The following is a 72,089-nucleotide window of genomic DNA, read 5'->3' on the forward strand; positions in this document are numbered from 1 at the left end:
TGGCTCTAAGTTCCAACTGGAGCTTAGCCTGCTTAGTCAACTCAGTATTCTATGAGCATATCCTCAGTTACCAATTAAAAGCTTTTCTATGTAGCAAGTACCATGGATACACTATGGCCAGGGAGTCGAGAATGTTTCCCACCTGATATCATCCTAGACCAGACCGATAATCGAACTCGCCATCTCCGCATTGGCAACCCTACGCCTTTGCTCGCAAGGCTGTCTGCAGACCCCATGATGCGTGACTATGACGCAGAAAGTCGGGTCTAGGACTGTTCTTCTTTCAAATAACTGTGACAATACCCAATGTAAACTACGTTGTGAGCTGGCTACGTCGGACATAGGGACATTATATAAAGGAGCAGTGAGAGATCTCGAGAGATGCTTATGAAGAGACATACTCCAAGAAATTCTTCGCTTTCAATATCATACCTTGTCATGTCAATATACTATTCGTCGAGTCAAACAAAATTGACAATCATTAGCCTTACATATGCGGACCAAGCAGATGAATCGCTTGCAGAGAGCTCTCGCTCTTCGCAACTGCGGCAGTCCACGGTTCGAATCTCATAATTTTCGTGGGATTCCTTTTCGCAAACATTACTCAGTCTGCCTAGCTTACGTATGCTATTCATGTCTAACCTTAGACTTTTCAAACATTAAATTTGTCATTGTAATGTTCTAAAATGACGTAATTATATACAGTGTTAACTTTCCTTACTGAAACATGAAACAACAAAAAAGAAATAATTTCTGCCATCCTCCTGTCTGCATGAACATCGATCCACAGTTTGAATAAATAAAACAAACTAAATGCTTTTCGTTTCTTAAGGTGGTCTCATATTTTCTCCAATTTGTTTTTGGTTTGCTATCTTATTGTTGTTTTTTTCTGTTTTTGCTTGTGTAACGTTATAAAAGGATTTGGGAAAACGAAAATAATTGTGATACATTAAAACATAAATGGTGATAATATTCAAGCGAATTGGGATCTTTTCCTTTAGATGCTGTGTATAAAAAGATGTTGTTTAATACGAATGTATAAATAAGACAAATTATTTATTAAGACATTTTTTTTCGCACCATTGGCCGGGTCCGGAGGTGTTGGGTCGGACACACGACCGCACACTTTTAAGAATAAAACATATACACACTGTTAGGTGGTGGAGTTCTCTAAAATGTATACCATTTCGTCCTTAAAAATGAACTTGGATAATAAATAATTCATGCTATTTTCCGTGGTTCTAAGTTATTATTAATTATTCTGACGAGTTTTTATCATACAATTAAGCAAAGTTTCTCTTTACAATAAGTTATGGGGATAAGTCTGGTTTTTCAGGTGAAGGAAAAACAGTGATTATTTAAACAAAAAGTAAAATTCAAAATCTTAATATGAGTTCTCTGTAAAGTTTAAAAGATTTCAGCTGTTGTTGTTTCCATTTGAAGATGTTATTGTTTGTTATTTTTGTTGTTGTTCTTAATAGGGATCACTACGACACACGCAATTAAAGGATAACTAATGGGACAAACTACCTCGCAACTATATTTGTTTATTTATAGTTAAAGTGTGATGTTATTTAGTCAAACTAGTTTTCGTCTTGTCTCTAGTGAGTTGTCATTTCTAGATAAGAAAGAGTAGCAAAGTTGACATTACCGAAGATGTTGTCTACACATTGGTTGTAGCTTTCATTTGTCAGGAAATAATCACTGCTTTTGCTGCAAGTTCTAGTTCAGTTTCCAGTTTCATAAAATTACAATAGTACGATAAAGTAAGTGATAACAGTTGTTTCTTCTTAGTTTTCGAAGATAGATTCCTACGCTGAGTAACATTAAAAATACATAACCTAGCTATTTTTTAAACATTTTCTGTCTTTTCATTCACTTAGCAGTTAATTACTAGTAGTTAAATAATTATAAACTAACAAACCTTCTTAAATTTGTTATTTGCTTGATGTTATTTCCTTGATCTTGATGGTATTATTACAAACGAACATTATGACATAACCTCAATTTCGCACGATGTTGGTGTGCATGCTGTTGATGTTATAACAGATTTTCAAACTTTCAAAGAAGGAGGCGAGAAATATTTCTTAAACATTAAAGCTAATATTTTAAACACCGTAACATATATGAACAATAATAATTAGAGTAGAAAAAAGTAGTTTCAGTAAACATCATTAACATTATATATTGTTGTGTCCATTAAACGCTAATAGTTAGTATAGTTCCATAAAAAAATCATTCTCAAATTGAACGTTTCACGATTTATAGTTAAACGGTTGATATTGATTCTCACTTGGTTTTTATGTACAAATTCAAACAAAAATATCGAATTTATTTTCGTAAAGAACTGGCTAAAACGATTTGCGCTAGCAAATCTGCTGTTCCAGCTGTTCCAAAACAAAAATTAAAAACGAAAAAACTGAACGAAAAAATTAAAGCTGTTGGAAAAAGCCGACCAACGCGCGCCCACTTGGATGTTCGCGATCGCGTACGCGCGCCAATCAAACAACGCCCACCACAGTGGGCGTTGGAGTTCCAGATTAGTGCTACATGGCAACCGGTGATCCAGGTTGGCTGTTTTCATTGGAACGTGGCTTTCATTCGGACCGGCCCCAAGCTGGTGGGTGGGGCGGTGCGATTTGTCGGTCACCGGTTCAACTACCGCCTGCGGAAAGAGGCTTTTGTGATTCGGGCTGTTATCTGAATCGGTTTGGGATTGCTAGAATTCGGTAGTTTGATGTTTTTGTTTTATTAAATGTTCACACTATTAACATTGGTTTTCTGCTTTGATGTTGTTTATTCAAATCAGATTGGGATGTTTTAGTATTCGACTCAGGATGTTGTTTGATCGAGAAGTTGATTTAGATCTTTTCCTCTTTCTCACTTCTAGCATCACAATTGCTGTTGTTGTTGATGATGTTCTTCTACGGCCTTCGCCCAACGAATAAGCATTGATGGAATTTGGTTTTCCGTCAAGCAGAAGCGCACAGTTCGGGTGTGTTGGTACTTTGTGGTTCTTTGGGATGAAATGGTGAATCTTCGAATGTTGGTTTGAATGGCTTATTCTGGGATTGGGCCGTACAGGAAGACGGCTGGACACTTATCGCTTGGGTTGCCCATGAACTGAGCGTACAGTTCCTGGTATCTCTGCAGGGTGATTCCGCCGCGCTTGTTGTCTTCGTCCTGGAATTGTGAAAAAAGGGAACGTTAGTTGCAGATCTACAAATTGATTGAATAAAACTTGTAACTAAAACGGTAAAAATGCGTAAATTTAAATTTAAAACCTTTTCTTTCCCATGGTAGCTGTAGAGAAAACATTCCAATGATAAAAAAATTGTAAAAATCCGTTGATATTTAAAAAAGTTGTGGCAAACGAAAGCTAAAAACAAATTTTTGGACGCATATTCATCAACTTTAGTCGAGCGGCTATTTCGCTGACTATTTCTTGTTTTCTGTAGCATCTCATTTTAATTTTTGTGAATTGCTGACCAAATCAGAAATTTTCTTGCAAACTTATCATTAAAATGAGTTTATATTTGTTGAGAACATCTCATCGAGTCACGATGATTACAAAATAGGCATTTTTTAATCTGACTTCATTGAGTTTTTAACATCGGTGTCTTTTTCGTCTTTCATATATCACATTTTTTTCAAATCTTAACCGATCGTAACCAACACTGAAAGAGATGAGCATTTTACTGCGAAAATCATCAAAAATGGGTCACAAGAAGCGTTATAAGAAAATGCACTGTTTATTTCCATATATTAGAAGAATCGAACTTTATTTTGTGAATGATTGTTTTTGCTATTGCTGGCGGAAAGTGACAAGAAAAGATTCATCAAAAACCAACGAAGCGACTCACAGTTGTGCACATATCGATTGACCAAAATGTTTGAAAAACTTCCACTTTTTTTCCTGGGAGAAGCGGAAGCTCAACTTCAGACACAAGGAATCAAATTATTGTTCCCATGCGTTTCTCTTTTTCCGATTTGTTGATATATTCCCCGGGTCATAGGAGGGTCATAAGTCAATCAGACATCCTAGAAAGACGTCTGCTTTACAGAGACGTTCCTATGCGTTTCTCTTTTCCGATTTGTTGATATATTCCCCGGGTCATAAGAGGGTCATAAGTCAATCAGACGTCCAAGAAAGACGTCTGCTTTACAGAGTAAAAACTAATGAACTCTATGAATCCTTTAGAAATCCAAGGATTTGCAAACATTTCTGTATACCTTAAGATCTTTCAATTCCATGGTTCTTTGGAATTCAAAGATCTTCTTTCTGAAATACCGGAAGACCATAAAAAGCAGAACCCTACCTTAATTCCAAAATATTTGGTTTGAATTTTCAGGTCTGAATAAGCATTTATTTTTCTAGTCGAAAGTTTTAAACAAATGCCTTGAAAAAAGTGCTTTCCTCAGAATTTACAATACCGAGAATTCTCACTAAGTAAATTCCTTCATTCGTAAAGGGAAAAGCTAACAAACGGGAAGATATATTATTCTTTTTGTAATCAAAATGTGTATAAGTATGGTTGGAACAACAAATTGGACATTTTTGCAATCATTCAAATTTAACCAGACGAGGACTATTGAAGCTTATCGAACGGTATTGTAACTAATGTGCAACCAACCACGCGTCTCCATCAACTTTCATTTTTCCAAAACCAATCCTGGCAAAGACAAAGTGCTAACATTTTTTGATACTCACACTGACGAGCTGGTTGTAGGATTCATCGACCTGCTTGATGTCGTCCAGGGCGAATCTGGAGATGCAGTTGTAACGGTACTCCTCTATGCTGACCAGACCGTCGTTGTTGATGTCCATCATCTGGTAGTGGGCATCGATGAAAGCCTTCATGGCCTGTGGGAGTCCGGGGGAAAAAGAAAAATCGTGCTGTTAGTTTCGCAATTGTTCGGATTTGCCGTCTGGCAGTTAACAACGTTTTGAATCATTTTTTTTTCTGCATGCGAGACCCGAGCATTTCACACGGTCTGCTCAATTATACGCAATTCATCAACAATTTGTAGTGGAATGGGAAGTTCACCAATTTACTTTTAGACTATTGTGAAGATTTACAATCCGAAATTGTTAGTTGATTTGATTTTCGTAATAACACTACGAGTAATCATTTTGTTCCGCTCCGTTTTTATTGGCTGTGAATTGATTTATACATTGCCCTTGGTAAAAGAACATTTATTTAGGTCAGGGCTTTATCATTTCATTTTTCGGTAGTTGAATCCAAACCGAGAAGGTGCCTATTAATTATGTATAATATTGTGACAGAGTTCTTTCCGGTTGTATACCCTCTGTTTGTCATGCTTATGATGAAAAGTCAACAAAAGGTGAAACACGAAAATACAGAATGAAGCATTATAAAACTTTTTTGAAACAAAGTAACTTTTTAAATATGATGTTGAACAATCGTGGATATAATTTGAAATTTCCCGATTTACTGGTTGTTCATGAGAATTGTTTACAGAATTAGCATATCACTATTCAAGTGGATATGAAATGTCTCATGGCGAATAGGAACAGAAAGGGTTCAACCTCATTCACTCTTGGCATAACCGTTTCCGACACCCAACAACGTGATAATTGAAACATGGGAGCCTACGGCTGGTTAAAGAATGGTTGCGAGTGTGGTAATAGCCAGATATCGCCACTTATCATCTCGTTTGCCGCACGATTCACAATGCCCATTTACATGTATTCATGTAGTCAGTTAGATTCAAATAGCCTTTGCAACGGAGAGGCCATAACAAAGCCACAAATCATCAACAGCATTGTGGAATATGTGTGGGGGAAATGGTTAGTGGACTTAGTGTTTGTGTTTTCATGACAAATCCTACTCTATTAAACATTAAAGTTTCATTTCATTGAATAGTACAATGAAAGGTCGTCTCATCTAAATGTTTCAATGAATTGGAACAGAGGATAGAGGATTTTGCGTTTGGATGTATTTAGATACTTTAGAAACTAAATATGAATATTGTTTTTTTTTCTCAGGAGCAAACTGGTTTCCTTATGATGGTTTTGTTTAAAAGTTTTGCTTTATCCACTCTGTGGTGTATCTATTTTTCTTATACATTAAAATGTTAAAATAGCACTGATATATACATTGCAATATTTACAAAAATGTCTTTAATTTTTTCAGGCATTTATTCTTAATCGATTTATTTGCATTCGACGAGGAATTCTGTATTTTTATTTCCTATCGAAAATGGGCCAGATCGGACTATGAGCTTAAAAGTTACCCAAGTTCTTGGTGGACTAATCAGGTTTTTTAAATTAATTTTATTTTAATTAAAACTATTATAAAACTATTATATCTCCTTTAAAACGATTCTAGTTTTAAAAACACACACACTCAGTCATACATTCCGGTTTCGTGTTGTGAAAGTTTCAATCTAATTTCCAAATTATCGTTGTATCTTCTTCTCTTCTATATATATAAAAACCAATCTATGTATGTATGTTCGCTAACTACTTCTGAACCACTTGGCCGATTTCAACCAAATTTGGTACACACGTTCTCTATCCTCAGGGGAAGTTGACAAAGGGGGTGGGAGGGTCATTTGGAAAAGGGGGAGGGGTTTTGTTTAGAAAACGAAAAAATCTGTGTAACTTGCATCTCCTAGGGCCGATTTCAATCAAATTTTGTACACATATTCAATATAAGGAGACAACCATATGAGAGTGTAATCTTTGAAAGGGGAGGGTCTGGAGGAGGGGTATGGTTCAGAAAACGGTAATTCAGAGTAAATTCTGAACCCCTGCACCGATTTCAACCAAATTTGATACAAACATTCTCTACCCTAAACAAAAGATAACAAAGCGGGTGGGGCGGTCATTGTAAAAAAGGAGGGTATGGGGGAGGGGTTGTCTTTATAAAACGAGCAATTCAGTGTAACTCCCAACCCCAGTACCCATATCAAACAAATTTTGTACACATATTCACTAAGAGTAGTCGATCATATGGAAGTGTAATTTGGTAAAGAGGGAGGGGCTGGGGAGGGTATTGTTCAGAAAACAAGCAATTCAGTGTATCTTTTGAACCCCTGGACCGATTTCATCCAAATTTGGTACACATTCTCTATCCTAAGGAGAAAATAACAAAGGGTGGTATGATCATTGGGAAAAAGGGATGGTAAGGGGAAGGGTTGTATTTAGAAAAGAGCAATTCAGTGTAACACCTAACTCCCAGGACCGATTTCAACCAAAATTGGTGTACACATTTTCTATCCCAAGGAGAAGATAACAAAGGAGGTGGGAGGGTCATTGGGGAAAAAGGGAAGTTATGGGGAAGGGTTGTCTTTAAAAAAATGAGCAATTCAGTGTAACTCCCAGGATAAATTACAACCAGATTTGGTACACTTATTCTCTATTTTGGAAGATGTTTATTGAAAAGGTAGAAGGGCCAAACAAATATATAAAAATAGATTGATACAAAGGAACAATTCTATGAGCGGTAGATCTACCTCTGTGGGTTTTGTGCTACAGCATTGGACATTTTAATTGAATAATTTACTTTTCAGTCCCTAGCAAAGCCGAATACATATAGCTATTAGCTATCTATATATCTCGGATACTTATTCAACGTATGTGACGTATGTGATTTTGTAAACAAAAATTTAAACGTTGATTTCTGCAATCTGATAGCACTCCCACGCAAACCATCGCCACATACAGGTAGGGGAGGTTTCGGCTACATGTTCGTTGTGTTGGTTTGCGTAGGAGTGCCATCATATTTGACAAATCGACGTATGCATCTTTGTTTACAAAATCACATACGTCCTTTTGAATAAGTACCGAGATATATAAAACTCAATGTTTGTATGTTTGTGTGTATGCTCCAGCCTAACTTCTGAACCCATTATTGTATTGTTTAGTTATCGATCAATTTAACCATTTATCGAAATTATGGTTTGCCCAGTGACAAGCAATGATTAATGTGTTTCCTTCTGGATGGTGAATGTGATCCCTTCTTTGAAAATAGACGTTTGCCCGGAATAAGGCATCGGTGGATGTTTTTCCTTCTTTAGAAATAAACGTTTGCCCGGAATAAGGCGATTATGGGTTTGATCTCTTCTTCAAAATCAGTCAATGTTTTCAAATGAAATCTGCCTTCTTCTGATCAAATGATGAAGTATCGATAAGAAAACGCAATTATCCTGTTGACCAATTGGTTTATTCATCTTCCGATTGTGAAAAAAAACTGCGAATCAAACTGGCAATTCCGAGCAAGGCCGGGTACATAAAGCTAGTAGTTTATAAGCATCTGCTGGACGCTCCAATTTAATTTTCTCCAATTACCATCCGAGACGACGGCCCTTCTAGAGAATCAGAAGTAGGTAGTAAGGTAGCTACTAATCTAATTGAAGAAATCTCCTCCAGCAATGCGTTTGCTACAACTAAAACACAGCTTGTCGAACGTCGAAGGGCACTTGCTGTTTGACTTGCAGCTTGTTGTTGGAAAGGATTTAAATATAACGCAAATAAAGCTAGGGTCCTTATCAAAGTAAAGCAACAACATGTAAGAGTTGAGAAGCCCCAGGTTTGTCAATTGCGTTGATTGACTGGCATATAGGGGAACTGTACCGGTTTTGGCCATGTTTCTAATTTGACAAATTTTGCAAATAACTCCAAAAATAAAGTAATTCGGGAGGGTTTTATTAGTTCCAACAAGAGATATATCCCTCACTATTCAACGCGAAAATTCTTTTAACTGATCGATTATTTTGGAAAAATATGTATTTTTCAGGGTTTGCCAAAATAGGCACTAAGTTGGCCAAAACCGGTGCACTTTCCCTATTGTATTTTTTTTTAATTTGTATTGTTGATAAATATGATTAAATTAACTCTAATTCAAGTGACTTAAAAACACACACATTTTACTGAGTTTTTGAAAAGCTGACTAAAGCCGACTAAAACTTTTTCGTAAAATTTATTGTTTTCCACTTTTGTTTTCTACTGAAAAAATTAGTACTATATAAAGCAAAAAGCCCTTTGCTATGAAAAACTACAGCAAACAAAATTTGTTTTTTTTTGTTTTGTTTTTTAATGTCATTCCTTGTTTTTTATGGGTTTGTTATTGTCCCGAGGTGGTCTAGTAGCCTAGAATTTGAATATATCGACATAAGGAGAGAAAATTCTTAACAAAATATGATCAGAACCAGAACACATCGAGATAGAGATATATCTATATGTGTGTAGATTGATGGACCAAGAAAACCATCGATATAGCAAGTTACATCGAGATATAGAACATCGAGATGTAGAGAGTCGGCTTATACGATGTGCAGAATGGCAGTTGAAATCAAATTTTGTAGTTGTTTATTCTAAAGCGTTCATTGATTCTTTTGCCAGAGCTGCAGAGAACAGTCAATATTTCCTTGGATCAGGTAAAAAATAACACTCGCTAGAGAAGTTCTAGTCGTTTCTACACTGTTGGTAGATGGATTACAGTCTAAAGTGCAGCGTTGAAGATACGGTGGTTGCACCTCACGCAACGAAGTGCAAAGCGGATGAAAGCTGTTTGTACTCCTTACGGCGGAGCAATTTGAAGGCAAACATACAACTACGTACAAAACACTAAAAAGTGTGACAACATTTGCTGCATTTTTCATTATTCATTTTTTATTAGAAACGATTTGAAGGTTATAACCTTTTTAGCTTTTCATCCACTTAGTGGATCCCGAAAATGTTAATTCAATTGGATTTCATATAGTATGACGAAGACCCAGACTATAATTGTAACCTACAAACGTGATTATGACTACGTTTAAGAAGGATATGCTGATGTGCCGTTTTCAAAATTAGAAAGTACTATCATTCTTTCTATGGATTGCTTCGCTGATTATTGTCTTTATAGAACTTCACTTAAGCAACAACAAGTTGCTGTTTAGCATTATTCGATTTTCCACATGTTTCCTCCTATTAACAAACATGACCTCCAGTTTTATGGCAAAAATCAATCAGACCGCAAGCGTAATTTTGAAACCTATTAGGCACACCACGGAACACGATCCACAGAGCTGACGTTGCGGTTGCACATGTTATTGTTATTTTAAGTGTGCTCAACTACCGCCGTCCGGTCCACTTATTTCGGTTTATAATAATCATCAGCAGGGTAAAAAAAAACATAAATCGCGGGAATCACGATGTAATCTATTTTTAATATACACACATCTACGCGCTACATTTAATTAGCAACAGCAGCACAACACCCGTACGCATTTTTCCTTCGAATCTCTGTTAATTTGGTTTGGCATGCGGTTCTTCTCATATTACTACAAACTACCATCGACCGGCTGCGCTGTCCTGGGTAGACTGCCGTCGGAGTATTGCGCCCCACCCCAAACCAACCAGCAGCCTCATGCCACCTCAATATCAGCGCATCATTGCTTGTGAACCTTTTTCCCATAATTCCGCATCCATGCACGGGAAGGTACCCGTTTGTTACTTGAGCTTATTCGCGCGGCTTGGCTTACTGAGTTGGTTATCTATTGGAAACATTAGGTAGGGGTAACATACAAAACTTCTTCAACCCATCCGATCTGCCACATCCGACCACCACCGCACGCGCTTGACGATGATGATGGATACACATAGTAGGCCACGAAAGATGCGTCCTTTTGCTCCAACGCGCTGCGGCTTAGGAATTTCCTTCTCTTCTGTTCAAAGGTGCAGTGCACCTGTTAAGTTTGGATGAAATATAATTTTGAATCCTTTTAGGGAAAACCCATTTCTAACGCAAGGTAAAGTCAACTGTTCCGTTACTACGGTTAGATTAGTTGGATGTGAGTGACTAAACCATTTTACCAATCCACGAATTTAAAATTAAAACCTATGCTATCAAACAACAGTAATTCGCGGAATCGAGATAGAGACTTTGTACTGGTATTAAAAGAAAAGGAGTGTCTCAAATTATATGCGTACAGCATGATGCCTTGTCTTTTGGTGATTAGAGTACGGTGGAATGATGTATCTTTAAGATTAACGAAAAGAAAACACAGCCAAACGGTGGAAAAAATAGAACCATCGTCTGAAGCAGCCCCATAAAATACCGGGTAACAGAAGGAAAACTTTTATTTATCTATTCTGCGATCGCGGAGCAGATAGTGCAAAGTTGAGAGCAGAAATAATTAATTGTTATTTTAACGCCATGTTCGCTCGCTGAGTGATATGTGTGTAATGTAGCCATTTTTATCCATGGCGTGCGACACCTAGTTTTATTGGTGACGGGTGAATTGGTCATAAATTTTTATTTGATGATCCAAAAGTCTCAGTAGGTTCGTTTTTTATGGTGGAAGGAGCAGCATGGTGCTTTATTTCTGATGTGAAGTAAATCATCTTGAACACACCGCGGTGTATTGAAAACGTGTTAATGCATTGAGAATTTGTGATTCCGTTGTTATTATCAGGGGTCCCGTTTTTTATATCAATCAAGATAAAAATTCTAAAATGTCACTAGCAGCAAACGGTGAGACGACACATGCTGCCGTATTTGATCAATTTGACAAATCCGACCGGTTTGGACGTCAAATTAGTTTTCAAAAGGATAGGTCTGGGACAAACTGGATCTCCAGGAGTACTTTATTATCCCGTGGTAATCTATATCAATTTCAAATTTAAAAATATATTTTTGTTATGTAAGTTTCAAGCCTACAGCGTTAGGTATAGCGCTATTAAACACTCATAAATAATTCATTCAAAGTTAATTGCTTCTTTTCGGGTATTGACCACCCGGAGTGTTAACTTATTAATATGTTCATAAACTCGATTTGTGTACACCAGTTTTTAAAGTAATTGCATTAAATAGTAGAACCCTGAGTAATCGACCTACTTTTGGATATGTGTATTTAATTGTATGATTTAAACGTAACGCATGATTTTTTGAAATTCATGTGTTCATTATCGATCGGAGTTGGCTAGAATTTGCTGCCATTATTTTTCCTCTTCACAATATTGTGCCTTTCGACAAAATGACAACTTTCGTGATTTCGCAGTATAAATAGCACGTTATATCACGTGAATGCTTTCACCGCCAAAATCCATCACGTGGCGGCAAAATTTTCAAAAATATCAAAGCAGCTTTTTTTTTGGAGGTATGTTTTCCTTAGTCGACTATCTGGCGTTTATTTTTTGTTGCGGCTAAAAATGAGCGGAGGAGTAGATTCTTTTATGAGCGGTACAATATTTAACTCTATGAGGAGTTTTTAACGTTTGAAAATGTTTCAATGTTCTTTGCTCCCAGTTTTTTCTTACCGGAGACGATTGCGAGACGATCGCAAATAAAAAACAGTAGATGGAGTTGGAAGTGCGCTCCAGATATTTGTTGATTCTCAATAACTTACGTAATTGAAAATACGTACGTACAGGGGTTAAACAAAAAATCGAGGTAAGCAAAAATTTGTCGAAATTCAAATTAGCATGGCGATTTATATAATCCGAATAATCCGATTTTGATAAAATCAGGCCCTTGGCTACCGGAGATGTTCCGGGTTTTCCGAGGGTATGTTAAAAATGCTTTTTTCATCTGCTTGTCATTTTATGTGACGTTTACTTCCATCATGCTTTATGGTTTCTCCAGAAACTAGAACTAAGATGCCGACTATTGTTGGCAGCAGATCGAAAATCAGCTATACTCAGAAATATGGCCATACAGATGTCTTTTTCGCAGAACCTTCGGAACCTGTTACAAATTCGCCAGTCAGTCTAACAGTCCTGTATCTTTAATCACGCAAAAAAAAAACGTTTCGGAACGTTCCAGAAGACTGTCGTTCCCGAAAAAAAAAAACACCGTGAACTCGTTAGTTAACGGATTCATGAACGCTAGATTATTTATCCATCGTCTTGGAAAAAAAATACATGGTTCCAGACGGTTCCAAAACCGGCCCCTCCTTGAAGGGCCCTGAAACCTGCTTATGGTGGTAGACACTATCATTCTGGAGATGTTTCTGTAATCATTGTCTCGCAAAGCCATTAAGTTCAGTATTGTTTCTGCTTTCGTCTCGTATAGATGAGTGCAGATGTGCTTGATTGCAGTGATTTATTTTTCAGCAGCAGAAAAAAAGCTGTATGAATAGAGTCAAGTGTGCGCTTTGTTGTTTGGTCGTACGACGGTAATGCTTTATTATGCCGATTTGAGCATTTTCAATAGAAATGGAAAAACGATGGATGAAAACGTTGTTAACACTGTTCGGTTCCAATTCCCAGCGGATAACATGGGACCAACATGGACGGAGATTGGAAACTTTTTAAAACAGTTGGACACCAATTTGACGGTCATGGAAGCGGCACATGAACGTTCGATTTTCGTCAAGTTCATTTCTCTGGAAGAAATGAAGGAATCGCTTAGGAAGAATATGGAGCCAAAAAAAGTTTGGTATTCCAGCGAGGTGAGGGTGTAAACCAAAACCAATCCCATCCCAGTTAATATGCTGGGATTGTGTCTGGAGTTGTTATAGTTGATCATGACTCAGAATAGGCGGATAAGATCATTGAACAATAGGAGGAAGATAACTTTGTGGAACCATTGGATAACGCAGTTACGGAACATTTGGAACCAATCGGAAGAGAAGATCTTGAGAACGAAAGCAAAGTGGAAGATAAAGAAAGTGAAGTGGAAGAAAGAGAAGATACCGAGGCAAAGCGGGTTCCGTCAGCTGGTTACCTAACGAATTCGGAAAATTATGAAGATATGTCAGATGCCGACCTTCAAACGATGAGGAACCCACAAGCGAACCAACGAAGAGCCCTGTTTGCGTCTTCTGGGGGTAATTCAAGTTCCCATCCTAGGAAGAAAATTTGTGGCATTTTGAAAATTATCTTTCATAGACATGGAAAGAAAGGAAATGTTTTTTTCCACAAAACATTGAAAACTCGGTTGAATTTGTTTAAGGGTGATATTGATAACATACTTTGGCTTCAAAGTAAAGATAAGATGCATAAAATTGTGTATATAAAATAAACTCTCCAACAAATTTCAGTCACCGATCCTCGGACCGATCAATATTAGCGGCCATCTTAGATACCGCACCAATTTTGTTCTCAATTATCATAAAATGAGCAGAATAGACTTTCTGGCAGTATTACAACATATCTCAAAAAACTTTCGCCTCTAATTCTATCTAATTCACTCATAGCATAAGGAGAGGTGTTCTCGTCTTGCAATGGGCGAATAACTGCATCATATTTTCCTTTCCCACTTAAAATCAGAAATATTACGGCAGCTGCAAATCCACTAGCTGAGATTTCGGAAATGCTTTCGTTGAATCGTAGTAAAACTTACGACGAGTTTTTGGTAAATTTTCTCGAATCATTCTTATTCGTTGCCGAAATCCCGCCAAATATCGGAAAATTGAAAATTTGATAGAAAAAATATCGACTTCCACTAAAAACTTTTCAACGGTATCTCACCTGTTTTTGGCGAAAATTTTTCTAATGTCGGATTAATCATTTAAAGCTTCGGTCCTATTCGCGAATGAAATGAAATTAACTACAAAATGGCAGTTTAATAATATTCATGTAACCGAGCCTGAAGAGAAAGATTAGTTTTGACAGATATCGAATAATTTTTGAATCATGTTTTGTTGATCTTGATGGGTAGCCCAGCCATCATTATGTATTTAATTTTCAAACTGTCACTTTTAAGTTTGTTTATGTTGTGTCATCGCTCCGAAGACTAAATAAGCTATTTGTTTGAGGAACTGCATATATCCATTTTACACAATTGACCTTTCCCGTCAAAAATTGTATCTCGTTTTATTGTCTCAGTCGATTCTTTGGCTTATTTAAGGTCAACTTTCCCAAAGAACTCCTATTTTTTAAACCTCGTAAGCCTTAAACAAACAATTAAACATCTTTTCCAAAAAAAGTAAAAATCTGACTTCCCTCACAAGTCATCAATCAAGAAAAAAGGGATTAAGCCTCTAATTATTTCAAAAATCGAAAAAACCTAAAAAGTGCTGCACGTGTGAACCGATCTGAAAAATTCAACCGTTGTTCGTCAAATGTAGGGCAAATGTTAGGCCAATCTCCAAAAATAGCACTTTTTAGATTTTTTATTTTAAATTTTTAAAATACTTGGAGGCGTCAAACAATATGGGTTCTTTTGGGAGGTTGACCTTAAATAAAATAATGAATCGATTGAGCGAATAACAATTTTTGACAGGAAAGGGCAACTCCGAGAAAATAACAAGAAACTGTTTTTGAACAAATTGGCACCAAATCTTTAGATTTCTTCGATACAGAACAAAAGTTATAGGCGAAAGTCAATGTCACTGGGAAACTTTCGTTTCGGAAACGGCAAGCTGTGCTCCATAATTGCTCGTCAAAGTACGTGTGCATATGTAGTTTCCCAAATAAACAAACAAAAAATTCATACGTTTCCGAACAAAACAAATTATTCATGTTTTTGCCAGAGAACTCATATTTGGACGAGGATTCGGGAATATACAAAAATTTTGGCCAATAATGTCACACATGCAGTTTTTGAAACAATCATAGGCGTAGCTAGAGTCCCGGTGTAGGGTAGGGTAGGGGGAGGGGTGCATGGCTACAGAAGGTTTTTATACCTTCGCTGCTCATTTGTCTTCCTGTTAACATAACTCAATATGAAAAAAATTAAACTGTTTTCCAGTAATGGTGTGATTTAGTCTAAGTCTAGACTAATTATAGATAAATGCGTGGTGCCCACTTTTTTTTTTCTATGGGAAGTGGTGTAGAAAGTGGTGGTTAGAATTCTTAATCGCGATGTCCTTTAATCGTATCTGGTTTAAGCGTATTTCATTGTACAGTCGCCTCTCCACATCTCGATATTGAAGGGACCATCGAGATAGGGAGAGATCGAGGAATGGGAGGAAAATTGAAATGGGTGCTAGATCCAAAAAAGCTCGTTGCTATGAAAAACGACAACAAAACAAATGTCGTTTCCTGTCGTTTGTTGATGTGTTTGTTATTGTCCAAAGATTGTCTAGTAGCCTAAAAAATGAACATATCGATATAAGGAGAGTGAATCATGAACAAAATATGATCAGAACACATCGAGATAGAGAGATATCGAGATAGGGAGATTATCGAGATGTAGAAAGCCCAAATGTATGTAGATTGAAGGGACTGGGGAAAGCGTCGACATAGGGAGAGATATCGAGATATAGAACATCGAGATGTAGAGAGTCGACTGTATTTTCATGAATTATTCTTAATCTGCTATGCAATTTTTGGATTCCTTTACGTTTGTATGACATACAGAAAAACTTCAAAAACATTTAAATAAAGCGGCCTTATTTTCTTCCTAATTTCGTGATAATTGTATGGTATTCCGATATTTGAGAGCATTTTGAAGGTTGCGAAGGCCGTGCAATAATCATGTAAGGATAGAAAGGAGGATGTCGGTTATTTTTGTAACATATAAATAAAAAACCCAGATTAATCCACCTAGCAGTGATGATGCCTTTCTCGTGCATTATAAAATATATTGAAAGAATCACATTAGAAAGGTCAAAAAAGCTCTTTAGGAGAATAGATCACATTCTTTCGACCATTTTGCATGTTTTTAGATTAGTTAAAATGCATCGCCATCATTTTCGGAAAAATTTTTTTTTTGGTTTTGAATTTTTTTTCCAAGGGGGGACCCTTGGGAAAAAACAATGATTTTTCAATAATTCCGAAATGCAATGTCCGATCGAGCCAATTTTCAATAGCAAACAATGGGACCGCATTCCCCGTCGAATGCAACTTGTTGCGAGTAAATCGGATAATGCTAAGTTCCAAAAAGTGTGTCTACAAAATTTGTACACATACACACAAACACACATACATACATACACACATACAGACATCACCTCAGTTCGTCGAGCGGAGTTGATCGGTATATAACACTATGGGTCTCCGGACGTTCTATCAAAAGTTCTTTTTTGATGCAATCATATAGCCTTTCGGTACAACTTTGTTGTACGAGAAAGGCAAAAACATATTTTGAATGAACATTGAATTACATGGTGGGACGGTGAGTTGAAAGGTCCAGGAAAATCCCTAACTTGATAAAAGTAGAAACGAAGATGATTTGTTGATATTGTGGGGTCCATTAAAAATGGAACCTCAATCATTATGAGAGTTTAATAATTCTATTATTACGGCTCCGCAAAGCGTCTTACACGACTGAGCCTATTAAATAAAAAAACTAGTAAAATACTAATATTTGCTCTGATATTTGAGATTCTGTGAGATTTTTGTCAATTATTTGTTCCGCCCCGCCCCCTTTTTTTACGCCATTTGTGTTTCAGACGATTGATTGAAAATATAGTCGGAGAGATCGAAGGATGGAACAAAAACAAGCATCGAAATGGTTACTAAATCGAAAATAGCTCGTTGCTATGATGTGACGTGAAGAACCGGCCCAGGGCCGAAAATATCGCAAATAAAGATAATTCAATTCGTTGATATGAAAAACGACTGCAAAACAAATGTCATTTCTTGTTTTTGATGTGTTTGTTATTACTCAAAGAAGTTCTAGTAGCCTAGAAATTTGAATATATCGACATAGGCAGAGTGAACCTTGGACGAAATATGCCTAGAACACACCAGATATGTAGGTAGAAAAACAGAGATATTTTGAGATAAGGAGAATGTAGAAAGCTAGAATGTATGTGGGTTGAAGGGACTGTGAAAAGCTTCGATAAGGGACAAAATACACATCGCGACTGTCGCAAGCGCCGCGACTTTATCGCTGCATACAAGGTTTCATTGGCGCTTCTTTACCAACAGACAATCGCTGTCGCCCAACTACAGCGACAGTCTTGTCGCGTGTGTATGGGGGAACTTATATACTACCCAGCAAAGATGGGACAACTATGCGGTTACAGGAAGTATATCACCCACTCGCATGAAAAGTGAACCTACTTCACATGGAGACGCATGGTATTGCAACTTTGCGTTACCAAAATCCAGAAATTGTATCCCTGGTTGATGAAAATAACATGCGTCTTCTATCTATGCTTCTTTGTCTACAAAGAGTTTCTGTATAGATATATCCCAACGTTGGGCAAATAAAACAAAAGTGTCGACCCTATACACCTTCTAACAGCAACCTTTTTCCGATATTTCCTAAGAAAAATGATTCGAATCAAAAGATAGTAGCAAATATAAGCCTTTGAGCTTATAGCCCAATAGCTTTGTGTTTCGTAACGAGTACTGACCTCAATTGACTGTATACGCGTGAAGCACGTAATAAACATGATAACACGAGTGTTTAACTGTCTCTATATATTTGTAATTTAGTTAAATCATTCCAGTAGATGGTATGATTGCATACCAACTCTCTGTCATTTGGTGCCTTAGTTATTTTTCATGTATCATTGGTTGTTAGAACGAACATTGAGAGCGAACGGCTCAAGTAAAGTAAGCAACATATCAAATGCTGACAGCTTGTCCATTGGAATGCAAACTACAAGTACTGTGGGGGACCAAAATTCGTCCACCTAGCTAGAAAGCAATTAATCAAGGAGGCTTAAGATAAATAATTTATCTCAACCTTTCCATATATGTACTTAACGGAAAGATTTTCGGGCATTGAAAAGGAAAGTGAGGTTTGAAATTAACAAAACGCCACCCAGCAAACGAGAAGTTTTAGGTGCCGCAGGTGTACCCAAGCAGCACACTTGTCATAACTGAGTTGCTGCCACTTATGTACGACCAAATCCGGTCATATATGAGTTGCTGCAACCAAATCGGTCTAAATTGTGCTACTCGGGTATTTATCTAAAAAGTATCAAAAAGTACCAATTTAGTACCAAGTACTAATTTTGATTCTTTCATTCGAAATCCAAACGATTTGAAGGAAGGATATCGATTCAGGAGGTGTTGGTTTGGTTGTGTATATTATTTTATCATGTTTTTCGTAGAAAGACGCCCTCGTGCACCTGCATCAACGTCGAACGTTTTGTATTTACATTCGATTCGTATTTTCTGCAGACTTCTACATAAACTGAAGTGCGGATTTCGATGCCCCACGGTACGTCTCAACAGGGTGCTATCAATCTAGCAGCCACAATGTTATCCATTTTAATGCTCACATACATCTCTCCACTCCACCTCTCAAACTGACATCAGATTTAAGTGGCGCGTCCCTTTCCCGGCAAAACGCGCTGTGAGCCAACAATATTTACCGTCTCCATCGTGATCTTTATCATAGAAATGGATGCAAATTTACGCCACCCTCGGATGACACGGGTGCATAATTTGCACGTGACAAAATCCAACGGCATATCGGTGACATTAGGGATAACAACATTGCTTACTGGTTTCCGATATTCAATAACGCACATATCGCCGTTGAAGTGGGCGCCACATGACAAGTGGTGGCCATGACCGCCCACGATGTCCGTGTCGTGTTGTCCAATTATCAAATTTCCGCGCTGCTCTCCCCGCCATTTTCGGAAGGAAACGACGATTAGAGCTGGAAGATATGGTAATCAAAACAACGAGTGGCACGTGGTCTCGGTCCAACTGTAAATGTATATCTGCGGTTAGAGTTGAAATTTGATGGTTTGAGCATGCTTTTGTTGGGAAAATTTACGACCGTGCTCTTCTACAGCAACTACTGGGAAACCGCATCGGGCCTCTATAAACGGTTCATTGTTTCCTTCGAATCGATGGCTGTACTGTAAAGGCTATAACAGCTGAGAATAGGAGATTTACGATCGCCTTCGGTGCTCGGTGTGTTTACGTTGTTAGGTGCCAGCACTTCGGCGGTGGTCTCGATATCTCTTCAATTTGCGGGAAATCGATTTATCAGAACATGTGTTTTTGAGCGGGACAAATTAAGTGGAATGTTGTTTATTTCAAATATGTTATCATTGTTTGCGTGAAAGATATCCATCCATTGAGGGCTTCGTCTTGAAAACAATGGATGACATAGTTTGTATGAAATTGTGGTTTAATTACGAAATGCCTTATGAGCAATGCACTGAAATAGTCAATGGAATTTCAAACCAAATTGATACCGAACACTGGAATTGATTGCTTCTTCATGCAACATAATGGTTATTACTCGTCAATATGATTTGCAATCTTAATTATCCTTATTCAATCCGACGTTCGCACGGTATCGTCGTTTCAATTATTTTTTCTGTATTAAAAAGTAATAATAAAAAACGAATTGATTTCCTCCGTTTCAGATAGAATTGATTTGGTATCATGGAAAATTTTGTATGTAAGCTGATACTGCTTAAAGGAGGTAGGGAAAATTTCCAATTAACTTTTTAGACCTTTCCGGTTTTGAATCGTTCTGTGGTTGCAGTTTCTTGCTTTGAAGCCTTCTCTACGAGTCGAGATAATGAGGGCATGCACCCATGAACTAATGAATCTTTTTCCATATTACGTACATTAATAGCTACAATTAAGATTTTTGGTCCGTGATTTCCAAATTGATGTTAATTGCGGTTAATCTTTTCTCGCGTTTTTTTTATTCAATAAAATATACGAGCTTTTCTGAAGAAACATCATTTTTGATATCTAACGTCACCGAAAGGAGAGTATTGAGACAATAGTTTAAAATAAACTTCAATCAAAGAAAATTCAGAGCCAAAAAAACTGCGGATGGGTCATATATGCCAAGCGTTTTAGATTGGCAGTGTAGAATCCAAAACAGAGCTAGATGTAGTAGGTTGTATAACTAATGAAATCATTTCAACTGAATGTTTAGTGATTCGGATAGATTACATATTATGAACATTCAGTTTTGGAGATCCTGAAATTGGTCATACGACAAATTCTTACAATTCCGTTGAATTCCACCACTTGATCGTACCTTTGACATACACGTATTTCGACCTCAACCATGAGGCCGTTTTCAGTGTCTCGTACTCGACTCGATTTCGTCGACTCGAATTAAGGCGAGCCAAGCACGAGACACTGAAGACGGTGACAGATACCATCGAAATACGTATCTGTCAAAGGTACAATCAAGTGGTGGAATTAAATGGAATTGTACGAGCTCGTCTTATGACAAGTAAAAACATTCCACTAAAAGCTCAAAATAATGTTCTTATCGACCCTGCAATGTTTTACGTTAATTCAAAACCTGATATGTTTATGTCTTATCATTATATGCATATTATTGGACATAATTTTGGTTGCAGAACATTTTGTTGCTAGACTTCTATTCGGATACATTCGAGGATATTTACACCAGAACAGTTTGGACGGTCTATGAAATCCAAAAGAAAATATTTCAGAGCCTAGTCAAGAAAAGCCTTACGGGGTTTGATCCATTTATTCAAAATCCATCTGCAGTTTATTATTTTATCATGTTTTTCGTAATTGTTAATGCTTAAAATTGAGGCACTTACAAAATAGAGGCTCTCTTATTCTAAGGTGCTGCAGGTAACAGCGAAACGAAGTTTTTCATCCTTGCTCAGTTTCAGCAGATAATGTTTTGCCTTTCTCGTACAACAAAGTTGTACCAAAAGGCTGTCATATTACTCCAAAATCAAACTTTTTATAGAACGCTCGGAGACCCATGGCACTATATACCAATTGACTCTGGGGGGTTTCAGATGTACTATCACCTATATATGGTCGGGGTTCAGCCAAACCGCACCAAGCGGCCTTTTGACTGACTTGTAATATTTTGTTCGCAAAAGCAAAACGAAAAGTATTTTATGTCAAATCATGCGTACATTCGTTGTAGGATATCCTCAGTTATGGCGTTGAACGATGCCCGATGCAATTTGTGAATAATTGAATCTGTTACATGAAAACCTTGGTGAAAAAGTTGGACATTTTTCATTGGCGCTTGGTGTGATTTGGCAGAACCCCGGCCATAATGACATCTATGCTGCCAAAAACGCAAAGTGGGGCTAGGATGGCAGTCATTTTTGGCAGCCATTTTAGGACTCTGTCATGATTATTCAACTCCGAAAGGCGAAATGAGTGAAGAAAAAAAAAATAGACTAAAATAATCCATTTTGAGAGAACCGGATAGAAGTTGATGATTTCGTGGATGGCCACGCACACGCTGGCTGCACGCGGTGGAGTCGGACCTGGGGACCCTAAGCGTTCGGGGAAACTGAAGGAACCTTGCCCAAGACCGACGATTATGTAGCTCTACTATACGCCAGGCATAGGTGTATCAACGCTGTAGCCAACCAAATATCCATGTAGGTAGGAAGTTGGCAGATTCAATGTCCAAAGCTTTGGCTAATCGACTGTAACACGTGAACATGATTCGTCTCAGAGCCAGTTAATGAAGCGGCAATGCGCGTCTAGTGCGGTGACCAGTTCCCGTGCCTTCCTGATGGGCAACTGCTGAATCCTCGTCGATGCGTACTACCACAGGCAGATGCTACTGTTGGTCTCTATTAAATGGCTCGCCATGTTTAGTATAGATTATGAGGATAATTTATCATGGCTAGTCTACCATTATGAAGGGACTGGAAATATAACGATCACATTGATTCCATCTTCAAAATAGATTGAACTTTTTCAATTTTTGAGATCAAACCTTTCTAAAATTGGATAGATCCTGAAGCAGATCTCGGTTAAACCTCATCAAAAATGGATTTATTCGCTCGGTAGTTTGAGTTGTAACCATCAAGATGGATGCTTTGGTTGTATGCTAATAAGAAAGAGAGAAGTTTGCCCTTCTCTTGTAGTCAAGAAGGTGCTGCTTGAACTATGTTTGTACTGTCATTCAAAGCCTCAATGTGGAACGCTGGCCTCTATCTGGTTCTCTGTTGAATATTGTTTTCGCTATTCTCTCTTCCGACAATCGCACTAAGTGACCAGCCCACTGAAGCCTGCCAACTTCCTGTTGATAGCATTTTGTGAAAAAAGGACGGGCTCTTCGCTCCATGTTTGTCTCTTGAGAAGGATGACTACGCATGAGAAGGATGAATCCAAGGATTCCGGCGAAGACGCGATGATTTCTTGCTTCGAATGGCTGCTTCAATCTTCTCACTCACTTACTCACCGACCCTGGCGACCCACCATATCAGCTAAAACGTTGGTTCGAGCCATCAACATCTCGGCATGGGCCGCCAAGGGTGCGATGCATTACCCGCGTTAACTCCGAAGCATGAAATCCAGCAAGGCTCCCGAGGTCGATCGCATTGCAGCAGCGATGCTGAAAGCTGACACCATGCTATCTGCGTAAATTTTGCATAAACTATTCTGCAAAATCTGGGATACCGCGATTTTTTCGACCGACTGGATGCAAGGTGTCTTAGTGAAGAGCCCGAAAAAAAAGGGATCTGACAGTGATCAATTTGCGAAGCATCATGTTACTGTGCATTGTTTTAAAATTTTTGTGCAAAGTTATCATAAATCGAATACATACAGGCAGGCATTGCAATATCATCTGAGCACAGGATATTATCTTTGCTTATGCAAAGAGCACTCTGGAAAGATATTATCATTTGAGCATTCAATGATGATCCAGATAGCCAGCGTGTTTCGGGGTTTGTTCATGTTGCGAGGGCGTTGCTACAACAAAAACAGTGAAAAAATGTTTCTCCATAGCGAATATTGCACTTTGTTTACTGAGCAGATAGATAACTAAGATCGATATCCCTGGATATCATCAGTATCTTTGCTCAGAAGATTGTATGATGGGATAAAATGCAATGCCTGCATACAGGAGAAGATAGACACGACTCTCTGATGGCAACAGGCAGAATTTTGCCCCGGAATATCATGTGTGGAGCATATTGTCATGCTCCGTATTATCCTGGAGCAGGTCGACGAATTCAAAGAGTCCTTCAATTTTGTATTCATTGGCTACGAAAAAGTTTTCAATCGTCTGAACCACGAAAATCTGTGGGCGCCCTTAGACCTCATCGAAGCGCAGCTTTTACGTGCGAAGTCCTGCATAACGCAGATTTGTCTGACCCCATCCGGATGATCGCTGGAGTGAGACAAAGATGTATTCTATCTTCGTCAATATTCTTCGTCGTAAACGATGAGATCATGGTGGGTGCGATTGACCGTGTACTAAACCGTGGGCTGCTCTGACAGCATATTACTATGGAGCATCTAGATGGCTTCGATTTGGCTCTGCGGCATGTCAGAATTAGGGGACACGAAAGTCTCGCTATGCCTGGCAGGAGTGTCAGGGGGTTGATGCTTCTGCGGCACCTCAGAAATAAGAGATATGAAAGGGTCTGTCCCGTAGCCGAGGTAGGAGGGGCATAGGAGCCACCAACCTAGGGTCGCCTCCGGCTTGGTAGACAAGTGGTGCCACCCTGTTGCAGGATGGGGTGAACACCATACTGAATGAGGACTACTGTCTATGTTGTGATATGGCAGCATGGACCTCGAATGCTGAGCTTCACCGATGATGCCATCAAAAACCGATATCAACAGAAATTCGAGAGCGTAAATGGAGGTAGTTCGGCCACACATTATCTGCAAGCAAGTGCTGGACTGGAATCCTACAGAACATCGCAGCAAAGGCAAACCCAGGAGCTCGTGGCAACGCAGACTCAACAAAGGAATAAAGGAAGCCGACCGGAATCTGGCCTGGACCCAGTTTAAGGGTAAAGCGAGCAGCCGCCCACGATGAAGGTCTTTTACGTTCTACCCTTGGGGCAGAAGAGTGAGTAAGTCTTCTTGCGGAGCATACGTAAGTGTCTATGCGAGTGCTATAGGCAGGTGTCAACAGGCTGTAATAGTTGGTAGTATCATCACCATCATCTACACCGCAAGAAAAATATAGCATATCTATTTTCACAGCACTTCTTCTTCTTCTTATTGGCATTACATCCCCACACTGGGACAGAGCCACCTCGCAGCTTAGTGTTCATTAAGCGCTTACACAGTTATTAACTGCGAGGTTTCTAAAGCCAGGTTACCATTTTTGCATTCGTATATCATGAGGCTAACACGATGATACTGGGCATAAACCAGGGAAGTCGAGACAATTTCCAATCCGAAAATTGCCTAGACCGGCACCGGGAATCGAACCCAACCATCCTCAGCATGGTCTTTCTTAGAAGCCGCGCGTCTTACCACACGGCTAAGGAGGCCCCTTTACAGCACTATTAGTTTAAATTCCTCAACTTAACCTCAAACATGATTTTTAAACGCACTGAAATTTGACCAAATTTGGCTACCAAAGGATTTATATGAACAAAGTTTTTGTGCAAATTTAGGCCATTTTTAGAAATTTAATCAAATTATCATTCGAAATAATAAAACAAACTTGATTGTCACACGTATGAACATATCCTTCCCGGCCTTACCTATTATTGGTAAGCTGTCATTGAATTTGTGGAAATGATTGACAGGCTTGAATCAATATCAACAAAATTGCAAATATTAAAAACATGCTTCTATGAGCAGATGAATTTTCAACGGAACATCCTGCCGGTGATGCGAGAACAGAATGCAGTTGTTATAAGTCGAGTTAGTACCACCCCATTTAGTTCCACCACATGATTGCCATAGCTTGATGTGTATAACACTCAAAAACTTTTAAAAGATCTGGAGTAGCTGATAGAATTTTTCAAAATTGCCGAAATAGGGGAACAGACGGCTTTGGCAGGTTTTGTTCTATTATTGGCAGGGGGGTTTTTGTCGACCGAATTTTATGAAATTTGGCCAAAATATTCTTTGATATGCAAAGAATGTTTGGGCCAAATTTGAGCATAATCAGTCGTAAAAAACCCCCCTGCCAATAATAGAGCAAAACCTGCCAAAGCCGTCATTACCCCTATATTTTTCTTCGTCGTTATTTCCAATTATCTTTTTCTAAGACTATAAGCCTTCTCCAATAGGGTGATGTGAGGATCCCCCGTGTTTTACCGGGAACTAAAGTAGTTTTGTTCTAGCATATTTTTCAGTATTAGATTCTCTAGACAAATTATGCTTATGCAGTGACTTATATTTTGGATTGGCAATCGTACTAACCTTACAGGCCGGATTTTGTTTTTGAACGCCCCCTAGAGATTTTTTTAGTTGCCACTGAAAATTTGAATATATTTTCATAGCAGTGACCAAATGCTATATTTTTTCGCAGCACAAAGCCATACCTATAATAAATAATCTGTACTGATAAAAAAGAACTTTCGTTCACTTTTCTAGGATATTTATATTTAGAGTTGTTAACACCATATGGGGACACTTGATCCCTCATTAGTAACCCATTCAAAAACTTGTCATAATAATTTTAAAGAAATATAAATTTATTCTCAGGTTTCCATTTTTTTTATAGATTATACTAATTTGATGAAGGGTTTCCCAAATTTCTAAGACTGCATGCACTGTCAATTTCCATAAATACGTACAGCAAATTGGAAAATCTAAACATTTTTAAGAAAAAATACTCTAAAAATCAGAGATCCCCTTTCAACTGTTATCAAAGCAAAATCGATTGTATATCAATAATAACAACAATTTACATTTTTACAATTTACATTTTTTTTTTTACTTTCGTACATCATTACAGTTAAATTATTTGTTTCTCAGAGACTCTGTGCGAAAACCGCGTAAATTAATTTATTTTCAGCTGTGATACATTGGAAATGATAAAAGAGAATCAAGTCTGCCCAGTCTCCCCTACAGATTGGGTTCGAGTTTCGAACATGAATAAATGGCAAACATCGCTCAACTCCAATATTGAGCTAGAGGAAAGAGCGTTACCTGCGGTTTTCATCGCTGATGTTACCATTCAAATGTTAACTTTGCTGTTTGAACAGTTGTAATGGTGCACGTCGACACCTTATAAAATTTTCCGCGCGGCCACTGACCTACGAAAACAATATCAGGCACGCGGCGTCGTCGGCACGGAAATGTTTTTACCGTGGCGCGATGCCGCTCGCGCGCGCCATAACCACCGTTGAATGACGAAAATGCTACAATTTATTTTCATAGCTAGATCGAGCTCGCATGGGCAGAAATAAATTCAAAACGGTTAACTCATATAAATAAAGTGCCGGCATTGCAGACTGTTGTTCTTCCGGAGAGTACTTACCTTGGGGAAATCGGCATAAGACTTTCCAACGCAGGTAGATTTCACGGCATCTTTGAACTCGTCGGTTGTGATTTTACCGTCCTGTTTCAATGAAAAGATAATATTTATTAATTGTTTCTGAACGCGGTTCAAATTACGAGATTATAGTGGTTTTTGGCTCATTCCTACCAGTAATTTTATGTAATACAAATGTAAATATAAATGTTTATTTCCATTGAACAGCAAAACTTAAGACGTTTTGTAATTCAACAAGAACGTATAATGTCATGACTTTTAACAACAAACGATGCATCAAAAGTAATCTACTTTTAAAAAAACATATATTCAGAATTCAAGCAAACTGTGCGTGATCAAATTAGTCCAAACAATGTGCGCTGACCCCATACTGTTTGGTGAATTTAAATAAAAAATAAACTAAAATAAACCATGCAGTATCCGAGCCACAATGCCTCTCTGCTTAGTATCAATGGCAAAGTAACACCATTTTCATGTGTGCACGGTGTTGAATTCTGTGTATTGAATTAACGGTTAATATATGCCATTTTCGGTCCACCCAGGGTTGCGATTTCGGTTTACTTTTCGCGCAACGGATTGATGCTGAAGAAAAACTAAAAATGTTCGATTAAATGCAATTTATTGCATACAGTCAAAATACTGCGCATACCTCGGTTGCCTAAGTTCCTACAGCCATAAAGACAGTAGTGCGTTCAAAAAGAAATGTTTATTGAAAACCTACCAATTTTATACCGATTTAATTATGTAAATTATGAGAAGTCTAAAAAATACGTTTTATTTGAAAAAGACCTTTTTGACGCTCGATTTCCACCACCACTATCGTTTACGTTCTGTGTGTAAAATCGATATTTTTATTATGTTTCTTTTAGCATGTTGAAGAGATAATAATTAATAAAAATTTCCAATAAAATAAAAAATTTCAATAATTTTTTTTTAATGAAAACCAAAAATCAATTTTAGATTTGGTTACGCAAAATTTCAAGTTCTTCTTTAATATTCATATAAAAAATAAATGTGTACTTGAATCTATGAAAACATTGTGATTTGAAATGAGAGATATAATGCTATTATCTTTTTTTTCTGAAATTGTTTTCCATGGGTCATCTCTTATTGCATTGAAATGATAGATTCCCCGTCGGTGGATTGATCAGAATACTCTGCTTTTATGTGGATTCAATTAAAGTTTAGTACATCTCATACCGCATACACACCTGCATACCTATAGTTGTTTGATGTTTACAATCTGGGTGATTCAAAGGTGATTTCCAGAGCAAACCAGAAAAATGCTTTCACCCATCATCACAACCGAGCGTGTAGGTGAAATTGGAAATGAAAGATAAACAATGAGGTTTTGGTTTTTTTGTAGCTCATGTGCCCCCATTCTAACGATAATGGTGGCAGAATCCCGACTCTATCCGAGATGAAATCGCGACAGTTGCATCCGAGTTTGCGGAAAGGTAACAATGTTGTCTTCTGATTTGATTTCTGGTTTCTGGTTAATAAGCAATTTCATTGGAAATGTTCACTATGCAATGCTTTTTGAATCAGAGTTTGCTGCCAGCGAATCTTACTGTGCAATAGTCGAAATGAACATGGAAACATATGACAATTCTATTTTTGCTGATGAGCAATTTGGTTTTCGCCATGGGCATTCAACCACCCATCAGTTATTAAGAGTTACGAACTTAATTCGGCTCAACAAATCTGAAGGATATTCGACTGGAGTTCTCGCTTAACTTTTCAAAAGGACCTAAGTAACATTTTTTTCATGAATTAATTTGAATAGCGCAATCAACAGAACAACATGAAAGCTATTGATTGCTGTATTCATATTAATTCATGAAAAAATGTTACTTAGGTCCTTTTGAAAAATTAAGCGAGAGTTGCTCTTCTTGATATAGAGAAAGCATTTGACAGTGTTTGGCATGAAGGTTTGATTGTAAAATTGATGAATTTTAATTTTCCTCTGTACATCATTAAACTGATCCAAAATTATTTTTCAGGTCGCTCACTGCAGGTAAACTATCAGAATTCTAAATCTGATAGATTACCTGTAAGGGCTGGTGTCCCCCAAGGCAGCATACTGGGGCCCATATTGTATAACATTTTTACTTCTGACTTACCTTATTTACCACCAGGGTGTCAAAAATCTTTGTTTGCAGATGACACGGGCCTCTCAGCCAAAGGGCGAAGCCTTCGTGTCATTTGTAGTAGATTGCAAAAAAGTTTGGATATTTTCTCCACTTACTTGCAAAAATGGAAAATTTCCCCGAATGCTATCAAAACTCAGCTTATAATTTTCCCACATAAGCCGAGAGCTTCTTATTTGAAACCTTCTAGCAGACATATTGTCACTATGAATGGGGTTCCAATTAATTGGTCTAGCGAAGCTAAATATTTAGGACTTCTGTTAGATCAAAAATTAACTTTTAAAAATCACATTGAAGGCCTTCAAGCCAAATGTAACAAATATATTAAGTGTCTATATCCACTTATAAACAGAAAATCAAAACTTTGTCTTAAGAACAAACTTTTGATTTACAAACAAATTTTTAGACCTGCCATGTTGTATGCTGTGCCAATATGGACTAGTTGCTGCAATACCAGAAAGAAGGCACTTCAGAGGATTCAAAATAAAATTTTGAAAATGATTCTGAAGTTGCCTCCGTGGTATAGTACCAATGAACTTCATAGAAATTCTAATATTGAGACATTGCAACAAATGTCCAACAAAATAATTTCCAATTTTAGACAAAAATCGTTGTAATCTTATATTGCAACGATTAACTCCTTGTACCCTTAGTATAAAATAGGTTAAGTTTAGTTTAAGTTGAAAACATTGTAATTCCTACATGGTTCAATTCAACCAGAGAAAAAAACATAAGACGAGTTTATTATGTTTTTCTCAAAAGCTAGACGTGTTAAAAAATCTGAATACAATTCAGCAAAAAATCTATTGAGTACAATGGAAATGGTGGAAAGAAGCAAAAAAAGGTTGATTTCGTTGAACTGGAATTACAATTCAATCGTATGGGTGTCCGAGGTTTAACGTGGACAGGCTTTATTACGAGAAATTCACATAAGAGAGGTCAAAATTGCACTTTAGGGAGATAGATTCACTTATTTCCTTAAATTCACATTTATTTGCATTCGTTTAAATGCATTGCAGCAGTTTTTTTTTAATTTCCAAGGGAGGGGTGGTATTGAGAAAAAATCAATGTATTTTTCCAAGCCGATTGGACCAATTTTTAATAGCGAAAAATCAGGCAGGATTCAGGAACAGGATCGAAAAATCAGGCAGGATATAACACTATGAGTCTCCGAGCCTTCTATCAAAAGCTCGGATTTGTTGTGATCATATAGCCTTTACGTATACTTAGTATACGAGAAAGGCAAAAACATTGGATCGTAGTTCTGCCATGTCGAAATTTAATTGAATATAATAGCAAGATCCTTCAACTATTTATATTCAAATAATTTAAATATTGCAAAACACTGAAGAAGTTTTCAAGTAGAAAACGAAATACGTATCTGTTAATTCAAAGAGATAATAGTTGTTGTAAATGGAATAAATAGTGAAGTATTTTAACTCTGTAACATTTCAATAATAATTAATTGCAAAACGGGTGTTTACTGTCAAATTATTGTCCATATATGTCCAAATAAAATCAAATATGTATGAGAGGCTTTGGAACATTTCATCGAATGGCATTTAGTTGAATGACGTTCGGTCTAATGACATTTCGTCGAAATGACATTTAGTCGAATAGACATTTGGTCAAATCAATATTTAGTCGAAAGGACTAAAATTTAGTTGAATGAAAATTTAGTCCAATGGACATTTAGGCGAATGGAAACTTAGTCGAATGTTGAAAATAAATTACAGCATAGGCAATAGGTAATTGAGGAAAAAAATTCTTAGTCAATGGATTTTTGATTAAATTTGATTGAATATTCCATGGAACATAAGATACATGGATGAACTGATTGGAGGACGAGGAACTCGATTGACGTGAAGAAGTTCAATCAGCAACGGAAGAAACGAATACGGAACCTGATTTTTTTTCCTTAGCAAACGGAAACTTCTGAAGACCTTGGTGGACTAAAGAAAAACTGAAAACAGACAGAAATAGTAAAATATGAGGTTTCGATGAAAAAAAAACCTTTCTTCTATTATTTTTTAAACAAAAGCTAAAATAACATGAGATCAATGTTATTTCACTTGTCATAAGACGAGTTCATCACCACTTCGGTGGAATTAAATTGGATAGTAGGAACAAATTATACATTTCACTAAAATCTTAACATAATTTTCATATCGAAATGTTATTTAACCAATGCTTAGTCGGCTTCGGGACATTACGTTGATTGACATTAAGTGGAATGACGTTTGGTCAAATGACATTTCGTCGAAAGGGCGATCTAATGTACAAGCTTAATTTTGACCAAATGGCCATATGATCTAATGTTTATTCGCCGTAATGTCTTTCCGTCAAAGATTCGATACATAAATCAAATATAATGATACGTATCTATATTTTTTGTTTCCTTTACTAAAAAATGCACATAATTTTGAATTTGATTTCCACCAAATCTGTCATAGAAAAATTAAGTTAAATAGCGACACCAGCAAAAAGGTCGGTGGCATAAAGACGTCACTTAGGTCCGCTATTTTTTTGGTCTACCTGAATGATATCCATTCACTTTTTAAATACCTCAAACTTTCATTTGGAGGTCATTTTAAACTATAACTGTTCACGATGCCCTATTCCTACAATCTCAGCAGGAGCGGTTCACTAATTGGTGTATAATCAACCGTATAGATTTGAACGCTGGTAAATGCTCAATAATTTCATTGTCCCGTCAACGCTCTTTGCTCGATTTTGATTACAAAGTTGGTGCTGTCAAAGATGTAGGAGCTCTGTTTGATTCGAAGCCAACTTTTAAGGATCATATCGGTTACATCATCTCAAAAGCCTCCAAAACACTAGGTTTCATCCTCCGAATAGCTAAAAATTTTAAAACATTCAATGTCTCAAATCCCTGTATTGTTCACTTGTGAGATCGATTTTATAATACTCGTGCATTGTTTGGTTTGGGCACCATACTATCTCAACAGTATTCAACGCATTGAAACAATTCAACGCAATTTTTTTCGTTTTGCTCAACACCACCTACCATGGAATGATCCCTTCAATCTTCCCAGTTACGATGATCGTTGTAAGCTAATAGGAATGTACCTTTAAAGTGTGCGCCGCGATGATCCAAGGCGCTTTATGTCTCTGATCTTCTCAATTCCAAAGTTGATTGCCCAGGTCTTCTATCTAGTCTGAATTCAAATATTCCCCATAGACAGCTTCGGTCAAACAATTTTCTGTTTCTTCATGGTGCCCGCACAAATTACGGGCATAATGAACCTCTTGCTGGTATGTGTAGGACGTTCAACGTTCAAACGTCATGATCTGGCGCTGGTTAGCAAGAATGCGCTGGGTGCAGGAGTGCTTAGGCTACTCGCTCTGCAGCGCGGATATGACACTGGTTAGTCGGTCAGAACCAAAATTGGCTTCCTCGATAGGTACATACGTGGGTGCCATGAAAGCCGCGGCAGCTTCGGCGGAGAAGATATTACAAATGGAAGACAATTGGAAGACTGTTTGAGATGGTGATGTTGGGACCGGTGAACCCGATTCCAGCTCCATGGCTTGAAACTGACCAATTCATTAACATGTGTTCATATTTTCTGTTTTCGGGGGCAGCAGGGACTATGTCCAAGGGCTTGACGATCCCTCCCCAGGCCATCTGCGAGTTGTGGGGCTTGCCTAGGATGTGGTGGGGTTTGACAGTGGGCCCTGTTAAACCTCTATAAAAAGCTGCATGTATCCGCAAGTAGGCCCCACCAAAGCGACCGTGTGCCGCTCAAAGCGCACAAGCCCAAGTCCTGGTGTTAGGTGGGACGCTAAACAGCCCTGACACGACGGCCCTCCGACGAGACAGGAGGTTTGCGCAGGCCCAATAAGCCGCCTAGAAAACCAATCATTACGAACAATATAAGAGATAATGCGACTCGATATAATCGGCAAAGACCTAGGCGACGAATACAGGATCACGATTGGAAGCTTGGAACATGGAATTGCAAGTCGCTAGGTTTCGCAGGTTGCGACAGGATGATCTACGATGAATTACATCCCCGCAACTTCGACGTCGTGGCGCTGCAGGAGATTTGCTGGACAGGACAGAAAGTGTGGAAAAGCGGGCATCGAGCGGCTACCTTCTACCAAAGCTGTGGCACCACCAACGAGCTGGGAACCGGCTTCATAGTGCTGGGTAAGATGCGCCAACGCGTGATTGAGTGGCAGCCAATCAACGCAAGGATGTGCAAGCTGAGGATTAAAGGCCGTTTCTTCAACTATAGCATCATCAACGTGCACTGCACACACGAAGGGAGACCCGACGACGAGAAAGAAGCGTTCTACGCACAGCTGGAGCAGACATACGATGGATGCCCACTGCGGGACGTTAAAATCGTCATCGGTGACATGAACGCACAGGTAGGAAGGGAGGAAATGTATAGACCGGTCATCGGACCGGATAGTCTGCACACCGTATCGAATGACAACGGCCAACGATGCATAAACTTCGAAGCCTCCCGCGGAATGGTAGTCCGAAGCACCTTCTTTCCCCGCAAAAATATCCACAAGGCCACATGGAGATCACCTAACCAAGAAACGGAATACCAAATCGACCACGTTCTAATCGACGGTAAATTCTTCTCCGACATCACGAACGTCCGCACTTACCGCAGTGCGAATATTGAATCCGACCACTACCTCGTTGCAGTATGCCTGCGCTCAAAACTCTCGACGGTGTACAACACGCGTCGAAGTCGGACGCCGCGGCTTAACATTGGGCGGCTACAAGACGGTAGACTAGCCCAAGAATACGCGCAGCAGCTGGAAGTGGCACTCCCAACGGAAGAGCAGCTAGGCGCAGCGTCTCTTGAGGATGGCTGGAGAGATATTCGATCCGCCATTGGTAGCACCGCAACCGCTGCACTTGGCACGGTGCCCCCGAATCAGAGAAACGACTGGTATGACGGCGAATGTGAGCAGTTAGTGGAAGAGAAGAATGCAGCATGGGCGAGATTGCTGCAACACCGCACGAGGGCGAACGAGGCACGATATAAACAGGCGCGGAACAGACAAAACTCGATTTTCCGGAGGAAAAAGCGCCAGCAGGAAGATCGAGACCGTGAAGAAACGGAGCAACTGTACCGCGCTAATAACACACGAAAGTTCTATGAGAAGTTGAACCGTTCACGTAAGGGCCACGTACCACAGCCTGATATGTGTAAGGACATAAACGGGAACCTTCTTACGAACGAGCGTGAGGTGATCCAAAGGTGGCGGCAGCACTACGAAGAACACCTGAATGGCGATGTGGCAGACGAAGATGGCAGTATAGTGATGGACCTGGGAGAACGCGCGCAGGACATAATCTTCCCGGCTCCGGATCTCCAGGAAATCCAGGAGGAGATTGGCCGGCTCAAGAACAACAAAGCCCCTGGGGTTGACCAACTACCAGGAGAGCTATTTAAACACGGTGGTGAGGCACTGGCTAGAACGCTGCACTGGGTCATTACCAAGATTTGGGAGGAGGAAGTTTTGCCGCAGGAGTGGATGGAAGGTGTCGTGTCCCATCTACAGAAAGGGCGATAAGCTGGATTGTAGCAATTACCGCGCAATCACATTGCTGAACGCCGCCTACAAGGTACTCTCCCAAATTTTATGCCGTCGACTAGCACCAACTGCAAGGGAGTTCGTGGGGCAGTACCAGGCGGGTTTTATGGGCGAACGCTCCACCACGGACCAGGTGTTCGCCATTCGCCAAGTACTGCAGAAATGCCGCGAATACAACGTGCCCACACATCATCTATTCATCGACTTCAAAGCCGCATATGATACAATCGATCGGGACCAGCTATGGCAGCTAATGCACTAACACGGTTTTCCGGATAAACTGATACGGTTGATTAAGGCGACGATGGATCGGGTGATGTGCGTAGTTCGAGTTTCAGGGGCATTCTCGAGTCCCTTCGAAACCCGCAGAGGGTTACGGCAAGGTGATGGTCTTTCGTGTTTGCTATTCAACATCGCTTTGGAAGGGGTAATACGAAGAGCAGGGATTAACACGAGTGGTACAATTTTCAATAAGTCCGTCCAGCTATTTGGTTTCGCCGACGACATAGATATTATGGCACGTAACTTTGAGAAGATGGAGGAAGCCTACATCAGACTGAAGAGGGAAGCTAAGCGGATCGGACTAGTCATCAACACGTCGAAGACGAAGTACATGATAGGAAGAGGTTCAAGAGAAGACAATGTGAGCCACACACCGCGAGTTTGCATCGGTGGTGACGAAATCGAGGTGGTAGAAGAATTTGTGTACTTGGGCTCACTGGTGACTGCCGAAAATGACACCAGCAGAGAAATTCGGAGACGCATAGTGGCTGGAAATCGTACGTACTTTGGACTCCGCAAGACGCTCCGATCGAATAGAGTTCGCCGCCGTACCAAACTGACAATCTACAAAACGCTCATTAGACCGGTAGTCCTCTACGGACACGAGACCTGGACGATGCTCGTGGAGGACCAACGCGCACTTGGAGTTTTCGAAAGGAAAGTGCTGCGTACCATCTATGGTGGGGTGCAGATGGCGGACGGTACGTGGAGGAGGCGAATGAACCACGAATTGCATCAGCTGTTGGGAGAACCATCCATCGTTCACACCGCGAAAATCGGACGACTGCGATGGGCCGGGCACGTAGCCAGAATGTCGGACAGTAACCCGGTGAAAATGGTTCTCGACAACGATCCGACGGGCACAAGAAGGCGAGGTGCGCAGCGGGCAAGGTGGATCGATCAGGTGGAAGATGACTTGCGGACCCTCCGTAGACTGCGTGGTTGGCGACGTGTAGCCATGGACCGAGCCGAATGGAGGAGACTCTTATATACCGCACAGGCCACTTCGGCCTTAGTCTGAATAAATAATAATAATCATATTTTCTGTATTCGCCAAACAAGAGTTCTGCCACCGATTTACTTAGTGCCTCTGAATTCTCGCTTAACTTTTCAAAAGAACCTAAGCAACATTTTTTTCATGAATTAATTCTTGAAAAGTTCACGAGGATTGCATCCTCTGCGAAAATTTCGCTCTATGGATCTGATCATGACGCGGCACATTGACCAGGCTCTTGAAAACCAAAAGAAAGCACAAACACTTGTGTTGCGTTATGGCTGCTCACAATGCGTTAGATGATTTAGTTCATGATCCGGTATTGTCAGAAGTTCTGAAATGGATACACTGTAGAGATCTTGGCAGAGATGAGCTGTCTATGGTCCTAATACGCACATGCGATGCGCCGATTGCTAGAAAGGTTCATCCCAGGAAAAGCCGTCCGTCAACGGACTGGTGGAATGCGGCACTAGTAGGATAACTAGTCTAATGATTAAAAAGGATGCATCGAGCTTGTTCTCTAGAAGACAGAATTGATCAAAAAGTGGCATTCATGGTAGCCAGCAAAATTGTAAACTACGCGGTAGAGATCAAGCGTAGCAAATATACCGACTTGATTGTAAATGTAAACTATAAATTTATCTTTCCTAATCCTAAAGGGATACCGAACCCTTTACTCAATATAGCAATTAAACAATATAGAAATTAACTATCCGTAATATATGAAAGCGATAGAAACTGATGCAACTGGCGAAACTGCCTCCAAAATCGTTTCTGGTTGCATAAAACTATGCTTTTTAATTAGGCGATGCCTATACGTACGAATTTCATCGCATATTAGTTCCGATAGTGCCTCAATATATTTTATACGAATTTCAACGTTATTGTATGCATGATTTTTGAGCGGTTTATTCTGTTATTTATTGCGATGTAATCTAGAATAGTAAAACCTGTTTGACAAAAAAATCGATTGATTTATAGGAACGATTGATGTAAACGAAAGTGTCTGTTATAAACTCGCAAAATATCGTACATCCCCTGGCGAATAAATAACAAATCTGAAACATCGTCAATGACAAAACTCGTTTTTTACATGTTAGATGTCAGGATGATTTAAACTTGTGATTAATGGGACAACAATTGCTGAGAGTGCACAAATTGAAGTAGTTGGTTTTTCTATGAATATTTTTTCGACATTAATTAATATCTGATACTAATCCCAAAACATATTATTCATAAATTATGCCGAAAATGTTTAGATATCAGGTTTTTTGATTACCTGTTTATCCACATGAAATGTTATTAATTGATGTTATTCACCAAGCTGACAGTATATCTCTTATTTACTGGTAAAATATCGCTTCCTAAGGCAATCCTGGGGATGCAATGACCTATTTTAATTTTTGAGACCCAGATGTAAGAACAGAAATGATTTCCTTAACAACCATGCGTCTCCATGGGCGTTATTTGTATATTACCTTCGTTTGAATGGCAGGAATGAGCCAAAAGGGATCACGGCATCACACCGTTTGCTTACCTTATCGAAATCGGCAAGGGCAGAAATCTCATCCCACAGCGCCTTCATGATGGTCCGGTATTCGTTCAGGCGTGCTGGGTTGATGGTGCCCTTGCCCTCCACGACGGTGGCACGCAGAGCCATGCATTGGAAGTCGTTGTTATCCAGGAAGCCATTGTTGTCAATATCTGACGGTTTATGGAAAGGGACAGAAGAGAAAGAAAGACGTTATAAATTAACAAGGCGCTACTAACGAGACATCAATGCACAGTGTTTACACACCGGACAAAGTTCGTGAATTGAATTAGCCGTGGAACTAATTGAGCAGTTAGAGCTAAACGATATGTATGTAAGCCCGACACCTGTTACAATGTGCTTGGACCTTTATGGTTTACGTTTGCTTTATCACTTTATTACGACAAATCAGTATACTAAATAATTTATCTATTTATAATGTATGATGAAATGTTTTTCATGAAAAGTGTGGTAAAAACAAAATTGTGGTCGTCCATTCGATTTAAACTTGTTACTTGAAGGAATGCGTTGAAATACCAGCAAAAAATTTGTAATGTACCTCAAATTAAATCCATTTCAACTGTAACTATCATGCATAGTTGCTTCAAAGCAAGATTTCAAGAAGATCTACATGAAATTCCGCCAGAAAAGGGTCAAATTGTTCTCCGCCTCATTCACTGTACAAGAGGAAATTTTCCACCTAATTACATTCAGGCTCACATAAAACACACTTCCACTGGCCCGACCGGAAACATGATAAAGAGGCGCTAATGGAAGGATGACTGTAGCAGCCGAAAACCGCCAGACCGCAAATTCGTACTGCACCGAACGGAACGGTGAGGCCTCTTAATTAAAGATCTTTTTTGGCTGGAGAATATGTCGCAACCATTCGAGAACTGTGTCTTGCAAGAGATTTGAATAACAGTTTATGGGATGTATACCTAGTGATGGATTGATTGGTTGTGTAAAGTTTGCGACCAAAAGATAATGTCAAAAAAAATACCATGGAATTGAAAACTCAAGACTAAATCATGTACGCACTCGTCTACTGCCTTCTTTGTAAGCGAAGTAGAGAAATGCTTATTCTACAATCAGGGGGTTTCTGAAACCTACTTAACCAAAATATGACCAGCAGATAATTTGCATTATCAAAAGTGTCAGATTTTCAAAATGTTTAATCTAAAAAAGCCATAATAGGAAAAGTCGGAAGCGTTTTGCTCATTTCCATCATTCCCTAAATACACCCGATTCTGTTTTTACACGGATTTTTTTTACACGGCCGTGTAAAAATAATCCCATACAAAATTTTTGCAAAGTTGCTCCATTTTGCATGATTCGTCGAGAAATCATAAAACTTTTTTTACACGGATTTTCAAATTTTGAACTGAAAACTTTTTTTACACGGAACGCATCCCCCGTGTAAAAAAAGAATCGGGTGTACATCAATTTTGGTAAATATTGTGTTATTGCGATAGTTTTGGACAGATGGAATTCATGTTTGACGGTACAATTGAAATCAAAATGACTAAACTACTCTTGCTGGTACTCTAGACCTGTGGTTGACTAGTTCTAGTGAAGTATAGTAGAGTAGGTGTTCAAACTAGTGGTTCATTTGCAATGTGCAGTGCATGTTGTGAGCGGTCAATATTTCAGAAATTAATAACGCATTTTGGTTTGTACTGGTGGTTAAAAAAGAGATGAACGGAACAATGTTGATAATGGGCACCTCTGCAATTTAACAAATGTCAATAAAATGGAGTTTTTGCTTTAGGAAAAAGAAACATGAGTTCAGTGCTATATACACAACAGGAAATAATTATAAGGCATTCGTTGACTTTCATACAAAATGATTATGTTTTAAGACCAATATATTGAGGACATATTTGGCATCCCAGCCTGAAATGACCTAAATTTTCAATTAATGGTGGTTTTTAGTATGCACGTTTACTCGAAAGGCACGTTTTAGTTGGAAATAATTATAAAATTACCACTTTTATATGGAGTTCCATACAAGTGGAGTGGCTTCATAATTATTTCCAACTAAAACGTGCCTTTTCAGTAAACATGCATAAAAACATCGTTAATTAAAAATATAAGTTATTTTATGCTGGGATGCGAAATATGCCCTCAATCTAATCGCTATAAATCGAGATTTTGGTTCTCAAACATCACCATTTCGTATAAAAATCTGCAAATGCCCTATAATTATTTTCGGGGTGTATTTATACAACCACATTGCACGATGGACCACGCCGGGAAATTAGAAGGAAAAAAATATTTTCACCTTGAAGATGACATTTCAGGAACAAAATGTCTTCAGCAAAGTCTAAGCTTATTATTTAAGCTTTATTTTGAACTTTGTTGCAATAGGGTGGTCCCACTACATTTTGAGATAAAATTTTTAACTTCTATACTTCTAGCTAAGTACGATGTTCTAGAAAGTTGTTCCTTATTCAATTTACGGCACTTTGCTCAAAAAATCATTGTTGTACGTCGTTTGTATCATTTGTTATGATAATTTCAAATAATAATGTAAGGGTGACTCCAAATATCAATATTTTGATTGTAGCTTTTTAGTTTTAATTTCTATCGAAGTGATATCTTCTACAAAGATTTAGAGCATAAAAAATGCAAGTTTAGGTTACACAACCGAGTTAATACATTGGTTGATTGCAGAGATATCACTGTATTTCTTGAAAATATCCGCCATTTTCAAATACTTATATTTTCTAATGGGCAAAAAGGGGGATCATCATATTTTGGAACTGGGGAAATTGGGAGAATTTGAGGTTTTTTCAGCATTTTAAACAATGGAGGAAATCAAAATGATCAGTTCTTGAAGTGTTGTAAATCCGAAAATTCCGCCCTAATCGTTAAAAACAAATCAAATTTTTGAACATCGTACAATGCTAAAACTAGAAATATAGAAGTTAAAAAATTTACTCAAATGTAGTGGGACCACCGTATTGTAACAAACCTCAAAATAAAGCTTAAATGATAAGCTTTGGCTTTGCTGAAGACATTTTGTTCCTTCCTTTGAAGATGATATTTCAAAGTGAAAATATTTTTTTCCTCCTAATTTCCCGGCGTGGCCAATCGGGCATTGATTTGAAGAAAAAATTGAACTGCGATATATACTCGAGTACCTAATTTTTGGATTGCCATTGTACTTTAGATAATCTGTCATGAATTCCCTGATTTCATATGAGAGTATTCGTATTACTTCTATTATCGTGGAATTCCTTCCTGAGCAAAATAAAATTACTCAATAATACCGAATTCTGATATTGATACATTACCCGAGCAGGGCACCTTACCTCAATAATACTGGCTGTTATTGATACCATACTCTGTTATGAACTACCCTTGCATAAGAGGTAAAATACCAAAAAATAATCCCAAAAATTAATTAATATTAATATACTTTATTCATATCATACTCTGTTATAACAATACCAAACGCATCACAAAATATGGTAGGATTCAAGACTGTGATAATAGTTCTCTGTTACATCTCATACCCCAACGGACGCATATTTGTACCATCCTCTTCGATTTATAACACATCGCAGTGGAAATCGGTAAGTATCCATCAAAGCAGGAAGCAAAAATGATAGGAAGCATGCAAATGAGCTGTGAATAAGTGGTCTACTTCAACTAAAGGAACTAATGAAATTATAACGAGATTCTGATGTCTCCATTTTGGCATCTGGAAAAAGATGAACTCTGTTTCCATTGAAGTTTCCGAAACCAAACGATGATAGCCAGTTCATTTAAATTTGATGAAAGAAACTGAGAGACTCCAATGCCGCACAGTGAAGTGGTTGAAAAACAGCGTCAAGTATGTTGTAATGCAGAGTTGGGAAAGATAGTTTCCTCATAGGAATCAAATCAATTCTTACCAACTAGGGGTTTGAGAATTAATGACATGCATCACTTTTACATTCTCGGTATGGTTAACTTTTGAACAGCTCAGTGTATGGTAGACAATCCATGGTAGGTAGGTAACCAACCATGCTGTCCAATCCAATACTTTTGGGTTATTTCCACTTCATTTTTCGGACATGGGGACAACGCAAATAGTCCTTGATTTCAAACCCATTTGACTAGTTACCCTTGTTGGTACTTGCTTTGCCGGGTTCGATCGAACATACAGCTATGTGGAGTGCTCAGAACAGAGTCACTGAAATGCTTTACGAAATACTAAATGCGAATCTAAATGCGACCACGAAGGTCACTGTAAAATCCCCGCTCGCAAAGTACACATATCAAACGTGTATAGGCAATATATTTGTTCGATATGTCGGCTAATAATTCGCCACCGTCCTCAAGCATAGAGCAGAGCTTTTACAGCCGTTGTTTTCCGTAATTCAACAACTTTTTACGAGTGTGTAGCGACCGGAGAGCGGTACTTTTATTCAATGCCCACCCTCGAATGTCAGCCACAGAACTGTGTCAGTTGGGCTGATGGACAAGGGCAAAAACTCTCCCCAATTTGACTCGCGGCGACAGCGTCCTGTTGTACTTAGCTATGGAGAAATATATTCCGATGCGGTTAGAGTCGTGAAGTTTTCCAGGGATGATTCTAATGGATTTTAATTCGATTACATGGTAAGTATGATGCACACTGAACGTCTGTTGAACTTCTGTGTTGAAGCTTCGACAACAAGTTCTTCGATTCCGATTAGTCGTACCGTATAATGTAGTTTTTCGGTATTTTTTTTTTCTAATCTTCAAAAACTTTTGCTCAAGTCATTTGTGTTATTTTACCTAAGTTAATTTGCCTTGCGAATAAAGCGTAGAGTGGCCAATCCGTTGATGTCGATTCTCGATTCGGTCGAGAAGTCGAGAAGCAGGTCAAGTTCCAGTTAGAATGTAGAGGCATTGAAGATGGAGATGTCCCCTAAGCTGTTCGTTTTTTTTTAGTATTTCAGTCATGCTCAATTGTGCACTTGATAGTAGATCATGACTTTTCCGCTTTCTTGGTAGATTACCAATCACGTATTCAATCAGTGAGATTAAAACACTTTTGCACAATCTTGTAGAACGTGCGAGATAAACCACAAGTTCGTGATCAGCATTCAGCTGTGCAGTACATTTTGCACATTGCATCACACTATCAGTGCATTTTATTTTTTGTATTACTGTACGAAAGGACCATGCCAAGTTCTAGTAATAATCGAGTTTCAAACCAAACTTTTGTAGTACATTGAAAAATAGATTTACGCAATCTTTTCAAAGTCATTTTGATTTTTCTTCAATAAAGGATGATTGTATTTATGTTATGTGGAACAATGGAATTTCAATTTATGTAGTTCGGTAACAAAAACTTTTTTTTGTGCAAATAATCATTTCTAGAGCACCTGATGCATCATTTTAGTTTTAGACAGGATTGCACAAATTTATATGAAACTTTTGTTAAAAAATGTTTTGGAATATTTTTATGAAAACTAATAGCTGTGTATATTGTTTTATTGTATTACACATTCTTCGTTCAACAGTTAGGTAGTAGGTACCAAATGATTTTGTAAAGGCTCATTGCACTACAGAATTGGTTTCTCAATTCTCAAAAATTTGTGTATAATATTAAAATACAATTAAAACCAAAAGGTGATTCACAAAGGAGGCATATGTCCTAAGCTTGTTAATCGTTGTTGTCTCATTGAATTTCCTGACTTCTATGTGAAGTTATTTTGATATAAATCTAAAAAAGCGAACCTGGGGCGTATGGATAAAAATTCGATTCGGAAGAACTTCGCAAGAGGAATATGACTAATGTGACCAGACGTCCGAGACGCTGCCTTTTTCGACTTCGTTTAACAAATTTATTACAATTCATACAGCCTTACAGACATTTTTCCATTTTTTTGGGCCAAAATCTATGCGAAATGCACTTTTGGAGAATCCACTTTCAAGCCAGTGACCCAATCCATATAGGCGTCCCGCGTTTCGCAGGACACATTAAATATGGCCGGTTTACTGGTCAGGTTACAAACATTTTTTGAAATGCGGGTAAATCTTCTACTTATGATCTGGTGTCTTTGAACTTGATTTCCAGAGAAACAAACCTCCGTTCGACCCAGCAAAGGGCAATAGTGCATAAATAAACTGAAACGTCCGAAAACTGGATAGCACACTAAGGCTTATGTGCACATACCGCTCGGTATTTCGCAAGGCAGCTAGCGTACTCGCGAGCATGATGTCCATCAGATTGGTAATTTAGGAAGACGAGGAGTGCTACGTCCTCAGGGTCACTGGTAATGCTCGAAGGAATATCAAGGCAATTGTAACGATTGTCAAATGGTAGAGGGTGGGAGATAACTCGAAAGGGGCAGGTACGCCCTCCGCCTAATCGCAAGCTTTTTGGCCTGGTTCAACAGAGAGCTTGAGTTAGATTGACTGCTCGTAGTTTCTGCACAGGGAACCAACAGATGTTTGCTTGGAACTAGCACACATCTTCAATGTACAAGTACTGGTGATCCCATTTGCTACGTCATACTGGCTCCTGCTACGTCAGAATGCAAGTCAATGTAGGGGGGGAGGAAATGATGCTGCAATCACTCGCCCATTGCAAGCCGAATATACCTCTGCACTTGCACGAGTTCATGCGGAATTTTGTTGGAATTTTTTGGTTAGGTTCGAGAGGCAGAGGTCCGTCTTGGTTAACGAGCTGTCACAATGTGATAGATAGGAGAAAGCGACTGATGGAATTTCTAACTGGATGTAGGAAACGAGCTTTATAGTTCATTTCCAATTCTAGCAGATTACTGCCAGAATATTTAAGTTGAAGGTATAGGAATAGAAATGGAAACGGTAAGGAAGCCCATTTCCAGTTCTAGCGATTGCTAGAACATGAGAAATATAGAGAAAGATACAAAGTAGGAGAATGGAACGGACCTGGGGTTGAACCCACGACTTCCTGCGTATGAGGCAGAAGCAGTAGCCATATGACTACCAAGCCAAGCCTGGTTTAACAGACCCCATGAAGTTGAATTTTGGTATGAATTAGTTATTTACAGGACACGGATGCTTCAGGCGATAACGGAGGAATTTCTGGACGAATCTCTGAAGAAAGTTTTGTAAGAATTTGCGGAGGAATCCTTGGAGAAATCTCCGGAAAATACCTGGAGGAATTTTTCTGGAAAAAATTCCGAAGGAATTCCTGGAAGAGTTTATTCAAGAATGCCTGAAAGAGTTTGTGTATGAACCAAACAATACTAAATACCAGGGAATCAATAATGCTGTCCAATGAGCAGCTCGAAGTAGCTAGTTGTTCCCTTCCTGCTCGTTCCAAATCCATCCAGCCGTTTTCGAGTTATGCGGATACGAACACAGACCATTTCATTTTTATATATAAGATTACTCGTATTACCTTTGTAACCGATACTCAAATTCTTGGAATATTTGGATGGCCTGGAAGGGAACATGCATTCAATAAATCTCTAATTTGGTTCAAATGATCAAGAACTAAAAGGTGGTAATAGATCTATCATTGTGCATATAGCCCATATAATTTGAACAGCATTAAATAAACAGATTTGTGGCTGTTATCTTTGTTGCTTTGTTTTGATTTTACGTTCCGTTTATCGTTCTTCAATTTTTTCATGTGCTAGATGAAGCTTCAAATATTTATAATTTGAACGTAGGTCGAATCAATGGTATTGAAATTTGAAGGTGTTCAGATTAAAAACGGTCACAATTATGACCACCACCAACACCCCAAGCAGAACAAGTCTAATGAAACTGGTTACAGCAACCTAATTGTGACTAAATCGGGTCACACATAAGCTACTGTGATCTATGTACAACATGTGTGCTGCTCGAGACGTGAAACGGATTGGTCGCACTTAGAATTATTATTCCGCTTTCTCAAGGACTTTTTCCGAGGAACATTTTGATTTTTTTTATGGAAAATCAGTTTTGTGGAAAATTCTCAATTGTTTATGGAAATTTTGCATTATTAGTGGAAATTTCAAATTTATTTGTTGCTCATACCCTGATGTCTTTATCGGCAACATCCTAATTTTTATTATGGAAAATTTCTCATTCTTCATGGAAATTTTATTTCGCTGCCGAACCGAAATTGATTACAGCAATGTCGATCCCCTGAATTCTTTGGATTGAATTCTATCAGATTTTAGTGTTCTACTACATCAGTAATCAGTCGATTGACAAAATTCCAAAAGATCATTTTACTCTAATAGCTGTTACTTGGAAGTAGTGGTAAGATTTTGGTGTGGGCTTGAGATACCAGATGCCTGCAAACCAGATTTTTTTCAAAAAGCAATGATGGAAAAACAAATCGAAACTGTCAACTACTCGATGAGAAGTTATGATTTGAATTTGATGTTTTCCCTTGGCTCTCTTAGGTCCAATGGCGATCCCAACTATCGACAAACAATTCAAAGTCGGTAGAAATATAATGGATATCCATCAGTAAAGAATCCTTAGTAAGAAAAAGGCGCACAATTAAGAATACGCCAAGGGCGCTGGGAGTCCAAGCCCCTGTCAACACAAAATCGTATATGATGCAACATAAGATGCTGAACTGAAGACGAAATACGTACATGTTGTATAGGGAAGTCCCTATATCACCTTCATTTTAGCATCTTATACGGCATCATATATGATTTTGTGTTAACTGAGACTGCGGCTCGGAATCTAATTCTCGGAATTCTTGGAATAGAACTTGCATTTAGAACATATCGAATTTGGTTCATATTCTTGGATGGCCTGGAATAGAGCAAGCATTCAATAAATATCAAATAATATAGATCTTTTGGTGTGCATATTGACTTGACGAGAGCTCTCGGATAATTTGGATTGAGACACATTTAAAAGGTCTGCCTAATTTGTTTAATAAATCGCTAGGAATATTGATATATGGACCGTTATCAAAAAGGCTGATGTTAAATTACGTGGAAGGCCTGGATGGCTAAACTACAGAAAATCCTGGGTTGATTTTAAGCTCATATTTACCGTGTTTGAGATAGCCATAGCAAAACTAGACCTAAATTATGTAGGTTTGACGAGAAAAGTGTCAATAGAATAGCTACGAAGGTAAGAAAAAACAAAATTTTCCACATTTTGAGGAAACATCTTACATTTCGGCAAGGCAAAATGCTGATTGATTTACAATGTACATCAGCCAGCTATTTATAAAATATTAGCATTAGCATTAGCATTTAGCATTTCGCACAAATTCGTAGGTGGTACCAATGGAAGCAATGCACTCTCCAATAGTCGAGAACTGTCCTCGCCACGTCCTTGCGAATGATGAGGAAGGGGAAGGATGGTTTGTTGGACACCTACGTAAGAAAGATGCAGAGAACTCCACGACCTCTCATAGGTGCCACGGGAGGTTTTTGGATTATGTAGAAGGTTATAACAGCATGAATTGTTTTGGTATAACCTGAAACACAGAAAGAACTAAGATAGAAATACAAAGTAGGAAAGGGATGAACCTGGAATTGAACCCACAACCTTCTGCTTATAAGGCAGAAGCGATAGCCACTAGACCACCGAGCTCGTCTTAGCCAGCTATTTATAAAATATCAATGCTAAATATCAATTAAAATCGTTATAGCTAAGACATTCCAGCAATCGTAGCTTAGCTAGGGCATATTGCCCCTCCCATTCTCCTTATGATCTTTTTTTACAGCAAGCATTTGTTTTAAATATGTTGACAGTGTAGCTAACTCTTCCTTTATTTAGAGTAGATGACTCATTCAAATCACGCTTTTTTTATGAAGAAGATCTATATAGTAGATGGCACCCTCTGCTATAGAACTCGTTTTCACTTAAAAGACCGAAAGAATAAATGAGTCCTTTTATTTTATTTTCCTTAAATTCTTGGAATAGGATAACGGAGCTCGTCTTTTGAACACACGATTATTTTGAATTAGTTAGGAATAAGGTGAAAGCTTGCCTTTGTCTGTAATAAGGAAGGTTTTTATATTTTTCTCTGAATTCAAACCATGCTGCGTAGTTCCTAATAGAATAATCCAATTTTATTTTGGATTAAGGAATTTATATAAAGGATTTAAAGCCATAGAACATGGAGACGCATGGTAGTTTTTTTCATCGTTTTCCAAAAGTTGTTCAAATGCTTTCGATTTGTAAGAAAACAAATCGAAAAATTAGAGTCACAGTTCGATGATGCACAATGAGGGGAAAGATCTTTTTTGTTATAATTACACCGTATTAAAGTCAGTAAATGGGGAGTGCACTACTACAGTAGTGGTGCATTCATTGTTGCACATGATTTGAGAATCAGACGGAATTACCCGAAGTATCCCTATGCAAATATAAACTTAACATGAGTAATTGGCAGACATCGAATATTTTAGACAGATATTTTTTGATCTTACTGCCAGGCAATTATTATTTATTGAAATATCTGTTTCAAGTTTATTTTGATTATAATTCGAGCATTGGAACGAAGCCTTAAACCATTAAACATCAATATATATTATGCAGCAGGAACAGAAACTAATAATTAAGTTAATTGGAATCCATCATTTTTATTAAGCATCGCACTGTTTTATTTATATCCTAAAAGCTATATCTTCAATAATACCGTTTCAGGAATGCTTTCCTATAAGTTCAATGTATAAGTGAGTAAAAAGCGGATATAGCAGATTTCCCTGCCATTTTTTGTTCGTTGCAAAAAGTACTACGCTTTTCTTTGAAACTGGATACCAAAACCCTGCCTCTGTAGAAGACAACACTTTATACAGCATTTGTTGAAATGTGAAATTTACAAACGCAACCATTTCATTCCGCGCTTGCTATCCCATATACATTTCGCTCTTTAATCTTTCTGTGAAACTTGTACGTGTGCTTGAACAATAATGCTGATTTACTGTCCATGTCTTTTGTAAATAGCCTCCTTTTTGAAGATCTAAAGGGCTTCAATGGACTATTTCAATAAGGAGAGACCATTTCAACAGCAATAATTGTAAAAGAGACAAGTAAGATAGGTTGAAAATTATGTTGGTTTTCCGACTAGGTGCTAATTCCGGCTGAATTGAGCATCCGACTCCTACCTCCATGTGTATAAACAGTCCAACGGTTCACATATATGTCCCGTATCGTTTTGTTTACATTGTAGTGCTTTCCTCGAGCGCACCAGTAGAGCATAGCTCATATTTCCAATCTTCCCCGAATTACCGGATGCGAAGGAAGGCCCATACATATTTAACTTATAAATGCGTTCCACGAAATCAACGGTGGCATGACATTTAAACATGTAAAATTATGATGAAGCTATCCGCGCGCACGTTCCACGTGATGGATCGGATCCGGATGGCCGGTGGTTGGTTACCGGAAGGCATAGGTGTATTGTCACCGCCCTCCAAATAAAAATACGCATAACAGAAACAATCGATCAGATTAGATATATTTTGGTGATAAATTTTGATTTTCAGATGTTCTGATTCGAGTTTTCCATAAAGTTTCAGTATTGCCTTTTTACTAATTATTGATAATGATTTGAGTTTTCTTCGACATTTATTCATCTGAGTTCGGTTCTGTTAATACTTTGCACCATAAGTTTGACAAAAATGTGTAACCGAAACCGTGCATTTCCAGCAGATATCACTCTGTTGAATGTCAACCGATTTTCAATCGCACACAACGTCCTTCGCCCACCCAGCCGAGAACTTTAGCAAAATAAACAGCGAAAGCCCACCTAATCATCGCGAAATTTCGAGCCTATTTGACAACGGCATCGCGCGGCAAGCCATAGCAAAATCTGCTAGAGCACCGCTTCGTCGAAACGCCATTGGCTTTTTTCGTGGAAGATAAGACCGTTTTATGGTTTCTGGGAATATAGCAAGCTGCTCCCTCTTGAACCCGAAGTCACGCAATGTGAAAGACAGCGGTCTCTATTATTTAGCTGCGTGGGTTTGAGTTCATCTCATCAAAAGTAGGCTGACACTGCAGCTATCTTGATACGATCTAAGATATTTCACTTGAATGGCAACTTATCGGAAAGTTTTAATGCATAACCTTTTTGGTTTGGATTTATTAAAAAAAAACATCATTCGATGCAAAGGAACCTATTTACAAAGTTGCTGCAATGTACGCTTTTTCCAACATTTGTTTTTTTTCTCCATTTTTAGGAAAACATAAACTTCGTTGAATTTCAAAAATGCTGAAATTTGTTTCGGTGTTTTATCAAGACTAAACTAAATTTCAATCAAGGGCATGGTTTTTCCCAATCCATCATAAATAGCTGAATCTGTTTAACCACTGTTTCTAATGGCTTTGGCAATGGATGCAATGGTGGAAGGCACTTCAAACAACTTGGAGATAAACCACTGCACTGGAAACATGAATAAAGCCGCTGTCGGACTACTTCAATTTGAAATCAACAGGTGTATACGTATCTCGTTGTGTGCTAGGTGTTCGTAATCAAAGTAATTGAATATCAAATTAAACGAGGGGGGAAATGTACCCTTGAACTTCTCAATAATAAAGTGCCCAAGAAGATATGGACGTAAGCCAGAAGCCGAGTTATGCTAAAAGTAAAGGTGATAATGGTTGCTCGGTGTGGTTATCTATCTAACTATTATGGATTTGCGTATCTTTGAAGTTCATTTAGGTGAGTTCGTTCCACTTTATTTCTTGTTAGTAGTTTGAGTTTAAGTTCTTATTGCTTGACCGCAAAAAATGTTCAGTCCAGAGATTACATTTCACAAAATTCATGCCTTAGGAATGTTAAGTGTAGAGTATTCAGCGGTGATGATTAGTCCCAGCAGTGGTGATAACAGAAATAAAATTATTCATACAAAATGCATATGACATGGTATATTGAATAAATATGGGATGAATAAATTTTTTTTTTATTTCGATGCTATATTTCGATCACCACGATTAATGAAATAATTCTTAAAAAAATGGTAATCTAATTGCCATAAAATTCAAATTGTTAAACAATCAAAATGCACAACAAAATGGTCAACAGTTTGATGATTCTCAAAAGATGTCCAACCAATTTGCACTGCTGTCGTGCTTCTTCGTGCGAATTGTCCTAGCGCTCATAATGGCTACAATAAACTGTTGTATCCCATTAACGAAACATAATATCGACTATCTGTAAATTTGTATGCCAATTTGAAAAGTGATACTAAGTCATGAAGAAAACAAGCAAACTAATAAATCAATTGCTTTAGGCCTCATAACGGGGAAAAAACTAGCGTATTGGTGCCAAAGATGCGATTGTCATCTATCACTGCCGTTCATTAAGATGAGGAATGTGCCAGCTTTGGCTACTGAACAACACAATTCGTCCCAGATTTGACAATCTTGCAAGGAAGGAAGTTCTTTTTCCTCCATACATCTGGCAGCGAGCACGCGTACACAGATCAGTGTTGGATTTACGATGAAAGCCGTAACTCCTGCTTTGTTAATGACTCAATAACTGTGCAATTTATCCATTGTCGCCGGATAGAAACTACGTGAAAAGGTCAAAACTATAAACGTATAAATTGCAGTCAAGCACCTCCCAGGTTTGTACGCTTTGAAATCCCCAGGCAGGCGGCATTCTTGTCGCGCTTTGTGTTTAATTACTACCGCCAACGTGTTTGCCGTCCGACAGCGTGGTAATGAATTCTGTAACGAATTATTAAGCGACCGCAGTTGTCTTTGCTACTATTTAAAAATAGTACTTTGGGACCTGGGATCCCTGCGAATAACTATAATCGTCATGTTGATTATGCACCATGGTGAAAGCGTTTGTACTTTGCATTCATACACTTGATGATGACAGTAGGCGATGCGTTTCTTAACAAGGCATGCTTGAGTTGCTTAGTTTCTGAGATTTTGAGCACCCTTCGTCATTGCACATTGTTTCAGAAATTAATTCACATGTGTCTATTTTGAGATTTAATATTTAGACGTAATTACACACCATTGTTCGAACTTTCAAATCGTACTACATACATATCGTTTAGACGCTATTTGATCTATAATTCACTTTAACATTAGATACGTACCGTACATGTGACCGACGATGAATTCAACACGCTTTTCCCATGGGTAACTCATTTTGATTTTGGTATTAATTTAGGTTCTACTTGAACTAACTGCGATCAAAGGGAAGAGAACGAAAAAAATATCCGTTAGACTTTGAATTTTCTTCAGGTTTCTCTGCATGGCACACAGGTTAAAACACAAATAAAACACAAATTAAAGTCTTCTATAGGCAGCAACAATATTGAAACATTCGTTGGATTCCAATTGATCTATTCCATCAACTCGGTGGTTCACATTCAGAGGTGAACTTTGCTGCACTTTTCAATATTGTTATTACTGATAGAAATGCATCCGTTGTATCCTTATGAAAGTTCCAAGCACTTTAACACAGAGTTATTCTTGATAATTGACCATCGAACATCAACTATGGGAAGGAAATTAACGGCCAACAGCAGTAACATGCACTGAAATGCTTTTTCTCTGCAATGCTCGTCCAACAACACCGAAAATCCACAAACACACAGTAGGCACAGTATCTTGTGCCTAGGGGCCTACTACGTTACAGAAGGAAGAGGCTATTACTTGTCTAAACCAACTCCCGTCGAAGACTAAAACAATCTTGAGAGTAGAGTTTTGTGGTACTCTGTTTTAAAAACTTTCCAACGGCTACCGAACTGATAAAAAGTGTCCCGGACGGACCCGAAATAGGCATCGAGCTCGGCGAATGAAGGAACGCTCGCCGGCCGAGTGTGCGCACTTTTAGTTTCGCGTCGTGAATATCAGCTGGGCGCGCGAAACCCAACTTGTATCACCTCGCCGCGTATGTACAGCAACAGGTGGCCGAAGGATGCAACAACGTGACTTCCAACGGTAGTTTTGGATTTGGGGGCTTATAATATGTATTGTTTGCATACTTAATTTCAATCTATCTGTAAAAAGTACATTTTGGTAATAGCTTACAGGGTACGCTTGTATTTCCATAAAACATGCTCTATTAAATATGTTAGTACAACTGGTAGCTAACGTATATACAGGTCGAATCAAATATGATTAATTTATCACATGTTGACATGATTAATGGAAAGCTCTTATCAGATGCAAAGAACTAAGGTGGTTTGAACCGTTACTCAATAGTGGAGATATATTATTAAAAGACTACTCGTTGTAAACGATGTTGGATGCCAATTATTGACATAGTATTATTAGAAAAGAATTGAATAACCTAAGGGCAGAACTGATCACGTGCATATGTGTAGCCCGAGATTTTATAGTTGACGTAAAAACCATTGCCCTGTCGCATGTATTTCCAATAATTTAGGGACGAATATCGCAAGCCCTTAAATGAATTTTGGAACAAGCATCGTATCGCTGTTGCAGCGGTTGCAAAATGGTGCATTGTCATCAAGGAAGGAGCGCCCAGTGTAGCTCTGGTCCCCACAACTTCCTATCTCACGCTTCCACGGCTTCTAAGGGTTGCGTACTTAGCTGGCAATGCAGCCTGGGCCCTGTTGTACTTCTGACATGAAGTGAGAAGGTACGCCTCGAGCGTCTGTTCACCAGGAGGTGCGGCTCAAACAGTGTCGGCCTGGCACCCGGCGGCTGAATAACGAAACTCTGCATCGCGTCAGCTATATCTAAGGTGTTAGCCCCACCAACGCGATATAGGTAACTCGATCCCGGTAATGTAGCCTACTGTAGCCTCTCAAATACCTCGAAATATGGAGAAAGAAGAAAAAGAGAACGTTATTTTTGGCAACCGACCAGGCAACGAAATAAGGACTATGGGAAACTCGGTACAGTAGGCGTTCGATAACTGCAAAATGTTTACTTTTCATTAAACGAATGCCTTTCGATAACTGCAACGCATTCTAGACGTCAAACGGTTGTCAATCGACGTCAAATGCAATAAAAGTGCATCTAAATGTGCAGCGCAATGCAGCTGTCATTGAGTTTGACAGAAGTTTGAAGTTTAGCGGTCCGATAACTGCAAAACTGTTGCAACTATCAAATTACAGTTAAATGACTTGCGGTTATCGAACGTCTACTGTACCTGGAATGTCAGGACTGAATGAATCTGGACGAGTGAGCCTTCTGGCTTGTGAACTGCAGAAGTTTGGAGAGAACGTGGATGCTATTCAAGAAGTCCGATGGTCTAGATCCGGAGAACGTGAATTCAGATCAGTGGACACTGCATTCAAATATAACATCTATTACAGCGGCGGCTTAAAAGAACTTCCGAAAGCACACCTGGAGACACCCAAATAGTGAAACTTGCAACCAGATAGACCATGTTCTGGTGAATTGGGGTTTCGGGTGTTATCGATGTGCGGACATTCAGAGGTCCAAACATTAACCTAATCACCACCTCGTTGTCAGTGAAATTCAATCACGGTTGTTAACTGTATTGAACGAAAAATCGCAGCGAACGATGCATTATAATATCCAGCGATTGTCGGCGGAAGGAGTATCAGCTGAGTACCGCCAGAAGCTCGACGAACGGATAAGTGCAATCAATGTTAGCGACAACATCAACGATATGACGGTGATGTCCCAGGACGGGTTGGTGCGATGTGGAGTGTCAGAGAATGTCACACGAGATGAACGTTGCCAGAAGCCGGATGTAGGTGTCGGGTACCCGATCGAATAGAGATCGATACTAGGAAGCAAGAGCAACCGAAAAACGAATTCACTGCAGGAAGAAAAAAGAGTATAAAGATCAAGTGATTACTAAGGCGGAGGAAATAATACACCAAAATGATATGCGGAGATTTTATGAGACTGTCAATGGCTTGTGGAGTAAGACAGCGCCATCCCCCGTCATGTGTAACGACCAAGAAGGAAATTTGCTGACAGATAAAACCGAAGTGGCTGCCAGGTGGAAGCAACAATTCGAGACTTTGTTAAATAGTGGAAGTGACGGTGCATCGTTGAACAGAATAAACATTTGCGACGATGGACAAGTTGTGGGGTCGCCTAAAATAGATGAGGTTAGAAAATCTATTAAAGAGCTGAAAAATTATAAGGCTGCCGGCAAGGGCTAACTCCTGGCTGAACTTCTCAAACATGGCAGTGCACAGCTTTATGAAGTTCTGCACCATATTATGTCGAAAATATGGGAAGACTAGGAATTGCCTGCTAGCTGGCTGGACGGCCTATTTGCCCACTCTTTAGGAAATGGCACAGATTGGAGTGCGCCAATTACCTAGAAATAGCCCTTCTTAATTCGGCGTACAGAAGTATGTCCCGTATTCTGTTCAACAGGTTTAGACCGCTTGAAGAGTCCTTCTGTCAGCGAATACCAGGCAGGTATTCATGAGGGCCGATCAACGATGGATCAAATGTTATTACCATTCACTTTGAAAATCTGACAAAACGAGCATGATGCATAATCGCGATACTACTTCCATTTATCTACTACTCATTTACTAACTATATACTAAAAACTACATAAAAATAATTATGAGGCATTGCACGTAGGTTGATTAGAATTAAAATTATGTAATAGATCGTATAAATCCTGATCGGCTAACATCTCTTTTACAGGAGAATTCACCGAGCCGGTGTTGCATGACTTTTGAAGAACATCGGAGAAGGAAAAAGTGAGGATAGGGAACGTGAGGATGGAGAAGATTGGGGAGGAGAGTAAAAATCGACGAGGAAGTGATGAAGGAGCTCGGTGGCGATACATATTTGTTGGGAGTTTTTTAAAGCTGCCAAATAAACACGTGGCGTCCGGAGACCTATTGTTCAACGTCTGTCCACCGGTATCCTTCGTGAAAGTTGTGCAGTTTGAATGTTACCAGTTTACACGGGAAGTTTCGGTAGCAAACTTCTAGTTTTGATCGTGGAAACGTACACGGGAATGGATTTATTGACGTGGTGCTCCGACGACTGTTTACTGTCACGAAAGTGTGGCTGATCTTGAAGTCACTGTCAAGTCGCTGGAAGGATCGTAGCAACATGGTGCATGTTACTTCGTACCAAACTTCGCCAGTGCAATGACGTCATGTACCTACGTCGGATACAAGCGAATGCACGAACATCCCCCCCCTCGAAAGAAGTCATTCGTGATTCTCATTTTTTAATTTTGTCTGTTTTATGCCCGCTTCATGATGTGTGTCCTAGGTCAGCTAGGTCAGGACGTTTGGACGTCCACTCTTAAGGCGTGTCGACGTCACGAAGAGTAACAATGTTCACCCTGAGACAAATCCTTGATAAATACCGGAAGTACAATGTGCAGACGCATCATCTGTTTCTTGATTTCAAGGCGGCGTACAATTCAGTGAAACTGAATGAATTATGGCAAATTATGCTAGAACATGATTTTTCGGCGAAATTAAAACGACTTTTTCATTTAACGTTGGACGGATCGAAATCAATGACCCGTAACGCTGGGTAGACACCTTTACGTGGTGTGTTACGGGGTAAGATCTACCACGGTTACATTGCCAGCTACAGGCAAATCCTGACCCAACGAATACCTTCCTCATTATCCAACTCCGTGGTATTTATGAGTGTGACGCCAAGTCGGGGGCCTCTCGTTAAGTAAGTCCCACATCAACACTTCATACCTGTCCCTAGTTACGGTGAAAATGGGCGTGGCCAGGAGTAGTAATCCTCATGCTTTTGTTATTTTTGTTTAAGACTGGAAACAAGGACCACTCCCCTTCTTGATTTCTGATAGCATTCTAGATAAGGATCTCAAAAGTAAAACATGAGTATCACTAGTGTCCAATCTACGAATTATACCGTAACAATGCTAATGCTAATGCTAACGTCGGACAGATCGAAATCACGTGTAATGGTTGCGGATGAAATATCGACATCATTTGTTACCTTAGATGGATTGAAGCAGGGCGAAGCACTCTCAAATCTACTGTTCAATATAGCGCTCGAGGGAGCGATTAGGAGAGCTGGTATGCAAGGAAGCGGTAGCATTATCACAATATCGTATATGTCCCTAGGCTTTGCGGACAATATCGATATTATCGGTATCTGAATGCTCAGGGAGGACAATACCAAATAAGAGATTGTACCAACGGAATCAGAGAACAGAACCCAATCACATACAGATAAGAAAGCAGACATCTTTCATTGAACAAAATAACTCAATATAAAATCTTGGGCTTAATCTAGTTTATAGTCCTACTCTTACTATTGTACACAATTAAGCAATTAAGGGGGTATCGTTATGGCTGTTGCCTGGTGCATGCAAATGAGGAAGAGGAGTTTTTGTGACATACTTGCCCGAACATGTTACTTGATCTAAGTGTGTTTCCAAAAGGTATTTTAGTTACCAGATAAAGATTGTCGCTTCGGTTCCCTTTGTTCTGCTGTCCGAAACATGTGCGGTTAGAGTGATTCAAATTTTGACTTTTCTGCTCCCCTATGCTTGAACGATGGCATTTGCTATTTTAATAATCGTCCTAAATTTTTAGCTAATTTAGGGTGTAATTTGACTGAGCACAAGCAGTTTGAAGCTTATATGAAAAGTTACTATGAAGATAGTTACTTTTGTGAAAAACCGTTCCCCATCATTGCCCATTAAACTGTAAAAATGTATGAATACGTTAGCAACATAGGAAATTTAACAAGGGAAAATATCGTCGTTGTTGCTAAACAATTTGATGATGGCGATCCTTTGCATAAGTGGCAATTCTCATAGTAATTTTCATATAACCTTCAAATGGCACGTGCACAATCAAACTACATCCAAATCAGCTAAAAATTTGGGAGGACTATTAAAATAACAAAACAATCGTTCAAGCACAGGGGAGCGAAAAAGTCAAAATTTGAATCACTCTAATGTGTGGTACCTAACTGTCAAATTGTATGTATTTTTTCTCCATTGACATTTAGATCCCCTATCCTCGCAAGCAAAATATGTTCCGGACTGCGACGACAGCGACAATGGTTATATTGTAACTAAAATAACTTTTGTGTTTCCCGTTGAAAGTTAAAGCAAAATCTATATGCATACTGTATTATTGTTATGATTCAAGCATTTGTTTACAATTGGGTTGGAATCTGTTTGCGGTATGGTCTGGTTTCGGATACATGCATATTTTTATATAAGTTTAAAGGAGCCTATTGTCGAAGCCTCATCCTAGTCAAGTCCCACAACTCGCTGTGGACTGAGGAGGGGTTGGCAAGCCTGTAACCGTTCAAACACAGTAACTTATGCGCCACTCTCAACGTTGAGAGACAGTAAGTCCTGTAGTGCCGCTAATTTGTTTTTTGATTTTCCCAACTTGATTGTTTTTTTTTTACTACGAGTTTCATATTAAATACACTTTTTACAGAATTTCAATTACTCCTTTTATATGCACATATCAAAGAACAAGTAATTGACTACTTATACTAAGAGAATGTAAGGTAGGTATGTTCAGTCGAAAACCATTTCCCACTAGACCAGCAGCAGACAAAGCAGAGATCAATTTTCGTTCGGTATTTTCTGATCACCCCATTAACCATCACTGGAAGCAGGGCTTGGCCTCTAACCAGGTTGTTTCTGATCGTAACTTGGTGCAAACGGCTTTTACTTGTAGGGGGAATGACGGCTTTGGCAGGTTTTGTTCTATTATTGTCAGGGTTTTTTTATGACTGATTATGCTCAAATTTGGCCTAAACATTCTTTGCATATCAAAGAATATTGTGGCCAAATTTCATAAAATTCGGTCCACAAAAATCCCCTGCCAATAATAGAACAAAACCTGCCAAAGCCGTCTTTTCCCCTATATGAATATAAAAGCCCTTTAATTTTTGCACATAAAATTTAGTCACAAGGAATTGATGGACCAAGGAACCATGCGTCTCCATGTGCTCGTATATTGGGCCGGAACAAATATGAAATCCTTCTTTTGTCATGTTGGTCTTGAGATAACGAAGGGGGTAGTGAATAAAAACAAATAAATAAATTGATAAAATCGTAAACCTCATCACTTTTCTTTAAGAATTTTATGGGAAAGATCAATATTTTATTTATTTTTCCAATCAAATTTTAAATTTCCACCTCAAATAATAAAATGAAGCCACAAAAAATCGAGGAGGGTGGTGACAGAAGAAGAAAATAATATTTGTTCCGGCCTTATTTGATGATAAACATGTTCAATTCAAAAATTGTAATGAAACGTATGAATTGGTATGAAACGTGTTCAATCTCTAAAAGTAATGAAGTTACGAACGTGGCGTCTTTTACAAAGTTTTCCAAGTCCGTATGGTCATTAAAACAATATTACGAACCATGTCGATTACGCATGTGGAAGGACGTCACTAGATCGGCGGAGGTGGCATTTTTATTACGATCGATGCCCAACAGATCGACGTAGACTTATTGCATGTGTAGCATAGTCTACAATCTGGTACGGAATACCAGTGTGGTCAAGAGACTGGAAGCAATGTCAAGAAATTGATGTTACAAGCGCATACTGTACCATATCGTATAAGGTGGTGTGTATCATTGTTGTGATAATTCCGATTTTCATGTAATGCATACCATTTTATTGAAAGACATTAAGTTGAAAGATGTTTGATCGAAAAGACATAACGCCGAAGGGTCATTTCTCTCCTATTAGAGACCAATAATGTACCAAGAGACATTAAGAGGGTGAAACACCAAATATGAAGCGAGACGAATTTGAACAAAATTCATCCATGTATAAAGATGTATGTTAAATGTATGTTATTTGATGAGCGACTACGGTAAAGACTACTGTGCTGCTATGAACACCAAGTTTAACCGGTAACGATCATGTTGCTGTCTGGGGGCTGCGGGACCTCAGTGCAATAATATCGAGGTCATTTCGACTCCTGCCTGCCTGGGTGCTCCTCTGCAATGTGAGTTTGCAAAAGGTGCCGTTAGGTGGTCACAACCTGTCGTCGTCGGGCACCGAAAGTTTCCACCTATGAAGTCATGTGTATTCGATTGCATTGTGCTTTAGCATTAGTGGGACATCATGCAATTGAGCATTGTTCTCAAAGTTCTGTTCAAAGCAATCCTTAATCGAATACAGAGGAAGAATAACACGATAAACACGACACGATTCAACGAATTCTGAGAGTTCATCTATTTGTTATTCATTGACCACGAACATGTTTTCGGTCCTTTGAACCAAGAATATCTGCGGTACACCTTAGACGCAAGGGAATTCCTGAAAACATCGTTCGTCTTATCGATGTGTTATATCACCGTTAGCATCCCTCGTCGTAATCGACAAAATCAAGGTGGGTGCGATTGATCGTGTACCAAACCGTAGGCTACTCTAGCAGCTTATTACTTTGTAGCATCTGAACGATTTTCATTCGAGTAAGCCTGGTCAAATGCTCCCATGCTTGGATGTCAACAACTTAACCAGCTTAACGGTAATCGGGCAGGCAGTGAAGGTCGAATACTATCAATATCTTAGCGACTAGCTAGCGTTAGTCGGCGGAACCAAGAGCATGGGGGTATGGATCAAGAAGGATAGAGCTGTTTTTGCAAGTTTACGAAATATCAGATATTTAACCGCACCGAATCTATGGTGGTGTACGCCAGTGATTCTTGGCGTGTATCAGCAGAGATCACGCGGCAGCTGCAAGTATTATTCTACTGTTGTCTACATTTTATAATTCGGTGGCCTCACAACTAGATCCCGAATGCTGAGCTCCTTCAACAATACTATTCAAATCTAATTTGCCAAGAAGTGCCCGCAAGTCGGAGGTTAGTATCGGAGGGTATTGAAATTGCTCACCGTTGAAATTGTGTGTGGATGTCGAGAAACCAAACCGAATATGCTTTCTACAAACCCCTTTTTCAACAGAGATTTCGTTCCACATGTTTTCTTAATGGGCACCACAGATACTCATTTCTAATTTTTAAGCTATCATGATGAGTTTGACAACTGAGCTTAAACGTAGTTTTTAAATACATTTTTTGTGAGCCACAGTGGTATACATTTTTGTCGAGGTCGATGACGCGAAAATTCTATTTTTTTGCTCATTTTAAAAGAACGCCTGTACTAATATATCTCTGAAAATAAAACGTAAATGAAACTACATTGATCGTAATTTCAGTTGTAAATCTCTATCAAAAGCTTCGTACGCATGCGTTTTGATTATTATTATAGGCGCTAAAACGAGTTGTATCGTTATTGCTATTTTCTCGCTTACGAATATATAAAAATGATTTTCCGGGTACGTACATTGGTATAATATGTGACAATAGAATTTCGGGAATTAAATAATTATGTGTGAACACGCGAGAACTGAACCTGCTCACATGTGCCAGATTTTAGCAACGTACATATCGACAAACCGAACTATTTTCGGATCGGACAGGACGACGCAGAATTTTTGATTTATGCCAGCGGAAACTAGACAGAGTTGTTTTACAATTTTGAATCGCCTCACGAGTCACCGTCTATCATTACGTGGCATACACGCGACATCAACGGCGAAAAAACAGCAATCGCAGATATAAATGATCTGTTCTGGGTGGCTCGCTGCCCGGCAGCTCAGCGCCACGATCTATCCTCTAGGTTCTGTGTTAGGAAGGTTGTGTATCGGATTCAATGGAGTGGAAAATTCTTCGATTTGATGAATCGTGTGCAGTAGTATTTGGCAATGTTTCAGGACTATACCCGTAGTCAGTGGCGTAGCCACGGGGGTGGTTTTGGGTATAAAACCCCCCCCAGAGACAACATTTTTAGAAGAAATTTTTTTTTTGAAAAAAAAATTGTTCAGAAAACCCCCCCCAGACCAATTTTTTGGCTACGCCACTGCCCGTAGTAACCGGAACATGTTTAGGTTTTTGGCAATGAAGTTGGTGGTGAGTTTTAATCTTAAAGATAAATGTTTTGGGTCAATCAACTTTACGGCATTTGTTCAATTGGGGGTAAACACATTTTGAAGATGGGTGGTACAAAGGTAAGAAAACTGACGTAAAAATACCACTTCTCTCAAATCGGGTATAATCAAAGCAAATTAATTCGCTTTGTTCGACAACTGTTTGCCTTGAAACAAAGATCGCAGCCAGCTAATAAGATTAACAACAAACGAGAATCTTTTAGTACATCTTTGAGCATTTATACTTTGATAAGATATTTGAACAAAACCCTCAATCTCGATTCATGAGTATTTAGCACGCATGAAGTAAGCCAATCTTCTGGTGACACCACTCGTGCTAACTTATTAGACTCTAACAGTTCCTCTGTTACTTTTGATCTGTCCATGAAGAGGTTAATGGAATACCTGATTTCCTTCGTGTGGAGGTGCAAGCAAATATGGGCACGCCAGCGAGGAGAGAAGTTATTTCTCAGACGATTTCGGTGTTTTCAATGTGTTTCATAGCGCCTGATTTAAGCTTAAAGAGCCTAATTTCGGGTATATCGCTGAGCTAGCAGCTGTACACTATTCACGTATCTTCTAACCAGAGTGTGGAAAGCTTTGAATGCTTTATCATTATCATAGCGGTCATGCACAATTACCATGGATTGGGGCCCTTCTCATTGTTCAATTCTGGAAATGAGAAAGCGGACTCTTTGGCTTTGGGTGGGTACTGTGGAAGGTGTTATTTACGATTGGAAAATCACTTTCATTTCGTCAGGAAATCTTAATCAGTTGGTAACATAAATGGATCAACGGCAAATTGGGTAGATGGCTGTATTCAATTCGTCCGCAGGTGTCGAAGCATCCATTATTAAAAAAATGAATATAAAACGAAACTTCATTCGAAACTTTTAAATGCACATCATTTCAGTGTGGGGCTGTCGGAAGGCAATCTCACTGTTTGCGGTGAGGATTATCAGAACATTGATCATGTCGTGTGGGCGTGTGAGGAGTATTTTCACTGGTGAAACCAAATAGCTGAACGGACTTCGTGAAAATTGTACCACTCCCTTCGTATTACTCCCTCCAAAGTGATGTTGAATAGCAGCAAATCTTATATATAAAAATGAAATGGTCTATGTTCGTATCCGCATAACTCGAAAACGGCTGGATGGATTTTTTTCATTTCTTCAGCAGAAACATTCGTTATAGTTTCCGACGGGTTTATATGATATTTCCTAATGCGAAAATTACGAGTAAAGTTGAGCGAATCGTGAAAAACTAAAATTGTGATTTCTATGCGAACTTTGCACATTCTCGCCTACTATGCAGGACAACGTCTGCCGGGTCGACTAGTATTATATAGATAGCAGTCAAGAAAGACTATTGCCTTTCCGTAACCCTCTACGCTTTTCAAAGGGTTTCGAGAATGCTCCTGAAACTTGAACTTCGCACATCACCCGATCCATCGTTGCCTTAATCAACCGTACCAGTTCATCCGGAAATCCATGTTCGTAAATTCGTTGCCAAAGGGTCTGTTCACAAATTACGTAACGCAAAAATCCAAGTTTTTGACTCCCTCCCTCCCCCTCGTAACAAAAAGTAACACTTTTGGTACCCCCTCCCTCCCCCATGTAGCGCGTAACTGTGAAAAAAAATCCCTTCTCTGAAGAATTCGGGTTTTGGTATTTTTTGAACACTGTTAGAATAGGGACGGCACATGATTAATAATCAAAGATATCAAGAATGCAGCTAGCAGAAACGAAAATAGAATTTGCGATCATAACCACTCATTTACATAGTTTTGCGGAACTGTGGTGTCGGGAAATACAATATTTGCTTGGTATTTTTATGCATCTCAGTCCCGCTAGGTTAGCATGCTTGATTTCGATAATGACTAATAGATGATAACAATAAAAAGCAATTACTTCAATCAGTGATTAAAAAAAAGACATTCAAATAAATTTTTATTCGCGTTATGTGTAACATTTGGTAGTACCCACCCCCTCCCCCTCCTTTTAGTGTAACAAAGTTTAACGCAATTCGGACCTCCCCCCTCCCCCCAGAAGCGTTACGTAATTTGTGAACAGACCCAAAGCTGATCTCGATCGATTGTATCATATGCGACTTTGAAGTCGATGATGATGTGTGTGAACGTTGTATTCGCGACATTTCTGCAATATCTGGCGTACAGTGAAAACCTGGTCCGTGGTGGATCATTCGCCCATGAATCCCGCCTGGTACTGTCCTACGAACTCTCTTGTAATTGGTCTAGTCTACGGCATACAGTTTGTAAATGAAAAACCTTCCATTTACTCCTACGGCAGAATCTTCTCCTCCAAAATCTTGGTAATTACCCAGTGTAGCGCTCTAGCCAGTGCCTCACCACCTTATTTAAATAGCTTTCCTCATACTTGGCACACTGTAGCTTTGGTAAGGCGTGCCTACTGATACATGCAGTTTTTATTAAAGTGTAGTAGAGTCTATTCGCTTATCATAAGACAAGTTGGTACTATCTCATTTAACTCCACCATTCGATCACTATTAAACCTCACCGTATCCTAGGCAAACCCCGCCACTCACAGTGATGAGAGAAAGGGTGAATAATTGTCTAACCTAACCTTTCCATATTTCTATTTAATTAAATTGTCTTTGATGTGTGCTTTTTTCGTGATATTACTTCATTGTTGTCGTTGCAGCTGGTAGATTAGAACCAAAATCAAACCGCGTAAACCAAATCTACGCAGAATCAACAAAACGATATTTGGTTCACAACAACAAACAAAGTCGGCCAACAATTCGCTGCAACACACCACATTTTTGCAGAGTATTGATGAACTTAATTTAGATGATGCTGTTGACGATCCAATCAACCGATCTAGATCATGCGATGACACATCTTTTTTCGAAGTTCTGGACGAGGTTAATAGTTCTATCGCAAATCCTCAAGACAAATTTGTTGTGGGTGCCAACAAGCGAGTGCACATTTTACCGTATCAACACAACAACCACGGAAATAGTAATAATGCTTCCCGGGTGAATGTTTCTACGCCTGCCGCTAAGAAGCAATTTGGGACCAAAACTACCTCTGCCCGACCCAAGTCATGGATACAAGTGCAAACCGTTCCGAATCAACGTACAACATTGCGTGTGCGACTAGAACGGTAATGGACGAGCATCGTGATCCTCGTCGTGGTGCAACTAAACCGAACTCACTATCGCTGAGAGTAGCTAGTATGAATCCGGCTCCTAATAAATCTGAATAATTTTACGTCACACCTTTTGCTCCTGATCAAAATGAAGAGGAAGTAAAACAATACGTCATCGATATTTCCAATGCTAACTCTTCCTCCGTACATGTGACCAAACTCGTTCCTCGTAGTAAGAATGCCGAAGACCTATCCTCAGAGCCAAATGTAAGGGGAGTCCGGGGGGCCGTGGCCCCGGGCCCCCACAAATCTTATGTACCAAAACCAACATTTTTTGTACATTTTGGGGCCCCACAAACTGTCGGCCCCGGGGCCCCCTTCCGGCTAAATCCAGCCCTGCCTATCCTTCGTATCATTCAAAGTCACTGTTCCTCGAAACAACTCCAACACAGTTGGCGATAGCTGGTATTGGCCAGATGGAATTGCCTGGTCGAGCCTACTTCAAAAAACCAGAATATTCCACCTAGCGGTGATGGTGCCTTTCTCTTGTATTATATTTAAAACAAGAAAGGACATAAGAGTAACAAGAAAATCACATAAGGGAGGTAAAAATGCACTTTGGGAAGATATATTCAGTTATTTCCATCAATTCACATTGATTTGCGTTCATTTGAATGCATTGCAGCAGCTTTTGTAAAAAAAAAACAAAATTTCAATTTTGAAAAAAAATTCCGAGTGTGGACCCTTGGGAAAATTGGGGAAAAAATCAATGTTTTTTTTAATAACTCCGGAACGCAATGGCCGAATCGTCCAATTTTTAATAGCAAAAAATAAGTAAGGATTCCGCGTCGAATGCAAGCAAACCGGATAAGGCTAAGTACAAAAAAGTGTGTCTCACATTTTTTGTACACACACATATACATACATATATACACACATACAGACATCACCTCAATTCGTCGAGCTGAGTCGATTGGTATATAACACTATGGATCTCCGAGTCTTCTATCAAAAGTTCGGTTTTGGAGTAATACTTAGTATACGCGAAAGGCAAAACGGGTTTGCAATACGTCTCCCAGTTACACAGTAATCTGTCCCAGTGCAGTAACACTTCAATCGGGACAAACAATGTTCCCTGTCTCATCAGGTAATCCTTTGAACGGTATATGTCCCGCCGAAGCGGCACGAGATACTGCACCAAAATTAAATGAAGACTCAATGTTACAGTTCAACGCCATTAACCGACAAGCCCGTCCGTCTTCTGGTTTTCAGTTATTTGATGATCCAGTAGTCCTTGATGTATATCACTCGCCACCTTCGACGCAGTGGATTGGCTGTACTTCATGTTTCACCGGGTAAGTTTGACAGTGGTATATGTCCTGTCGAAGCCAAAAAGAATACTGCATCGTTTTTGAAAAGTGATTCGCAATTGCAGTCTGTTATCGAGAGCTTTATGGATGATGATTTTATTTCAACTACTACGACTGATATACACGGAATGCTCTCCAACAAATACCACTCAACGCTCTTTCTGTTTCATTGGGTAAGTTTGACAGTGGTATATGTCCCGCCGAAGCCCGGGATGATACCGCATCAAAAATAAGTGGTCCAAACTCATTCCAGCCCACGGTGTGCCTGTGACGGTTGTTGACACCGCGGTTCACCCAGTGTGCCGACCAACACTGGCATGAAGCAGATGAAGAGTTGATCATACCTATTTGGTATTTACTATTGGTATTGTTTAATGTGACTCCCTAGATAGTAAGATAGATGTTGATACTGAATGAAAACCAAAACAAACTGTGAAGAGGGATAAAGAAAAGTTGCGAAAACGGCCATTCTAAATTTAGCAAAGAGCAAGTTTATTTGAGTGGAAATTATAAAATTAATTCTAATTAGTTGAAATCAAGTTCGGTGCCTGCAAAGGAGATAAAGAAATTTTCGGAATTGCTGTAAATGAATTGAAGGTAAAGATAAGAAATTCAGTTAACTAACGAGTTTGTTTATATTTGTAATTTGAAGATTTGCGAATCGGTGTTGCTGCTGGTGGCGAATACCTGAAAAGAGAAGAAAGAGGTTGAAATTATAATCTGAGTGAAGTTGTGAGTATTTAGCAAGATTTAAAGGTTTATGAGCCATTTAAATAATTAATAGTTACAGCTTGTGTAGACGGAATTAGAAACTCTTGAGAAGGTGAGAAGCACCGGAGAATACAAATTAGTGATCGGTTATAGCTGGAAGGGAACAAGACCAATTCTTGTGAGTAAAACCAACAAAAACAATGTAATCAAACGTAATAAATCTAATAAAATTTTAGTTTGAGCTGCCACGAAACAGTGCTGCTGCGAAAAACTGGTACACCTCCGAACAATCTCAAAAAGAATTGTACGAGAATCGGATATCCTCAACAGTACCATGACCGATTCTACTGCACAAATCCTGGACCTTACAGAAACCCCCTGTGCGGCGTGTGATGAAGTGTCAACTGAAAATGAGCAGATGATCAGCTGTGACGGATGCAAACAGTGGTTTCACACTCGTTGTGTCGGCATATCGGACGAGAAAGAGATCGAAAAAAACTGGTTTTGCGCAGAAATTAAATGCCAGCAAGCCATGCGAAAAAAGAAGAATCGCACCAAGAAGAGCGGAGATGACTCGGACCGCTCCAGCGTCAAATCTGATGCCGTACTCACTCTAGAGCAAAAGCTCAAAACCATGGAGGAGAATCAAAAGCTGATGGAGCAAGAGCTGGAGGCGGAAATGACCTTGAAGAAGAAGGAAAGGGAAATCAAGCGGGCAATCGAAAGAAAACGCTTGATGTTAGAGAAGAAGATGTACGAAGAAGAAGAAGAGCAGGAGAAGTTGCTGCAGGAAGAGATCCTACGGGAAAGGAAAGCGCAAGTGGATCGTATGAGAACAAACAAACAGTCTTTCGAGGAGAATTTGAGGATTTTAGATGAACAGATGCGTGGCTTAAAATACCGTACAGAGCAGAATAAGTTGAAGAAAGACGTCGATGCTGGCGAAGGCGTTTCTGGTGTACGGACGCCGTTGCGTAATCCGGAGGTGGGAAAGGTAGCGGAACAGGCAACAATTAAGCGGAAAAGCACTCCAATCGTTCCATCACAAGATGTATCCGATTCTGATGATGAAACCGACGCAGACGAAACCGCTGAAGAGGACCCCACTACATACAGCGAGGAATCCGACGGTTCAATAGAAGAGACGGAAAGAAAGCTCACCAAAATCAGCAAGAGAAAATCCAGCCAATACGGGTTGGGGAAAAACCGTTGCATGCCAACTAAACTTCAAATGGCCGCCAGAAGTGGTATTAGTAGAAAATTGCCCACATTTTCTGGAAAACCAGAGGAATGGCCGCTGTTCTATGGAACGTACCAAGCATCAAATGAAGCTTGTGGTTATAGCGATGTGGAAAATTTGGTGCGGCTTCAGGAATGCCTGAAAGGTCCAGCTTTAGAAATGGTGCGTGGACAACTGCTTCTTCCGAAATCAGTTCCGAAAGTAATTGCAAAGCTGCGCCAGCTGTATGGTCGTCCAGAACAACTGTTACAAAGCCACTTGGATAAAGTTCGTCGGCTAGAATCTCCCAAAACTGGCAAACTTGCTAGCTTCATTCCATTCGGGACTGCGGTAGAACAATTGTGTGAGCATCTAGAGGCGGCGGAATTGAAACAGCATTTAGTCAACCCTCTGCTTGTGCAAGACTGAAACTGACTCGGTCTCACTGCAAGGTGGATTATTCAGGGTCGGATGAATTGGCACACTCCTTTCACGTCCATTCTCTCTCTCAATGAAACGTTCATTCATGCCGGGAACGGTGGAAAACGAAATGTCTGCCCAGCGAGGTGACGTTATCTTGAATGAACATAAATTTAAAGTTTAACACTCAGAAACTTCTCAAAAGCCTGAAGGAAAATTAACTTTAATTCAACACACTAAGGACGAGGCTTGATGGCTTCTTTGTAAGCCCGGAAAAGCGATAACACAAACAACAAACTTGGGACCTTATTGTTCAGGGAATGATTGTCACAAATAGAGAATTACTGTTTTCAATTTAACTTAATTCTACCTTTAATTATCTTCTTCGAATCTAGCTAGCTAACACTGCATTGTCACACTTGATAGGGTACTTGCGTGGGGGGGGGGAGCATCGTGATGCTCGGGATCCGGATCCTCGATGATTCCGTTGAACAGCAAGTGGCCACTGCTTGAAGCTGGGGAACGGTCGGTGACGGGGCGCGTTGCCATGTTGGAGCGCTTGATGCCTCGGCGGAATGGCCGATTCAAAATGGCGAGTATTGCTTTGGCAGGGGTCTGGACAATAGACGTCTTCAGACAATGGGTTTTCTGTTGCTGTGCCTCGGTCGGTGGCTGTTGGAGGTTCCGCATGGCCGTAATGCTCGGAATGGGGTCCTCGAGCTAGATCAGCATTGATCGTATACCTCATCAGCTCTGCGCGCGTGTTGGTTGGGCTTCTCGGGTTGTCCCCAAGAGCCTGTCGTGAGTGTAGCTTGAAAGTAAACGAAAAAGGCCCACTCGTGGACCTGCCAAGTGACATTATTACACCTATCGTGTGACGGTCGAATTTTGCTACCGCTTTCTGGCTAGACTAAGTTTAATTACCTTTTCTTGCACATAACTTTCACAGTAGTGTTTTCTTAGTTTATAGACGGCATTGATTCGTAATAGGCTATAAGAAACATTACATTTACAATTTAGGTTAGGTTATTTTATTTTTACATTTCACTTCTCTAACCGTACTATATAGTTTTGTAGTTTCTGCCGTACTATTTCACCGCACTACTAGTATTAAGGACACATCATCCACTTAGAATAAGGTACAAAGCTTTAAAAACCACCTCATATTGGGATAACTTAAACAATTAATTACACGACGCGCACTACGACTTCCTCGGAGGTTACAACAGAAAAGAGAGTTTTCATTTCATTGGGCTGAGGTATTTATCTTAAACTTTGGTGTTAAGATGGAGCGCAAACATCGTCCAAGATACGAAGTTTGACATTTCATGTTTCTCCGGACTTTGCATGTATGTTCACATCAAAACTAGTGGTGACCTCTGTTTGTCAAATCTTTTTGGACCTTTTCATTTGTTTCGCTATTTGTGTCACCGTTTGCATGAACGTGCATTGATGTGGAACGGATGGAAATGGTGGATGAATTATCTACTTGTCAAAACAAGTGAGCTATTGCACTCTCATTGAATGCTGTCGGTTTGGATGGATAGGGTGGGGCAAGGAAGAAAATCTTGCGGTGGAGCCGCAAGTCAATCACATGAAACCGAACGGTTACATTACCCCATCGTTCCTCTTTCAAAAAGGAAGCATTTCATTTTGAATCAATCTCATAATTATAATCATTATTAACTTCAACCATGATCTTTTTCAGATTGTGGTGAATCAAAATTATGAATTGGTTTTTCTCTGGAGCACCCTATTAACCTTCGTCACTCAGTTGACGAAGCAATGGTACTCGCAGTGAATGAACTTCAACACTTTGTGTTGGGAAATGTCAAAAGATTATCGTTGTTTATGTTTACAACGCAACGACGAATTCGATGGTTCGCGAAGCCATGAATTGTAGCGTTTTTGATACGAAATTTATCGCGGTCGATGGCTAAAACGGTCGAAAAAAGTATCCGCGAAGAGAACGTTTCCGGGGTGCACTGAATACCGCGATTCGACATCATTTTCCGGTCTTATTTCCCTAGCTGTTCGTGAATCCGCGGAGATGGGAACCAAACTCTTACGCCGAGAATCGCGAGTTTGCCAGGTGAGAATAGTTTCTGTAAACAAAAATCGATTAAGTTGTATTCGATGCTTTCCTAATAATGCGACTTCATTTTCATTGAATAGGATTTCATGGAAATCGGTCCGGACCTTTTATGAATGGTAAGTAATCAACTAATCATTACGACTGAGTTGAAGACTGAATTATTGATTGAATCCTGATTCCAGGTTTGGGACATCGTGTGTCCGCGTATGTAGCTCGACGGGATGTATGGATTCGCCAGTTCGCTTGTCTCGAACTGGTCCCGCGAGACTACCAATAGAGCGTACTTCCTGACTTCGGAGGAGTTGCACGTCTTCATCTGCATAACGGACTGGCCGTTCTTAAATACCCTCAGATTCTCTGGAAGACCCGAGCAGAATATAATTCATTATTGTATCTCGCTGAATATTTCAGGAGCAAATTGAATGATTAAATGGGTGTTTTGCTTGTCTGTTTTTTTTTTATGAAGAAATTATTCCTCAACAGAAAGACTTATTGTAACCTTCGTTTCTTCCCTGTTGGTCGGAAATCGAAGAAAATTGACTTTTAGTTGGTCATGGGGCTTTTGGGTTTCTATTAACCGGTTTCGCGTATTTAATTGATGTACGAGTACAATGTTGCTTGACTCTGCGATTGAGTCGGCACAATTTACTGAACTTTTCACGACGTTTATGATCATCCTAGCCATAGACACGATTGGAATTTTCGAATGACTTCCCGTTCTGCAGAGACGGAAAGTCCCGAGGAACCGCGTTAGTTCGTCGTGAAGTTATTTGTTCCCGTATTTTGTTCGATTGTGTAACTTATTCCATCGATATGGTTCTATTCGCGCTTTAAACGTAATCTCGAACGACTGCAAATCATCACGAATTCCTTACAGTCCAGCAGAAAATCTGCTTCATCGCGAACCGTTACAAAATCAGTCGATCTCCGAGATCACTGTCTACGTCGTTCCGAACCGCGGGATCTTCTTCTTGATCTCGATCTAAATTATAAAATGCCTAATATCATTGATTCTCATGTTGCTTCGAATTTGTTATTCTAAGTAATTGATTTGATGTACATGCCTTAAATAGAAATAATTATCATGCAATTGAAAAAAAACTATGACGAAACCTACACAAAAAACGGAAATTGGAAATTCTAGAATCATTATCGGCTCCTCGGATTTTCGGATCACCGATTCCGAGAAGACTTTGCAACTTATGTGTTCTCTTCGTTTGGAGAACGAAGGCGTCAACAAAACAGGAATCTGTTTTCTCGCCCCTTCCCGGAGGGAATGGAAACTGATGGGAGTTATGCATTTTTAGTCGGGCGCCATTGAAACTTACTCGGTCTCACTGCAAGGTGGATTATTCAGGGTCGGATGAATTGGCACACTCCTTTCACGTCCATTCTCTCTCTCAATGAAACGTTCATTCATGCCGGGAACGGTGGAAAACGAAATGTCTGCCCAGCGAGGTGACGTTATCTTGAATGAACATAAATTTAAAGTTTAAGGTGATTATAGTATGAAGCCCGTGGTGAATTTCAAATTCATCACACGTTTATCTACATACATTTCCAAAACCCCAAATCTGGCGTAATAGTTTTCGTACAGTGCCGAAACCCAAATTATGATTGTTCAGCATAACTAAGCAAACGATCTACCATTATTTCAGCCCCATACACGTTATGGTTCTTTCATCTCGTGCTCTTGAAAACAATATTGGAATAGCACGTGGTTTACAAAATGGCCGATTTCTGGCTTCATTCTATAATCACCTTAACACTCAGAAACTTCTCAAAAGCCTGAAGGAAAATTAACT

At 39.2% G+C, this 72,089-nt stretch overlaps 2 protein-coding genes and 2 long non-coding RNA genes across 6 annotated transcripts in view; 1 reads left to right on the top strand and 3 right to left on the bottom strand.

Moving 5' to 3' along the window:
* Positions 1-814: 814 nt before the first annotated feature.
* On the bottom strand, positions 815-52,166 carry LOC134211937 (sarcoplasmic calcium-binding protein 1-like). The gene is made up of 6 exons (XM_062689351.1): positions 52,099-52,166; positions 51,537-51,626; positions 37,543-37,709; positions 26,979-27,059; positions 4,712-4,864; positions 815-3,183 (listed from the first exon to the last, which is right to left on the bottom strand). The coding sequence occupies exons 2-6, from the start codon at positions 51,586-51,588 to the stop codon at positions 3,061-3,063; spliced, it is 576 nt and encodes a 191-aa protein (XP_062545335.1). The 5' UTR covers positions 51,589-51,626; positions 52,099-52,166; the 3' UTR covers positions 815-3,060.
* A 14,173-nt stretch (positions 52,167-66,339) lies between these two features.
* Positions 66,340-69,968, bottom strand: LOC134216048 (uncharacterized). 3 transcript variants are annotated; one of them, XM_062695076.1, is made up of 4 exons: positions 69,247-69,963; positions 68,621-69,034; positions 66,465-66,526; positions 66,340-66,387 (listed from the first exon to the last, which is right to left on the bottom strand). In XM_062695076.1, the coding sequence occupies exons 2-4, from the start codon at positions 68,877-68,879 to the stop codon at positions 66,361-66,363; spliced, it is 348 nt and encodes a 115-aa protein (XP_062551060.1). In that variant the 5' UTR covers positions 68,880-69,034; positions 69,247-69,963; the 3' UTR covers positions 66,340-66,360. The 3 variants fall into 3 exon arrangements, 1 of the variants encoding a protein (XP_062551060.1); XR_009980451.1 differs by lacking the exons at positions 66,340-66,387; positions 66,465-66,526; positions 68,621-69,034 and adding an exon at positions 69,115-69,180 and having other exon boundaries at positions 69,247-69,968; XR_009980452.1 differs by lacking the exons at positions 66,340-66,387; positions 66,465-66,526; positions 68,621-69,034 and adding an exon at positions 69,122-69,180 and having other exon boundaries at positions 69,252-69,968.
* A 198-nt stretch (positions 69,969-70,166) lies between these two features.
* Positions 70,167-70,689, top strand: LOC134216049 (uncharacterized). Its single transcript, XR_009980453.1, has 3 exons — positions 70,167-70,281; positions 70,365-70,400; positions 70,467-70,689. It is a non-coding gene; the product is annotated as an uncharacterized LOC134216049 (long non-coding RNA).
* Positions 70,690-71,984: 1,295 nt separating this feature from the next.
* Positions 71,985-72,089, bottom strand: part of LOC134216050 (uncharacterized) — a 1,190-nt gene continuing 1,085 nt past the window's right edge. The window contains exon 3 of the long non-coding RNA XR_009980454.1: positions 71,985-72,089. This exon is cut by the window's right edge and continues 623 nt beyond it. This is a non-coding gene — a long non-coding RNA (uncharacterized LOC134216050).

The sequence above is a fragment of the Armigeres subalbatus genome, chromosome 2 (genome assembly GCF_024139115.2).
Source record: "Armigeres subalbatus isolate Guangzhou_Male chromosome 2, GZ_Asu_2, whole genome shotgun sequence".
Classification (NCBI taxonomy): Eukaryota; Metazoa; Arthropoda; class Insecta; order Diptera; family Culicidae; genus Armigeres; species Armigeres subalbatus.

What these genes read in the sequence shown, in the direction of transcription:
- LOC134216048 (XM_062695076.1), bottom strand. Translation starts at nt 68,879, where the DNA reads ATGCGGAACCTCCAACAGCCACCGACCGAGGCACAGCAACAGAAAACC. An exon ending in TGCTCCCCCCCCCCACGCAA is followed by an intron (nt 66,527 to 68,620) that starts GTACCCTATCAA and finishes TTCTCTTTTCAG; the next exon opens with GTATTCGCCACCAGCAGCAA. An exon ending in TTACAAATATAAACAAACTC is followed by an intron (nt 66,388 to 66,464) that starts GTTAGTTAACTG and finishes TCTCCTTTGCAG; the next exon opens with GCACCGAACTTGATTTCAAC.
- LOC134211937 (XM_062689351.1), bottom strand. Translation starts at nt 51,588, where the DNA reads ATGAGTTACCCATGGGAAAAGCGTGTTGAATTCATCGTCGGTCACATG. An exon ending in CCCTTGCCGATTTCGATAAG is followed by an intron (nt 27,060 to 37,542) that starts GTAAGCAAACGG and finishes TCATTGAAACAG; the next exon opens with GACGGTAAAATCACAACCGA. An exon ending in CTTATGCCGATTTCCCCAAG is followed by an intron (nt 4,865 to 26,978) that starts GTAAGTACTCTC and finishes GGACTCCCACAG; the next exon opens with GCCATGAAGGCTTTCATCGA.